Source organism: Bubalus kerabau, chromosome 5, assembly GCF_029407905.1.
Source record: "Bubalus kerabau isolate K-KA32 ecotype Philippines breed swamp buffalo chromosome 5, PCC_UOA_SB_1v2, whole genome shotgun sequence".
Lineage (NCBI taxonomy): Eukaryota > Metazoa > Chordata > Mammalia > Artiodactyla > Bovidae > Bubalus > Bubalus kerabau.
Window position 1 is genome coordinate 36,588,370 of NC_073628.1, and position 72,089 is coordinate 36,660,458.

The window sequence follows — 72,089 nt, forward strand, 5'->3', positions numbered from 1 at the left end:
CATAGCAGTGGCAAGGTGATAGATGGGTAATCACCATAGAAACAGCATGACTCTCAGGATAGGTCAAGACTCGACTGTCAAATCAGTTTATTATCATATCTTAAGAAAGAACACAGAGACCCAAAGTGGAGGGGTCTCCTTACTAAGGGAAGAAGGAAGGAAAGAAAGTTGATGGGGCACTGCAGCTACCCCCTAGGGAAGAGACACAGACTCAAAAAGCATGAACATTCTAGCTGCAGACAGAGAAGCTTCATCAGACTCTATCCTAGCTCTGAAGAGAAATCCTTTGTGACAATCTTCATGTCTTCATTTTGCTTGGGTTTTCCTTTTCCTTTTTATTCATTTATTTGACACAGGTTTATAAAAGTAAGTCATTAAAAGGACGCACTTTGGAGTCAAACATTCTGAGGTTCATGTCCTAATATTGCCCACAATGAAAAATGGGAACAGGAATGGAACTCTTCCCATCTTGCCTTAGCGCTTTATGTTAGAGTGCACTCCATCTGCCTATGAACTGCTTGTTGCCCAGAACCAGCTCTCCCTGCAAAATTCAGCAAGCCAGGAAGGCTGGAGAACCATGCCTCCAAACCCACCTGCAGCAGACCTCAACCAAAGACTTATGGAAGGTGGTGTATGAAAATGTGAAAGTGAAATTTTTAGTCACTCGGTCATGTGCAACTGTTTGTGACCCCCTGGACTGTACCTCTGTCCATGGATTTTCCCAGGCAAGAATACTGGAGTGGGTTGCCATTCCCTTCTTCAGGGGATCTTCCCAACCCAGGGATTGAACCTGGGTCTCCTGCATTGTGTAGGCAGATTCTTTACTGTCTGTGCCACCGGGAAGGTACCCCCAATACTTTGCATCTTTGATGGAATAGCTCTCAGGTATGTATTCTTTTTACTGCCTGAGTTTTCCCAGAAGACTGAATTCCAGTCCCCTACCATGGTCTCTGGGGTTTCCCTGGTGGCTCAGAAGACTCTGCCTGCAATGCAGGAGACCCGGGTTCAATCCCTGGGCTGGGAAGATCCTCTGCAGAAAGGAAGGGCTACCCACTCCAGTATTCTTGTTTGGAGAATTCCATGGACAGAGAAGCCTGGTGGGTGACAGTCCATGGCGTTGCCAGAATTGGACATGATTTAGTGACTAACACTTTCACTTTCACAGTGGTCTCTGGCTGGACAATGCACCCATTATTGCCTGCTTTCCCTTTCCTGTCTTACTTCTTCATTCCCCCATGGATGCTTCCTGGAATCATTTCCCAAATGAACTGCTTACACCTGAATCATGTTTTGGGAATTTATTTCTGGGGAATCTGAACTAAGAGAGTGACTGTCTCTGTGAATTTCATTTTCCTTTTTTGAAAATGATGACCAAGGTACATAAATGCAAGTTGCAAATAGTATATAAGATAATGAATGCAAAATACTTAGTATATAAGATAATGAATGCAAATTACTTAAGTAAGTAATACTTACTTACCTGAGAGCCTTACACTGAAATCTTATAGACATGCCAACCACAATTTGTATTGTTGTCCTTAAGAGCACAATATTGCTAGATATGCTAGCCCCCTTGTGAGGTGCTATAGAGAAGGAGGCCAACAAGTTGCTACTCATCTCTGTCCACACAGAACTTACAGTCTCATGGAAAATATAAGTTAAGTATTAGTCCTCACGGGCTTCCCTGGTGGCTCAGTGGTAAAAGAATACACCTGTAATGCAGGAGACCCAGGTTCAATCCCTGGGTCAAGATGATCCCCCGGAGAAGACAATGGCTACCCACTCCAGTATTCTTGCCTGGGAAACCCCATAGACAGAGGAGCCTGGCAGGATACAGTCCATGGGGTCACACAGAGCCAGACATAACTTAGTGACCAAACAACAATTATTCCTCATGGTAGGGGCTATAGCATAAACATATATAAAGTCATATGACAAAGACAGAAGTTTGTGATATTGTGGGAGTCCATAGTAGAATTCAGCCTGGTATTGGGAGAACACTTTGTAGGCAGATGAAATTTAAGAGATGGACAAGAGTTGGCCAAAATGTGTGTGTGTGTGTGTGTGTGTGTGTGTGTGTGTGTAGGTACGGAGAGAGTATTATAGGCAGAGAAAATCATATATCAAAAGACCTGCCATACATGTGAAAAAAAAGGAGGAAGGTAGAAAGGAGGTAGGGAAGAGAGAAAAAGACTGTCCAAAAGTTCCTTTAATCTGATCCCATGTGCATCAAACAACCACCACTTCAGTTTAGCTCTGAAAATGTTTTGTTTTTTTTTTTTTTTCTTTTTTTTTTTAATACTAAGAAGCCAGTCAGAGGTCCAGTGTGCTAACACTGCCATTAGTCACTGAAAAGACCACCTTGGCTGCATAGGCAAACACACTGAGAGGTATTCTGGTCTAATCTGAATGTGTGTCTTGTGAGCTGGGTGAGAGTCTGGCAAGTCCATTGAGTTACACCAGTTCTGGGCCGCTAACAAGATGGAGTGTATGGAGTTGAAAGGCTGAGATTGCCACCCTGAGGCCGGGCTTATTCCCAGGGTGACGCTCCTCATGAGTGTTCCCAATGGGCTCTCTTCTTTGGGGGAAGGCTTCTTCTTGACACGGTGCCCTTATTCTACGTCAGCACCCAACATCCACTGCCCGACCCTCATTCTAGATTGCAGATCTCTCTGTTCTAATGCCAGGAAACGGACACCCTCAGCAACTTTATCAGCCAAGACCATCAATGAAAGGCCAAGCAATCTTCCTTTCTCAAGCCCTGGGCCGTGGAGAAGTTATAAATCAGACAGTTTTGGTAGGGGTGAATTAAATATTGCATGGTGCAGTTCTTTGAACGCATAGAAGCGAAAGTGCTCAATAAATGCACATTATTATTATTGCTTCTGGCTGCAGACACTAGGGCATCTGAGACCCCTTACTTTTTAAGTGTTTTTTTCTCTCTCTCTTTTTTTCAGTGGTTGTAGTAAAACTTATTTGCTTATAGGTATTACCCTGGTAATCTCTGTTGCCTTTAATGCTGAGTAACTTTGAGAGCCAATGACCATTGGAACCACCACAGCTCAGACATCATCAAGAAGACATATGTTTTATTCTTAATTGGGTGGTATGGATTATTTTTCTTTTCAGTATTACTGGAAAGCAGTATGAGCGGATTTTCCAGAATGGTGCAATAAAAATAAAATTTGATTGATTAATTCAATAACTATGGCTAGGAAACATCTTGTGTGGCAGTGGGGAGGAAGCATCCAGAGCCCTATAGATGGAGGCTGCATAACTCACGTCTGTTTGAGACACAGACTCCTGAGCGAGATGCTGGCTTCTTAGGAAACAGCTCACTCTTGGAAGTAAGAGGCAGGTTGAATGGCTTATTTTCCTCCTGAGCTTCATCTAGTGAGTTGTAACTGTGGGGGCATCAGGGTAGAGATGGTAAATCATATTTATAAAGATCTTCAGCAGTCACCCTCCATTTTCACCCTGATTCTGTTGGTAGAAGCACTTAGCTCTTGCCTGTGGGTAGAACTCAGGGGAGTCCCAACCCCAAAGAAAGGCCTGCTGGAAAGATTATTAATTCATTGCCAAGGTAGGGAATTTCAAGCAGGCATCACGGGACTCATGCTATTGTATGCAGATTTCTTCTGTGCACAGTTTTCTGTGGAAATAGTGATGTTAGTTTCTCCAAGATGTCTATGAGTCCCCAAAAGGTTAAAAGCCATGGCAGTGGGGTATATATTCACAGGCTGGAGGCACTGGAAGATAGATGATGTTTCTGAAATGTATATGCGGGACTTCTCTGGTGGCACAGTGGTTGGGAGTCTGCCTGCCAATGCAGGGGACATGGGTAGATCCCTGGTCCGGGTGGATTCCACATGCCTCAGAGCAACTAAGCCCTTGCATCACAACTACTGAGCTCTAGAACTGTGAGCCACAACTCCTGAGCCTGTGTGCCAAAACTTCTGAGGCCTGCGTGCCTGGAGCCGGTGCTCCACAATAAGAGAAGGCACCACAATTAGAAACCCTCACATCACAGTGAAGAATAGCCCCTGCTCACTGCAAATAGAGAAAGCCCACACACAGCAGTAAAGACCCAGTGCAGCCAAAAGATAAACAAAAAGTCAAATGTATTTGTGAGCCAAGAATGATCATTTGATCAGAAATGTATTTTTTTTCCATCTGAGGCTATTATTAATATCTAAAACTGACTGGATTTACAAAAGTTATTGAAGTCTTATTTAGGACGGGGTCTGTATGAACAAATCATAGGTGCTGTGGACTCCTACTTAGCCTTCAGGGCTCATTTTAAATGTAATTTCATCCTAAAACTTTGCACACATATAATATGCATACTTTTTTTTTAATTGTCTGTTTTCTGATTAGCGTAGAGCTCCTTGGGAGAGAAACGGAGTCATTTTCAAGATTACACTCCCAGACCATATCATTAGGTACATTCTATAAATGTGCAGGGACTGAATAAGTGGAAGGCTCCCTGTGTGTGGAAACTATATCAGCAGAGACCTGGAGGTGAATGTGGATCTCTGTGTTAACCAAGTGGCTTTATGTTGTGAAGGAGAGCTATTCTACTAGCGTAAGTCGAATTGGGAATTTTACTATTTACAAATGGTGGGCAAGAAGGGAACAGGCTAGCTTCAGGAATGATTGGACAGAGCTCCATGCATCAAGACCTTCATATCATCATTTTCCCTGCTTCTGTTCCTCCACTGGCTCAATGGGTTCCCACTACAGAGAGATGATTTCCCTACAGGGATGAACAGCTAACTCCCTTTGTCAATGTTTACATTCATTACTTCCTCTGAATGGACAGCAACTTTTTCAGATAAACAGACTAAATCAGCTTTCTTTCACCTTACAAGCGAAGGAACAAAATCAAGGGGGTCAACTGACCTGAAAAATGTCACACAGCTAGAAAGGAGTGGAGCAAGAAATAATATCTTTCAGAAAAACTTTCAAAAAAAATGTCTGTGGACATGAGAAAGCCTGAGCTTGAATCCTGTTATTGTGGTTTAGCAGCTAAGTTGTGTATGACTCTTTCGTGGCCCCATGGACTGTAACCCGCCAGGCTCCTCAGTCCATGGGATTTCCTAGACAAGAATAATGGATTGGGTTGCCATTTCCTTCTCCAGAGAATCTTCCCAACCCATGGATCAAACCCACGTCTCATACATTGGCAGGAGGATTTTTTTACCACTGAGCCAGCATGGAAGCTACAGCTTCAATATTACTTACACTCTTATTTAAAGACTGTTGTTCCATTGTCTGAGTGATAGACAACAACAATTAACCATGCCTTTCTAAGCTTTGGTCTTTCTAGCTGGTAAATAGAGGGCAGAATAACATCAGCTCCCCACAGCTGATTGACATCTATCTATCTATGTGTCTATCTTACACATAAATATATCATTTCACTTAATAAACTATTATTAATATATATGTACATATATAGTAATGGGTTGGGAAAAATTTCATTCAGGTTTTTCTGTAACATTTTATATACATGTATGCTGCTGCTGCTGCTAAGTTGCTTCAGTCGTGTCCGAACCTGCGACCCCATAGACGGCAGCCCACCAGGCTTCCCCATCCCTGGGATTCTCCAGACAAGAACACTGGAGTGGGTTGCCATTTCCTTCTCCAGTGCATGAAAGTGAAAAGTGAAAGTGAAGTCATTCAGTCATGTTCGGCTCTTCGTGACCCCATGGACTGCAGCTGACCAGGCTCCTCTGCCCATGGGATTTTCCAGGCAAGAGTACTGGGATGGGATGCCAATGCTTTATATATATATAGAGAGAGAGAGAGAGAGAGAGAGACAGAGAGAGAGAGAGAGAGAGAGAGAGTTGTTTTTGTTGGCCAGAAATTTGCACTTTTATATATATATACATACCTAAAAGTGTAATGATGTATTTGAAAATTCTTGGCACATAGATTGTCAAATAAATATTGACAAAGTCAAGTATATAATCCATTTAGCAATGTACAAAATATAATTATGAAATGTACTTCATAAATACAGTACCATTAGTTTAATTTTTATTTGCCAACATTCATTTTCTCTTCCATCTCACATTCATGTATATTTTCTTGGTGTACCTTATTACATTTTATTTGACATGCTATTCCAAATACAAATGCATATCCTTAGAAAGAGTTTTCTGTCCTTTCATTCATCCAAAAATATTTATTGGGCACCTATTGTAATGGGTGCCTGACACTGGAGGACACAGCAGTGAACAAGACAGATCAAGTCCCTGCCTGTGTGGAGTTTACATTCTATAGGAGAAGCAAATGGATTATGTACTTGACTTTGGCAGTATTTATTTGACAATCTATGTGCCAAGCATTTTCAAATACATCATTGCACTTGTAGGTATGTATATATATAAAGTAAATGAATGTATAATAAACTTTCAGAGTGAAGAGATAAGGAGCATTAAAAAAAAAAAGAAAGTGGCAAGGGGATAGAAAATGAGGAGAAGGTGAAATTTTATGTACTGAGTTATTAGAACTTTTTCTAAATGAATAAAATCTTTAAAATATAGAAGAAACTGAATGTTAGGTTAGAAGAATATTTATGGCAGAGAACACAGCAAGAGCGCAGGGGTTAGGGCAAGAGCCTTCCTTTAAGATTTGTAAGAATAGTAGAGTACCTGGGGGAAGTAGTGATAGGAGATGAAAAGGTGGCCAGGGTACAGGCCATGTGGGGGTCTTGTGGTCACACTAAGTGTCTGTGTAACCTTCTAAGTGCTCTGGAAATCCTCCGGGACACTGGGGAGTCCCTGAAAAGCAAAGAAGGGACTTGTATGATTTTCTGGGTGATGGACAGACTGCTGGGGGCAACAGTGTGAACAGAGACACCAATTTTGGTGCCTTTGTGATTGAAAGATGAGGATGGTTCCAAAAAGGAGTCCTGAAAGCAATGAGAATTGATCAGATTTGAAAAATACTTCTCAGGTATTAGCTGACAGGGTTTGATAATGGAAAGGAGGAGGGTATAAATCTTATTTGCATTTTCAAGGAAAAGAGACAGACACTGAACACTCTGTTTTCTAATAATAGCCAACATTTACTGAGCACGATGTGTCATGCCCTGTGCTAAGTGCTTTATATTCATTATGCCAGTTAATACCGGTTCTCCATCACAAAATGGTTTGATTTTGTCTACTTTGCTTATTTTTATTTTAAATTCTAACTCTCTGTTTATATAGATCTTGATCTTAATGGCTCGGTGTCTCACTTCTTGCCCTGGGCTCAACAATTAAAACTAATGACAGATATAACTTTTTAAAAACATAATGCCCTGAGTTTCCTAGAGGAGGGCTTCCTTATACACTCACGTATTAGTTCTCTGCTCTCATGTTCTTCAGATAATCACTCTGTCCTTCAAAGCCATGGCCCACTGGCTATGTGGGTCCAGATCCGTGGGACAGGATGAGCACCTCAATTTCTGGCAATCTTCATACACAGCATTGTGAATGTAATTCGTATTACTATTATTTTGTATACTCAGCCTGTATGAAAGGACAGCCATAGTGATTTGCACTGAACAAGAACGTTTAAAAACAAAAATTCTTTAAACAGGTCTCAGGTGGAGGCCATTATAATATGTTTCATTAAGTCTAGCTCTTGAAGAATCAGATTAACCCACTAACTGGCTTTCTATACCTGAAGGTTCATGTAGTAAAGTGCTTTTTGTGTCTATGAATACAGGTGAGGGTGAGAACCAAAACTGACATTTTCTTTGGCTGTGGCATGATCTTTCAGATTTTAGCTGCAGAACAGCAGGCACTGATCATCCAGTAGAACACAACCAGCTATCTTCAAAAATCAATGCGATTGATCTTTAAAAAAAAAGTGTGTAAGTCACTCAGTCATGCCTGACTCTTGTGCAACCCTATAGACTGTAGCCCATAAGCCCCTCTGTCCATGGAATTCTCCAGGCAAGAATGCTGGAGTGGATTGCTATTCCCCTTCTCCAGAGGATCTTTCCAGCCCAGGGACTGAACCTGAGTCTCCTGCATTGCAGGCAGATTCTTTACCATCCAAGCTGCCAGGCAAAGTCCCAAAATCAATGCGATTGATCTTTACCTATGCATAATCTACTTCTCACTCTTTCAAGTCACTGTTTAAAGTTTTGCTAATTTTCATATTCATTGGATCATGGAGAAAGCAAGCAAGCTCAGAGAAACATCTATTTTTGCTTCATTGACTCTGCTAAAACCTTTGACTGTGTGGATCACAACAAACTGTGGAAATTTCCTAAAGAGATAGGACCACCTTACCTGTCTCCTGAGAAACCTGTATGCAGGTCAAGAAGCAACATTTAGGACCAGACATGGAACGACTGACTGGTTTCAAATTGGGAAAGGAGTACAACAAGGCTGTATATTGTCACCCTGCTTATTTAACTTCTATGCTGCATAAGTGAAAGTGAAGTCACTCAGTTGTGCCCGACTCTTTGCAACCCCATGGATAGTAGCCTGCCCCAAGCTCCTCTGTCCGTGGGATTTTCAAGGCAAGAGTACTGGAGTGGGTTGCCATTTCCTTCTATGCTGCATACATCATGTGAAATGCCCAGGTGGATGAATTAAAAGCTGGAATCAAGATTGCCAGGAGAAATATCAACAACCTCAGATATGCAGAAGATACCACTCTAATGGCAGAAAGTGAAGAGGAACTGAAGAGCCTCTTGATGTGAGTGAAAGAGAAGAATGAAAAAGCTGACATGAAACTCAACATTCAAGAAACTAAGGTCATGGCATCTGGTCCCATCACTTCATGGCAAATAGAAGGGGAAAAAGTGGAAGCAGTGACAGATTTTATTTTCTTGGGTTCCAAAATCACTGCAGATGATGACTGCAGCCATGAAATTAAAAGATGTTTACTCCTTGGAAGGAGTGCTATGACAAACCTAGACGGTGTATTAAAAAGCAGAGATATCATTTTGCCATACAGTCAAAACTATGGTTTTTGCAGTAGTCATGTAGGGATGTGAGCTGGACCATAAAGAAGGTTGAATGCTGAGAATTAATGCTTTTGAATTATGGTGCTGGAGAAGACTCTTGAGTCGCTTGGGCTGCAAGGAGATCAAATCAGTCAATTGTAAAGGAAATCAACCATGAATATTCATTGGAAGGACTGATGCTGAAGCTGAAGGAAGCTCCAGTATTTTGGCCACTTGATGGGAAGGGCTGACTCACTGGAAAAGACTCCAATGCCCAGAAAGATTGAAGTCAAAAGGAGAACAAGGTTCAGTAGCATCACTGACTCAATGGACATATATTTACACAATCTCCGGGAGACAGTAGAGGTCAGAGAAGCCTGGCATGCTGCAGTCCCTGGGGTCACAAAGTGCCAGACATGACTTAGCAACTGAACAACAATTTTCATATGAATAATAAAGCAAATAAGTAACACCCTCAGTTGGGTTTTGGGCAATGCTTCATAGTGAATATATGTAAACTGAAGGAGGAATAAAGGATCACTGATAGTGCTTGGGATAGCTCTTATCTTTCACTCCATAGTATGTGAAGTCTAAGAACTTTATTGATTTGATGACACATTGCTAGAAACTTGGCAACCATATCCAATAGGCCCCTGGATAACATGATGCTCTTGGATACTAGCTCACACAGCATGGAGGGCATAGTACTTGGAAGCCAGGCGTGGGTGGTGGTTCTGACATCAGTAAGGAAGTAAAATACATGTATGATGGTCCATTGCTCTTTTTATTTTAAAAAAGACAATCTATTAGCTAAGCTCACTTAGCTAATAGATTGTCTTTTTTAAAATAAACAGACAATAAAATAAAAACAATAAAATATAAATAAAAAATAAAAACCAAGTTGAGCTTGGTTTTGTTCCTGATTCTTTAACTTTACAAATTATTTTACCAGCTGACAATTCAGTTTTCTTATTTCTAAAATCAATAGACAAGACCAGATAATCTCTCATGTTCTTTCTGTATGTGATTTTCTGGGAAACTAATTGTTCTTAAAAGCATAATTTCAGAGATAGCACAGTGAAAGATGAACTGATAAACATTTGGACCCAAATCAAGTATCTTTGATAATGAAGTTCTAAGTTAAAAAAAAAAAAGACAATTAAAAAAGAAAATAAAAGCCCTCATTCATTCTGCATTGTAAAGACATATGCATTCACAGCTGGGCAGGATAAACACACCTCCCCCATTAACTTCTAATCTTCTCAATCTAATAAGAAATAATCAAGTTTGGAAAGGTACAGAAGAAATAGAAAACAAGAACAGACTAATAACTGAGGAAGAATCATAGAAAGCTCTTTAAAAACTGTCTGCCTAAAACACATTTGATCCAGAGAGATTTAATGGTGATTTAATTCAAGCATTCAAAAATATCTAATACATAATTTTTTATGTATTATCTCATAATTTATTATAGAGAGTAGGAGATAGAGAAACTATCCAATTCATTCCACAAGACAGATTTGATCCTGATTCCCAAAGGTGATAAGATACTATGCAAAAATGAAAGGGAGACAAAATCGCCTAAACCATGGACATAGATTCACACTTGGAAATTAACTACTTTAAAATAGAGTTTAACAATGTAATACTGCTGATTCAATAATCCAATAGGAATAAGCCCAGTTTCAATATAAGAAAATTGAAAAAAGCAATAGAAATTTATCAGTAGGATAATAAAAAAAATAAAGGTAGATGATTATTTTAATATTCCCTAAATACATTTGATGAAATTTAATAACATTTTCATTTTTCAGGGTAGAATAAAATAATTCCTTCTTAATATAATGAATATTCACATTTTAGACTCTCAACTAAGTGATTCTTTACTAGCGGACACAAGACACAGATCTCTAAATTAGAAATAAAACAAGTTTATCCACTCTGTTCACCCTCATTTAATATTACTTAAATGTGTCTGCTGCTGCTGCTGCTGCTAAGTCACTTCAGTCGTGTCCGACTCTGTGCGACCCCATAGACGGCAGCCCACCAGGCTCCACCATCCCTGGGATTCTCCAGGCAAGAACACTGGAGTGGGTTGCCATTTCCTTCTCCAATTAAATGTGTCTAGCTAGTATAATTAAGCAAACAAAGAAGTAAAACTAATATATATTAAAAAGAAAGAAAAAAAATCATTATAAGACCTTTACGCTTTGCTTGCAAATCTGATATCCAAAATACTCTGAAAACTAAACATTTGACATTACTCATTTGATGCAAAATCTGATTTGAGCTTCTGTAAAGCCATTTAGTGTGACTGCACTGCTGCTGAAATATTACTATGTTTTATTCATATGCTTCTTCCCAAGTTTCTGTTGGGGGTGTCATGTTGCATATATAGGATATGCAACATATTACCATTCAAAATTCTGAATTATAAGATATATCTGGCCCCAAGGATTTTAGATAAAATGTGAATCTCTATTATGTGCAGACTATACATCAAGGGCATTTTATAAGTCAGATTATATTTGTTAGAATAAAATAAAATTAAATTAATAAAACATTTTCTATAAATGACTATAGAAAACAAGGTCAATGATAAAATGCTTATTTACGTATCTGTTTACCCCCTACATGGGTAAAGTGCTTGAGGGAATGGGTTATATTTTGTTCATTTCACTATCACTTGTACCCAGAATATTACTTGGCATGGAGAAAGTAAATAGATATTTTGTTTTAAAGAAGAGATGAGTGTATAAATAAGAAAATTGTTATTAAGTTTTCCAGTTTTTTTAATGTATAAATTTTATACAATTCTAATCAATATTCCAACAAGAATTTAAATTTGATTTGATTTGTTTTAATTTCAAAATCTAAGAAAAGGCTGATAAAACTTTCATTTGTAAAACGAAACTGGCAGAAGTAACAAAAAACATTATTGAAAAGACAAATAACTAAAACAGAAACCAGGCTCATGCTGGAAAATTCTCCTTAGCCTTAGAGTGATTTTTGACAAGTGGCTTACCCCTTCTAAGTACCAATGTTCATGTGTATAAGATAATAATCAATAGTTGATACCACCAGAAAACAACTAGGGCTCATCAGTTAATTTGGTAAAGTTGCAGAATAAAAAATTAATACACAGAAATCTGTTGCATTTCTACATAACAACAAACAATCAGAAAAAGAAATAATAAACTATAAATAAACCTACCTAAGAAGGTAAAATACCTATACTTGGCAAACAATTAGACACTGAATAAAGAAACTGAAGACAACACAAACATATAGAAAGATATAACATGCTCTCAGACTGCAAGAACTGATGCTGTTAAAATGGACATACTACCCAAGGCAATCTACTGATTCAATGCAACCCTTATCAAGATACCAAAGACGTTTTTCATAGAACTAGAAAAAATAATTTTAAAATTAGTATGGAAACAAAAAGCATCCTGAATAATCAAAACAATCTTGAGAAAGAAGAAAAGAGCTGGAGGAACCATGCTCCCTGACTTCGGATTGTACTATAAAGCGATGGTGATAAAAGGAGTATGATACTGGTATAAATTATATGGACAGCTACATATAAAAGAATAAAATTAAAAAAAATTCTAACACCACATATAGGTCTTTTACCTAAAAGTAAGATCAGATATCATAAAATTCCTAGAGGAAAACACAGGCAGAACACTCCTTGACATAAACCATAGCAATATTTTTGTATGATGCACAGAGTTTAAGTCCCCGATTTTCATCATTCATACATGATAAGGCCAGGATTCATGTCTAGAGTCCATTTTCCTACCTTGTTGGAATACAAATGTTCTTCATCAATTGCTAACATGAACTGCTTAAACAAAATAATGCTGGCAAAGCACCTCAGGTAAAGCCTTATCTATAGAAAGTAGCTGATGCTTTTTCAACTACAAACAGAGGAACAAAGAGACTGAGTTGATACATCTGGAAAACTAGTTATGGACAATGATCTCAGAGAAAGCAGGACAGAGGAGGCAAGTCTTGAGCTCAGAGAGAGTAGACTTCATGTAGAAGATGGAGCATCTCTTCTTTCTCTCTTTTTTTTAATGCAACTTTTCCATAACTGGATAAAAGTCAAGTTTATTTCTTCCTGCTCTAAATGCTAAGCAGAATCTCAAGAATTCGACGTTGATCTTAACCACTTACTATGCTTCCCTAAATGAGGGTAGGGCCTGTGGGAGGGAAAAGGCTATGCTTTCTTAAAGAAGCTGGATAGTTAAAGTAGGCCCAGCAGTGGTACCTAGAACCAGCATTTCTGACAATTACAGTGTTGCTTGCTCTCTTCTCTACCCAGTGATGAGTTAATCTGCAAGACTTGGATCCCTCCTCACCTACAGAGGCCCCACAACCCCTGTTATACCGTATGCATGCAGATTTTCCTTGCTTAGTGCATAGCCCTCTTCTCAGAGGAGGGTCCTCCCTGATCTAGTCCCAGGCCCTCTTGGTTAAAATCCCTTCCTGTTCCCTGATGGTTTCCCAGAGCAGCTGTAACCATCCCATCCCGTTGCTTCCCACCACTCTTCAGTGTTCCTTCAGGAGAATCTGCTGAGTGACTGCCACATTCCAACACTGTGCTATGTCCCAAGAAAATGGTGACAATTTAAAAACAAAGACCCAGCTCCCAAAGGTATCTCAGTTACAGAGAGAAAGACACACAACATGGGATTGCTTCAATCTTCAAAATAAGTATATGCTGAGGAATTTGAACTTTAAGGTAAGGGCAATCAGTAGCCACTGAGATTTTGCACATAGAGATGGTTATACAGGTCTTCCTGCTTCAAGCTCATATTGAGTCTGACATCAACCATGTCTCACGAATAGCATGGAATTTCCTTTTCTGTGCACACCACACCTGGTTTGGCCGGAAATAGCCTTTGGACACTGTGTTCTTAATGGCCCAGCTTTCCTTTAAGGCCAGACTCAGCAGCAGAGACTTTTCTCCTTGCCCTCTTGCCAGTGCCATATTGGTACCCAGTTTGAGTCAGTTCTTAATACTAATGTATGGTCCAGGAGCCACCAACATTGATTTCACCTGGGAGCTAGTTAGAAATGCAGAATCTCAGGCCACACTGAAGAGCTACCAAGTAAGAATCTGAATTTTAACAAGATCCCTCAGGAGTCCTGTACCCATTAAGGTGTGTTTCAGTGAACTAAGTAGGTGTCACTATGGAGCTTGTTTGCAGTGTGACAGAACCCCATCTCTCATGCACCAGGCATTCACAGAGAAGAGGACAGATGTATGGAAGGAAACTGACATCCTGTGAACCAGGTTAGTTAATGCCTGAAGTTTGTGGGGAGAAACACTCCATGTTATTTTATCTTCTAGCAATCTTGCTGGGGGATTAACAGCATTCTCAGCTCACAAATAAAGTGAAGCTCAGAGCATCTAGAACCACACAGCCAGGATCACTAACCTCACTCATTTTTTTCTCCACAGCTCTTTGTGAACCCCAAGAAGCATGAATCCACTATCTCAACTGATCCAAAATACAGGAACCTACCCCAGTAAGGAAAGATTCTTTTCAATCCTTCAATGATCAATTCTCTGTTCTGCCAGACTAGAATAGCCCTCTCTATCTCTGCCAGGCCCAGTCTTCGGCTGAAAAGCAAAGGTCGTCTTACAGGCTTAGAATTCCCTCTGGGGTCCCCTCCCTCTCCACTTGCATTTTGCCTTTCCTTCCTACATAAACAGCACTGGTAGATTTAATATTCCATACCTCACACTTGACTTCCAGAGTCTCGGTGAGCACAGTCCTATTTCAGAGAGAGAAATCAAGCCACCGAGAAGCAGACTGCTCCCAGAGAGGGAGGGAAAAGCAGACAATTCGACATAACTGCCTAACAAAGTGTATTTATGAACATCATTGGAACAAATGTCTGCCCATAATCGCAGTCATCGTCTCCTAATGCCACATCATGGAGATACTGGGAAACAAGACTTACAACCTGATTTTCTATCAGCTGGTAGTGGCACACCCACCTCCAGCTTCCCTAGCTAAGCAGCATATGACTCACAGCTTCCTTCTAACTTCGAAAGCACTTTGGGGCCAAAAAGGAAAGAAATAAAACCATAAAAAAAATAACAAATACATTTCATCGGTAGCTTGTTTCTTAATGCATCAGGAAACTGATCACCACAGATGCTTTAAAAGGTGCTGACATGCATTACCAGGGGCTTAAACTCCTTGGAAATTGATCTGACAGTAGGGGAAATGCAACCATTTGATATGGAAAATTCAGAGCTATTCTTTGAGTTAGTAGAGCCTTGATTTCTTAGCGGTCCCCTTCCTGACACTGCCCTGAGCCCCCAGCTCAAATATCCCCTTCCCCTATCCCCTTCTCTCCATTTCTGCTGCCCCTGCCCTTATCTACCTCCTTCTTCCTCTTCTCATTGAGAATGCTGTCAACATTTATGTGGGTTTCTCTGACTCAAAGCTCTTTTCCCTCCAAGCTGTGCTCTGCTCAGTATTATTATTGTTCACCTACTTGTCTGTTTATATTATTATTTTTTTTTTCATTAAGACCACGAACTCTCTACAATTAGGGACCAGCCATGTTTCCTAGTTTCTACCTATAGAACCTAGCATGGAACATGGCACAATGCTACGGAGTGGAATTAAAATTACTATTCAAAGAATAAAGAGCATCTTATAATGGTTGGCCTTTGAGTAAAACTGTGTCCCAGGGAACTCAGTACAGTACCAGCCCCTTCTGATGAAGACAAATTTTGCAGGTCATACTAAGCGATATCCTCCCCGTCATCCTAGCTCCCCTTCTTCTCTGCCAGTCAGGGCTCATCCTGGATATAGAGACACAGGGGAAATCACACAATTCTCTCCAGGCAAAATTCTATTAAGTAAACATCAAACATTAAATGTGTGACAAGGAGGCACACAAGCTCTGCTGGAGGAGCTGCGAAGGTCCGAGAAGTGTCCATCCTGTTAGCCTGATGAAGCAAAGCATCTACAGGTTCATCATATGTATTCAATTCAAATCTGCTTCATGGGCTGTAGACGTATTTATTTTAGGTGGTAAATTTCATGAATTCTAACATTATAGAATTGCAGTAATCTCTTCCCAGCTTGAAGTTCTTATTAAATACAATGTCAATTTACATCCTTATACTTTCTAAAAAAAAACCTCAAGAACCTCTGTTTTAAATTATATGTTATATACTTGTCAATAATAAATTTTCTTATGATTTATTAACAATGTGCCAGGAACTGTATTAAAGGCATATGTTGTATAGTTGCTCAGACAAGTCTGACTCTCTATGACCCCGTGGACTGTAGCCTGCCAGGCTCCTCTGTCTATGGGATTTCCCAGGCAAGAATACTGGAGTGGGTTGCCATGCCCTCCTCCAGGGGATCTTCCCAACCCAGGGATCAAACCTGGGTCTCCTGCTTTGTAGGCAGATACTTTACCATCTGGGCCACCAGGGAAACTCATATTAAGGGCATGCTATGTTCTAAATGTTTGTGTCCTCCCAAATTCAGATGCTGCAATCATAATTACCAAATGTGGTCCTGGCACGTGAGGCTTTGGAAGGTGCATTAAGTCATGAAGTAGAACCTTCCTGAAAGGAGTTAGTGTCCTATGAAAGAGGCTCCAGAGAGAGCACTAGCCTACTTTTACCTGTCTGGACACTGAAAAGGTGCCAGTTATGAACCAGTAAGATGGCCCTCACCCAAGCATGTTGGCACCCTGATCCTGGACTTCCCATTCTTTGAATCTGTGAGAATTCAAATTCTGTTGTTTATAAGCTACCCAGTCTGCAGTATTTTATTATAGCAGCTCATATAGATTGAGATGTATTTTAATCTCATGTAACTCTACAAAAATTTAAAGATACATACAGTATAATTTCATGACAAAAATTCCCCATGGTAACACATTTTCATATAATATGACTGGTTATTAGCTCTCATTATCTGCCCAACCCCATTTCGAGACAGCCACAGGGGTCAGATAAAGTTTTTGTTTTCTGCATATGGAGGTAAGATTGGGCAGTGAAATGCCAGTCAGCCTTGTTCTGAAACTAGCAAGGTTGATGGATCCCTGAATCTGCAACATGCTCTTTGGCTCAACAAGCTGACCCAAGACAGGCCACAGTGAAAGTGAAAGAGCCCCCATCCATATTTCAGCTACAGGGGATGATGCCAGCCACCAGAGGGTGCCAGATCACGTCAGAAGCCTGACGGGTTAAAGTTGCCCAGATAAACCCTCCGACCTTCTGGCCAGCCGACAAAAAAGGCTCTTCCCCCATAATTTCAAAAATGCAGCCCTTGTTTTATGCGATTGAATTTTCATGCCCCACTTATCCTGTTAGGCCAGGACTTACTGTACTATTAGCCTCCTATTATAGTTGAGGAAAGCAAGGTTTAGAGCAGTAGCTTTGCTCAAAGTCTTATGGGTTGTAAATAGTGTGTCCGGAAAACAAAGTGGGTGAGTCTCCTTCTTTGGCTTCCCAACCACCATGACTCCTAAACAGGATGATCTCTGAGCAGAGTCTGCGTGTCTGACATTTTGCTAAGAACTTTGTATACACTCTGTCACTTAATTCTTACAACCACCCAACGGAACTGAAGTTGTATTTCCCCTGTTTTCAGATTCTAGAACTGAGGCTCTCTGTGGATAAGTAAGAAGAAAGAAAGTTTACTCAGTCATGTCTGACTCTTTGTGACCCCATGAACTGTAGCCTACCAGGCTCCTCTCTCCATGGGATTTTCCAGGCAAGAGTACTGGAGTGGGTTGCCATTTCCTTCTCCAGAGGATCTTCCTGACCCAGGGATCGAACCCGGGTCTCCCACATTGTAGGTGAATGCTTTACTGTCTGAGCCACCAGGGAAGTCCAAGAATTCACAGCTAGTAAATGTCAGAGAAGGGCTCAAAGTGAGGGCCCCACAACTCCAGAGCTATGAGGAAGTCACTGGGGGCTGGGCTAGATTACAAAGCTAGAGTTCACTTCGAGGCGGAATAAGAATGATGGCTTTTTCAAATAAGTGTTGAGAGAGAAAAAGGAAATTGAGAGTAACTTACCCTGCTCTACCTTCAAGGGGCAGGAGTAAAGTACTGAGGGATGACGTCAAGAAGCTGATAGCACATGATTTGAGCCTGTATCCTGGGCACATATGGGACCCAGGAGGTCAGCATAATCATTTCTGAGCCATAAGATCAGAAGGGTCCTGGATATCTAGGTGGAGGACTGACACAGAAAGACTTAAGTTCCGCTTTGCATGCACTAGCCCACAGTGAAGAAAACAAACACATAATTTAAATGTTGCTCCTGTGGAAGACATGATACATTGAATCGACTTGTTCCATCCTCCCATTTTAAGTTGGAGATAATTAAGATGCCTTTGACATGGCCCTTTTTTGGCTGATTTAATGATTTGATTGAATACAATGTGTTTCTAAAGGAAATGGCAACCCACTCCAGGGTTCTTGCCTGGAGAATCCCAGGGATGGTGGAGCCTGGTGGGCTGCCGTCTATGGGGTCGCACAGAGTTGGACACGACTGAAGTGACTTAGCATAGCATAGCATAGCAATGTGTTTCTGAGGGCCTCTACAACCTCAGTCCCCTACACACTACTTTTTTTCTTGTACTGACTTAAGATGGTGAACCTTGTTGACACAAGGAATCAGGAATGGCCACAGGAATTTGTCAGGACCTAATCCTATGGTTAGGGACAGGCTGCTGCCCTTGTATCTATTTGGAGTGAGAAACATGCCCCGAAGCGCTGTGACTGCTGTGCAGAGTCTCCAGCAGCCTGCAGGGAGGCGGGGTCTTAAACGGAGGTGGAGGTGCGGGAAGCTGGGCCAGCACCCCTGCTACGCCCTGTCAAACTGCATCCATCGCATTAGGTTAGGAGTTAAGATGTTACACAATGTGACCAAGGGGATCAGAAGCAATCACACAACCTGTCAGCCAGAGCTTTCCTGATGATTCCCGGGGAAGAAGATTGCCTCCTTGGATGCAGAGGAGGGAAGGGGCAGCACCTCGCATGGGGTAGGGGGGAAAAGGGCCTATTTGGTTCCTTATGTAGTTGTGCTGGGTGAGGAGGGAGTGGTAAGTCAGTCTTATTTCCCTAGTCTGACTTCAGGATTTTTGCCTGCAGGTCACAATTCTAGAAGCCTTTTCTTCTAGGACAAGAGTCACAGAGACTCCTCTGTAGAGTTTCAGTCTCCCGGGAGCCAGGCCAGAGAGCTCTGTGAGGCCTTCTGTTTCATAAAAGCGAGAGGGGCTCACCTCCACCCACCCTGCCCTCAGACAAGGCCAGGAAATGCGACTGAAGGTCGAGGACACTCGGCGCCAGCTTGGAGGTGATTGAATCATGGCTTCTGTTTGCCGGCTATGGGGCCATGGAGCTAGCCCCAGCCTGGCGCCGAGAATACCCTGAGGTTGGCAGACAGGAAGTGGATGCAGCTCAGCTTCTGTCTGAACCATGTAGATGCTACCTTTGAATGTGTCTGCTGGGACTGACTCCCAGACGCATTGCCTGACAGATACTCCAGTGACAGAAAACGCAAATAAGGCAGGCATCTTCAGAGAGGGCATCTCATACTCAGAACTATGATAAGCACCAAATTGGCAAGGGATCGTTGTCCAAGAATTCCACCGGCTGATTTCCTGTACCCTTCTTCTGATATCAAGCCTTCCTTACACACACAGAACCAGAGCGGCAAAGTAAGGACTTGACTTTATTTGGGTGAATCATCCTAGGTTCTCTTTATTTGTTCAAACCCATTCCTTTGAAACTGCACGGGCAACATATAGCATCACCATTGTGAAAATGGTCTCTAGAGCCATATTTTACCCCAGTCGGACTCCCACCTTCACAGCTTTCTGGCTGTGTGACCTTGGGAAAGTGATTTGAGCACTCTGTGCCTAGGTTTTCTCAGATGCAGGATGGGGATCCTTGTTAGTATCATTCTCATTTACATGAGTTAATTTGTAAATATCGATCAGTGCATGGTACTTAAGTGGTAAGTTCTCATCAATGTTAGACATTCTAATTCTGACCCTGGGCTCTGCTTCCTCTTTCTGCTTCTAAAGGTCAGTCTTGCCCTTTAGACTTAGGCTCTTTTTTGGTTTCTATTGTTGAACGCCTGACTATCTCTCAAGGATGTTTTCTTGGAGCTCCACAGTTTGATTACCAAGATAACATCCCCCTCTCTTTCTACACTGCCTTTGGGAGATCTGATTTCCAGCATTAACCTTCTAGACAAGCTGGTTCCATGAAATCAGACACAGGTTTCACCATCCAGATATCTGTGGTGGAGAACTCTAACCCAAGTCTATTCATTTGGAGGCTTCTTGACATAAGTCACATCTTGGGGTCTTTCTCCCATAAACTGGCTTTTTCTGATTCAAATGATCAGCCTGGAGACGTCTCAACTGCTTTAATTCTTAAGGCACATGGTGGGCGCTTAATAAATGGCTTTGACTAACTCTCTGGTTTCTTTTCTAGACCTAGTCAACTGGTTGCAAAGTGTTTTCAGCCTCTGATTTGTAAAAGAAGTATCAGGTTATTCATTTGACCTCTGGCTGGGGACAGTTCCTTGTGAAGGAGAGTCACTTCCTGAGCATCCTTGCCAACTCATCAAGGTGGCATTACCCTGAGTTCACACCTTGTCTCAGTGGGCTTGGCTGCCTGTTGGCTATCACCTCACAAGCTTCAGCTCCCTATCTGGTAAACCTAGGCAAATATAACCCTTGGCATGTGAGAACTCTGAATAAAGCACTATAGAAAGATGTTCTAGAAAACACAATCAACAATAACAAATATTGTATCCACAGGTGGGAGTCACATATGGAAACTATGACCCTGGTCAGTGGTTCTATACACCGTCCAGGTGGCAGAACACCTGGAGATCACAGAATACCATGAATGCTGCACAGCCCCAGTGCAGAGACACGGTTAACCCCAGCATCTGAACCAGGTATGGCTTTTATGAGCAGAAAATATGACTAGATTGCTGTGTATAAATGCAACAAAAAAAACAGAGCAAGGTAAAACAAATCTATTTAGAAAAAAATACATCATGACCTAAGCATGTTCACCTATTTCTGAGTCTTTCCACTGACATCATTTGCAAATTGTCATTAATTTGGTCACTGGCAGGTGCGCAGGAAAGGCTGAATAAGAGCAGGTCCCAAAGTTTCAAGAGAAAGAGGGGGAGGGTAAAGTTTTGAAATGAGAAAACTGTCTCTGCATTAATTTATTTTTTATGCAAAAGAAAATGTCTGGTATTATTCAATTTTTACAGAGGAATACTTTAGAACAAGAGGAGAAACAGCAGTATTTGCCCTTTTAGAATGCTTCATGGCCTACGAAGGTGGGGTAGAGGCAGAAGAGATGGGAGCAGGGTAATCGTCATCAAGTTCTGACTCATTCTCTGCTTTGTGTTTCCCCTTCAAGTCTCTTTTATTGTGGGTCACTCTCTGAGCCTTTGGATTACACATTGGTCTAACTGAAGTTGTCTTCATGGCTACTCACAGACTATGGACCTCTGATTTGTAGAAAAGGACATCTCATTGTTCCTTCCATTCTCCCCCAAAGAATGCAAGAGTCTCTTCTTGAAGTTAATCCTACAGAAAGCACAAGGTTGCCAACATTGCACACTCCCTGGACCTTTCTCTTCTTAAGCATCTCCTTTTTGTTCCTTCATGAATAGCCCTCCTTTTTCTTAATTTGTCTCTTATGTTGCTCCTTATGGTATAAAGTGGTAGCTTGCCTTTATTCTTCAAGGCCTAAGTTTGTGTTTTCCTATTCAATGGAAGACTTTCTACTGGGCTAGTATACAAAGGTTTCAGTCAGATCCTCACTATAAATCAAGGGAATTCTGCCAATGTGGTATTCCTAAAAGACATTGCAATGCAAGGGGAATCAGCTATCCATAGTCTGATGCATCACTTCAGCATGGCACAAAAGCTACAAAACAGACAGCAGCAGAGGCCGCTGTAGGAGTGGGAGAGGAGGGCAAGATCCCTTTCCATAACAAGTATAGAGAACTTGTTACAGTCCAAGCTAGTTCCCAGTGGTTATAAAGGTTTGGCAAGATGAAGTGGTCTGGCTATAACTTTGGATCACAATTATATGCTGAATGTTCTCATTTTTCATGAAGTCTGACTATGCTATTGTTCAGATGTTTCCTCTTTTGCATTATTTATTTTTCAAGATGTTTTTAAAATAATTCCCCATCAGCTCATGTAACTTAAGTATTTCTCTCTCCTCTGTAACCCGAGAGTGTCAGCATCAAAGGGACATATGACGAAGTCTCATTTGGAATTGTGTTTCTTAGACGTAAGTTGAAGTCTAAATCAAAAGCTGAAATATGAAAAACCAGAGAACACCCAGTAATCTTCATGAACTCCTCTTACAATAGGATATTGTATTTTCAAATATATCATAGAAAATACTGACCATCCTAAGCCAAAAAGGTCACAGACTATAAAAGGTTAACAGAATAAAAGACCAACAAAGGAATATCTTCTGATAAATTGTAAGGGGACCCACTAGGAACACCAAAGTTGGTATAGAGATTATTTTAAGCTGAAGACATTTGAGATTTAAAAGATTCAGAAAAAAAGCCATCTTAGAGCTTTCCTTACCTAACAGAAAAAGGGAAAAATCAGAATAAAGCAAAATGTCTGAAAATGGGGACGTCCATCAATTCCCTCTTCAGGGTGTGTCTGCTTCCAGGAGAGAGGCCAAGAGTAAACCTACCATAAATCTCCTCTCCTGGGGAGTTCTATGACCCAAAAGAAGATGGAAAGACTACTCACACCTGTATAGGCAAACATTATCACAAACTTTCTTATCCCCTATTTGTTCTTCTAAAAGAACTCATTTGTTTTTCTTAAAGAAACCTACTTGGTCTTCCCATAGGAGTCTTTCCTATGAAGTTGAGTATAGAAGCCCAAAATAAAATCACTTCTTTGAATTAATTATCCACATGTATACCGAGTGAATGTGTACACCAAATTTTTCTCCAGTTAGTCTGTTTAAATTACAAGTCCCAAGCACTATACCTAAGAGGGTAGAGGAGAAGATTTTCCTCCCATATACCAAACAATTTACATAAGTTCACTTAAATATAGCCCATCCTATGTTCAATGATAACTATTTCAGTTAAACAGAGGAACTCTGATTTATAAGAATTTTCAAAGTGTCAGAAATTCACTATGCATTGCAAATAAAGGCTCCTTCTTTGGCTGTCTCCACAGATTAAAAACAATGCTTCACAAAGAAAATCAACCCATTCAAGCCAAAGAGATCTGCACATTTAATATGAGTCACCTGTACCAACTCTGATGAACCTTACTTAAAAAATGTCTGTGGAGAATGCCATTTCTAATCCACAAGATTTTGCTCAAGACAGAGCAGAACAGAACAATATACAACAGTTACTGCTCTCCACCTCCCTCCAACCACCAAAAGACTTCTTCAAACACAAACTTGGAGTAAGTATAAGAAAACTTAATCATATATATATATATATATATATATATATATATATGATTTTTTACCTTAATTAGGCATTCCCATCAGTGTCCAAGAACATTATGACTCAAATTTCTTGTGAGCAGCAATAGTGTTTATCCTAGGATAAAAAAAAAAAAAGAAAAATACGTAAACTCAGAGACTGCCTACTTTTAAATCTAGTAATTCACAATTTATAGAAAGAAGTAAAGTAATGGGAAATGCAGGAAAGTTCTTCACGGGAATGGTCAAAACAACGAACAGTGATAGTTTGCCTAAAAGCTAAGTAAACCAGTAATAGGTGTTTTCTTTGATCTTCTAAAGATATTTTGGAATATAGGCTGGTTCTTTTAGAAACAGACATATTCTATGAATTCCTGGCAGGCAATCACTATATCTTGGAAAAGAGAGGAAAGAATTTTTCTATGTCAGAAATGCCTTGGCCAAATGATTTAATGACTTGGAGTTTCATTTTCTTCATCTGTAAAATGAAGGTGATAATACCTGCCCCATAGGCCTGTGATGAGGATTAAGTAGAAGATGTGCAAAGTGGCCGCACATTGCCTTGCACGCAGCAGACACTACATATACACTAGAGCTCCTTCCCATTACAGTCCCCTCCCCTGCAGCCTTTTGCTTCTCTTATAATTACTTCCAACACCTTATCAGTATTTGCTTCATGTTATTTAACTGGAAACAAAACTGAATGGCTTCAGATAATGAGAAAACAGAAAGAGAAATTAAGGAAACAATTCCATTCACCATTGCAACGGAAAGAATAAAATACTTAGGAATATATCTACCTAAAGAATCTAAAGACCTATATATAGAAAACTATAAAACACTGGTGAAAGAAATCAAAGAGGACACTAACAGATGGAGAAATATACCATGTTCATGGATTGGAAGAATCAATATAGTGAAAATGAGTATACTACCCAAAGCAATCTATAGATTCAATGCAATCCCTATCAAGCTACCAACAGCATTCTTCACAGAGCTAGAACAAATAATTTCACAATTTGTATGGAAAAACAAAAAACCTCGAATAGCCAAAGCGATCTTGAGAAAGAAGAATGGAACTGGAGGAATCAACCTACCTGACTTCAGGCTCTACTACAAAGCCACAGTTATCAAGACAGTATGGTACTGGCACAAAGACAGAAATATAGATCAATGGAACAAAATAGAAAGCCCAGAGATAAATCCACGCACATATGGACACCTTATCTTCGACAAAGGAGGCAAGAATATACAATGGATTAAAGCAATCTCTTTAACAAGTGGTGCTGGGAACTCTGGTCAACCACTTGTAAAAGAATGAAACTAGAACACTTTCTAACACCATACACAAAAATAAACTCAAAATGGATTAAAGATCTAAACGTAAGACCAGAAACTATAAAACTCCTAGAGGAGAACATAGGCAAAACACTCTCTGACATACATCACAGCAGGATCCTCTATGACCCACCTCCCAGAATATTGGAAATAAAAGCAAAAATAAACAAATGGGACCTAATTAACCTTAAAAGCTTCTGCACATCAAAGGAAACTATTAGCAAGGTGAAAAGACAGCCTTCAGAACGGGAGAAGATAATAGCAAATGAAGCAACTGACAAACAACTAATCTCGAGAATATACAAGCAACTCCTACAGCTCAACTCCAGAAAAATAAATGACCCAATCAAAAAATGGGCCAAAGAACTAATAGACATTTCTCCAAAGAAGACATACAGATGGCTAACAAACACATGAAAAGATGCTCAACATCACTCATTATCAGAGAAATGCAAATCAAAACCACTATGAGGTACCATTTCACACCAGTCAGAATGGCTGCGATCCAAAAGTCTACAAGTAATAAATGCTGGAGAGGGTGTGGAGAAAAGGGAACCCTCTTACACTGTTGGTGGGAATGCAAACTAGTACAGCCACTATGGAGAACAGTGTGGAGATTCCTTAAAAAACTGGAAATAGACATGCCTTATGATCCAGCAATCCCACTGCTGGGCATACACACTGAGAAAACCAGAAGGGAAAGAGACACGTGTACCCCAATGTTCATCGCAGCACTGTTTATAATAGCCAGGACATGGAAGCAACCTAGATGTCCATCAGCAGATGAATGGATAAGGAAGCTGTGGTACATATACACAATGGAGTATTACTCAGCCATTAAAAAGAATACATTTGAATCAGTTCTAATGAGGTGGATGAAACTGGAGCCTATTATACAGAGTGAAGTAAGCCAGAAAGAAAAACACCAATACAGTATACTAACGCATATATATGGACTTTAGAAAGATGGTAACAATAACCCTGTGTACGAGGCAGCAAAAGAGACACTGATGTATAGAACAGTCTTATGGACTCTGTGGGAGAGGGAGAGGGTGGGAAGATTTGGGAGACTGGCATTGAAACATGTAAAATATCATGTATGAAACGAGTTGCCAGTCCAGGTTCAATGCACGATACTGGATGCTTGGGGCTAGTGCACTGGGATGACCCAGAGGGCTGGTATGGGGAGGGAGGAGGGAGGAGGGTTCAGGATGGGGAACGCGTGTATACCTGTGGCGGAATCATTTTGATATTTGGCAAATCTAATACAGTTATGTTAAGTTTAAAAATAAAATAAAATTAAAAAAAAAAAAGGATTAGGTAATGTCTAAATAAATACAATATAATTATAAATACAAAATGTTTATACAAAATAATTATAAATTACAATAAATTATAAATCCTTCTACATATAAGCTGGAAGAGGAGAGAATTTTCAGTGCCAACTCAATGGAGACATGTCCACTGTAGTCTATGAATAAATGGTATTATGTTCAAAAAAAATAAAAAAAATAAAAGTGAGCAAAAAGGAGATGATGTCAACTTCACACTTACCAATCAGAACAGCTCAATGGATTGAATGTTTTTTATGCTCTAGGCTCTGTACTAATGATTGTATGTCAATGATTTCTTTGGTCCTCACAACAACCACAGAGAAGGTGCTGTTAGAAAATTGAAGCGTGGAAGTGTTAAGCCCCTCTGTTCAGACCGCACAGCTCCTAGGTTCTGCAGAACTGGCATTTGAGTCCATGGGATCTCACCTCAGAATCGCCGCCTTCACCACCCCTTCACCCTGGCTTGGCCACTAGGAGACTCTCTGCATCACAGGACTGGCATATGCTCCAAGTGACGTCACACACTTGATTCTTCTCTCTCTTCCCTTCCCCTCACTTTCCTTCCTTTACCTTCTCTCCTCTTCTCTTGTTTCCTTCAACCTTTATTTTTGATCTGAATTCACTCTTTTGCTTATTTTGTTCCTCTGTTTTGCTCTGACCAACTGGGACAGAATATTAATCACTATAAGTAAACTGAGTTATCTGTCTGGGGTCAGACTTTTACTAGCCATGTCACTTAGATGAGTCACTTAACTTCTTTGGAGTCTGTTCTCTCTGTAAAATGAATGCATCAGACAAGATGATACCGGAAGACCCTTTCCTGTTTACTGGTCCTTTCACTGGCTCCTTGGAAGCAGTCTTAGAGCAGGCTGGTCAAGAATCTTCATAAATATGTAACTATTATGAATTCTAACATACTTATAAGCTTAGGGGGAGATGTTTATATTTACATACACTCTTCACAGAGCTTATAAATAAGAATATGGAAGCTCAAAGAGGATAGGGAACTTACCTAAGGCCACACAGAAATGGAAGAGTCAAAATTTGAAGCCAAGTTCATCTGTCTAAAGCCCATGTTCTTTGCAATATCCAGGAAAGTACTGTCCAGACCAAGTACTGACCCAAATTAGCCTCATTTCTAAGATGTGACTCAAAACTTAGGGTGGCAATAATAACCATAGCCAGTATGCACTGTGAGTGTATTAAGTGCCAGCAGAGATATGAGAACTTTACATATATTATCTCACTTCATCTTTCGCATCAAACCAAATGCCAGGTAAAATCATCACCTTCCCTTGATAAATGAGGAAATTGAGGCACAAACTAACATTACTTGCCCAAGATATAGAGCTAATAAGTAGGGGATCTCTTGAATCAAGAGTGACTAAAAAGCTAGCTGGGTCTTCCCTGGTGGTTCAGACAGTAAAGAATCTGCCTGCAATGTGGGAGACCTGGGTTTGATCCCTGAGTTGGGAAGATCCCCCCAAGAAGGGAATGGCTACCCACTCCAGTATTCTGGCCTAGAGAATTCCATGGACAGAGGAGCCTGGCAGGCTACAGTTCATGGGGTTGCAAAGAGTCGGACACTGATGTTATGATTTATGCTCACTGGCATGTGGTAGTTAGGTTGCACTTATCAAGTTTAAAAGCTGCAGTTATGAATACCAGACGAGAAAGTAGAGAAAGTTAGTGTGAGGGTGACCATAAACACAGCCTTGTCGTTTAGGAATTCAGACTCCAGCAAAGGAGAAGAGCAAGACTTGATTTAGAAAGATTAGCCAGAGACTGCTGGGACCCTGTCTCTTGCACCGTCTCCCCATGAAAATCGCCAGCCGTTGTCATTCTGTCTGACAAGGAGAAAAGAAGCAACAAAGTGCATTTCAAGGGAGGCTGGTTGTCAATGAGGTGTACAACACGTCCTTCACACTCAGGGAGTCAGACCTCTGTGCTGTCTACCCTTGGGCAGGGGGACATCGAGCTCCAAGAACAGAGCACATAAAGGAAGTAGTCAATAAGTGAAAGAAACCTTCTTTAGGCAGCCAGATCCAGATTTGTCAAGAAAAAACTGCTTTCCAGATGCATTCTGAACACGAGGGCATGATTAGGATGGAGAAGGCAGTCAAGTCTGTTTGGCTTCTTCGGGGAATTTGTTTGTATATTCTAATTGCATCATCGTTTAGCTTTATTTCATCTGGAACCTGGCTGCCAAATGAGCATATTGATTACCTGTCACAGATGCATATTTCTCAATTACAAGCCATCAAAGCTTGTAAAATCTCAACCTTGTCAGGACCCAGGAGTGGATTTTAGATTGACTCTGTGTTGTCACGTTAGTTATCTTCTAGAGAGTATCAGCTACAAGGCTGGCAACTACCCACTGCACATGCCACCTTACTTAAACGTCATAACCCCCTGCAGGGTAGACATCATTGCCTTCCTATCTCTTAAATGAGAAACAGAGGCCCAGGATGATTAACAGTTCTGCCCAAGGTCACACAATTAGTAAGAGCTGGAGTAGGGATTCAAACTCATGTATAACTTCAAACTCCACAGGCTTCTCTGCCTCATACAGGCAGTGAGTGGATGCACTATTTCAAGGCGTGGACTTCGACGTCATGCTGTCTGACTTGAGGTCCCAGGTCTCTCTCTTCCTAGCTCTGTGATCTTGAGTTTCTTTTTTAAAAATGTTTATTGAAATAAAGTTCATTTACAATGTTGTGTTAGTTTTAGGTGTACAGCTAAGTGAATATATATATATATATATATGTGTGCATATATATATATAGGTTATTATAAGATATTGAGTATGGTTCTCTATGCTATGTAGTAGGTTCATGTTTATCTATTTTACATGTCATTGTTATTTAGTCACTCAATCGTGTCTGACTCTTTGTGACCCCATGGACTGTAGCCCACCAGGCTCCTCTGTCCATGGGATTCTCCAGGCAAGAACACTGGAGTGGGTTGCCATTTCCTCCGTCAGGGATTTTACATGTAGTAGGTGTATATTTTAATTCCAAATCCCTAATTTATCCCTCCTTCCTCCTTTCCCCTTTGGTTACCAGAAGTTTGTTTCCTGTGTCTGTGAGTCTCTTTCTGCTTTGTAAATAAGCTCATTTGTATTATTTTTTGTTGTTGTTTAGTTGCTAAGTTGTGTTGGACTCTTCTGACCCCATGGACTGTAACCCACCAGGCTCCTCTGTCCATAGGATTTCCCAGGCAAGAATATTGGAGTGGGCTGCCATTTCCTTCTCCAGGGGATCTTCCCAACCTAGAGATGGAACCATGTCTCCTACATTGGCAGGTGGCTTCTTTACCACTGAGCCACTTGAGAAGTCCATATATAAGCAATATCATATGATGTTTGTCTTTCCTAGTCTGTCTTACTTTCCTTGGTATGATAATCTGTAGGTCCAACATTGCCGCAAATGGTATTATTTCATTTTTTATCAGTTCAGTTCAGTTGCTCAGTTGTGTCTGACTCTTTGTGACCCCATGGACTACAGCACACCAGGCCTCCCTGTCCATCACCAACTCCCAGAGTTTACCCAAACTCATGTCCATTGAGTTGGTGATGCCATCCAACCATCTCATCCTCTGTCGTCCCCTTCTCCTACTGCCCTATATCTGCATAATATTCTATTACTCATTCCTTTCCACTTGGTGTATAATCACAACTTGTTTATCCATTATCTGTTGATGGGCAGTTAGGTTGTTTCCATGTCTTGAATACTGTAAATAGTGGTGTTATGGACAGTCTCCCCAAGACGAACTTTTAAACATTAGGTGAGTTTCAACCCACCCGTGTAATCATTGTCCCTAATTTTTACCTAGTGAATATATATTTTACAGAACCCTCTCTACATTCCACATCACTGGGTGTTGTGTAGGCAGAGGTGAACACAGACACCATCTCTGCATCAGTCTCACAGCCTAGGGGGTGATCTACAATTACACACTTGAAATGTCCTAAGAAGGAAATGATAAAGATGCAAGGATGGAGAAGATTGAGGGCCATGGGCCAGTGGATGGTACAGGAGCTCTCTGAGAAAATGGCATTGAAGCTGAGATGACAACGAGAAGGAAGCAACATGTGATGATGAGTGGGTGAGGGGTTCCTGGCAGAGGAGGAGAGTGTGCATAGATGCCAGGACAAACAGGAGCATGGGAACCAGAAGAAAGCATGGGAGAAAGGAAAAGAAGAGGATGGAGATGGGGTAAGGATTGGTGGGAGAAGTTGGAGGAATGGGCTAAGGCCACAACATTCAGGGTCCAGTGGGCCACTGTGAGTGCTGGGTTCTGAGTCCTACACAACCTCGGGCAGCCTTTGTTGGCAGAAGGTCATTCTCACATCTCACTGTCCTCACGTGCTTATGGATCTGTTTCCCCTACAAGACCATGAACTTCTTAGGAGCCTAGGAAAGTGCTCAGGACAAGGCACACATTCAGCAAATGGACTGAATGAACAAATGGCATCTGAAAACACTGTAATTCTATACGATTCTATTGAAAGATCCGGAGAAGGCAATGGCACCCCACTCCGGTACTCTTGCCTGGAAAATCCCATGGATGGAGGAGCCTGGTAGGCTATAGTCCATGGGGTCGCTAGGAGTCGGACACAACTGAGCGGCTTCACTTTCACTTTTCACTTTCATGCATTGGACAAGGAAATGGCAACCCACTCCAGTGTTCTTGCCTGGAGAATCCCAGGGACGGGGGAGCCTGTTGGGCTGCCATCTATGGGGTCGCACAGAGTCGGACATGACTGCCGTGACTTAGCAGCAGCAGCAGCTATTGAAAGATAGATATAAGACTGGAGTAAAATAAGAAATGAGCATTTTTGTTCCTGGCTAAGCATCAAATCAATCTGATATATTTACATATAAATTTACACTTATGTAAAAATAGATAGGCATTACATTTTAGTAATTATAGCCACCGTTAATAGTTTGGTGCCAGGCTCAGTGTCATATATGCAAACTATTTCATTTTCATGAAAACAAATACAAAGTATTTATTGTTAACTCCATTTGAGACAAAACACAATAGCAAAAACAAAAACAAACAAAAAGGCAGGGCAGTTTAGATAAATAATCCATGATGACAAAAGTAATAGTTAACAGTGCTGGAATTTGAACCTGGGTATTTTACTCAAAGCCTACATACTTAGCAACTTTTTGATATGTTCTTTAAGGTAGTTACCCTTGCTAAAGTTTAAACATTTACAACATAATATCTACAAATAATTGTCACTGAAATGAAATGAGTTATAGTAAACATTATAAAGACATAGAATTTTTAAGAATAATTAATGGTTAATTGAGGCTTACACAGTGACACAGCAGTAAAGAATCTGCCTGCAATGCCCGGAGACCTGGTTTCAATCTCTGGGTCAGGAAGATCCCATGGAGAAGGAAATCACAGCTCACTCCAGTATTGTTGCCTGGAAAATCCCATGGACAGAGGAGCCTGGTGGGCCATAGTACATGGGGTCACAAAGGAGTCAGACACGACTTAGGGACTAAACAACAAAATGATTAAATAAAAATACAAAATTTGGTGGAATCTCATTAATAATGATTAGAATATAATACAGAAAAAAGATAGCACTCAGTGCATTAGAATGCATTTTACAGTTGCTTTTTGTTTCAATTTTCTTTGTTTTTGTCATGTTGCCTTACATTACACGAAAATTAGCAGGAACAGGGAAGCAATGGGAGGTAATTTCCTAGGAATGACTGACCAACAAGGTGGTTAAATAAGCCAATATTTGTATTTTTCACACTTTTTCTATTACTAGCCCTGTGTGTGAGCTAAGTCACTTCAGTCGTGTCTGACTCTTTGTGACCCTATGGACTGTAGCCTGCCAGGCTCCTCTGTCCATGGGGTTTTCCAGGCAAGAATACTGGAGTGGGTTGCCATGCCCTCCTCCAGGGGATCTTCCCAATCCAGGGATCGAACCCATCTCTTTTATGTCTTCTGTGTTGGCAGATGTGTTCTTTACTACTAGCACCGCCTAGGAAGCCCTCCTTGACCTTGACTAAAAGGCCTTCTTTCTTCCCCTGCTTTCTGAATAACTCCCATTCATTTTTCAACACCCAGATCAGATTCCTCTCAGACTGCAAAGCCCTTCTTGGCCTTCTGGGGTCCTACTCTACCACATCCATCTCTTTCCTACAGTTTACAAAATATTATAGCATAATTTTTGTTTCATTCAATGCAGAAATCAAAGCCCTACACTTAGTAGGGTGTTTATTAATAGCTGTTGAACAAATAAGCAAGTGAATTATTTTTTCGATCATTCTCTTTTAACGCAAAGGCTGCCAGGTTGTAAGTAAAGGGAACAGAAATATATACTTATTAAGATGTGGCAAACCCCGCTCTGGACATGTTGCTTGAATGACTGACTACATGTAGTATTTATAAGGGACATCCCCGGTGGCTCAGCAGTAAAGAATCCGCCTGCAAGGCAGATAACGCAGGAGACGCACATTCAGTTCCTGGGTCAGGAAAATCGGGAGGAGGAAGTGGTAACCCACTCTAGTATTCTTGCCTGGAGAATTCCATGGACAGAGGAGCCTGGCGGACTACAGTCCATGGGGTCACAAAGAGTCAGACACGTCTGAGCATGCAGGCAGTATTTATACTAGCATTTTTTAGTATGTTCCTCTATTTCCATTTAATAGATGAGTGAAACAGGCTCAAAGAAGATAAACTATTCGCAATAGACAGGAATTAGTTTTCCTAGGAAGACAGTTCATGTCATGGGAAAAGAGTATTTTCCCATGGGGAAATGGGGATTTTGAGAGAGATTTAAAATAATAACAATAAGATGAAGTGATGCTGAGCAGCATTTGGAGAGAGAGTCTAGGATGAAATCTCTGCTCCCCTGCCCTGGTTTCTCTATGGGACAGGTGAGCATAGGGGTTAAGAGCATAATGACTGAGGCCAGCCCACCTTGATTCGTATGTTAGCTCTTACCACTCTCTACATATGTGACCTTGGAAACTGAGTAACCTCTTTGAGATTCAGTTTACCCATCTGTAAAATGGGGATGATGATAGTAACACTTACTTCAAGGGGATACTATGAGGATGGAATGAGGATAAACAAGCTTCCCTTGTCCTCAGCACTTAGAAGGTTTATGGGTGTGAACTATGACAAATCAACGCTTTCATCGGGAACAAAGAAGCAAAGTTACACATTAAATAATGAGTATTGCCTTGGGGGATACAGACAAATTGAGGCCTGACCAGAGGAGGGTTAGTAGAAAAGAGGAAAACTATCCGTATATTAAAGGGATCCTGGAAGTGTTATTTATTGTGGAAGCAGAATATTCAGGAAGGACATGGCAGCTGCTAATTAGGCAACACTTACTCACTACAAGGCACTGAGCCAAGCTCTCAGCACCCTCACCTTATTCATCCTCACAGGGCCACTATGAGAGAGGCCACTTTTAAACCTTTTCTTAGAATTTGTACTGTTCATTTTACACCAAGGAAAATTAGGGTCAGAGGACAGATATGACTTGACCATGGTTACAAAGTAAGTAAGCACAGGATGCAGACCTAGATCTATCTTGTGCAGAAGCTGGTGTCCGTGGCACCATGCTGTGACCCCTCACAGGTCCCCTCCTTCCTCCTGGTTTCTCAGAAACCAAAGGCAGAGGAAGAAGACATTAATTTATTCTGTGTCATTCCAGAAAGCAGAATGAACAGAGTATATAAGAAAGGAACTTTAGTTCAACATTAGACAGGATCTTTAGCTCTACACAGGCACCTGTGAAATCAGGGAACTACCTTAAGGAATCACACAGGCATTGAACTTTGCCTCCATTTCTTAGTAGCTTGGAAACAATACATATACCGACATTCTCGAACATTCAGTTTTCTCTTCTGCTACGTTAATATAAGAATCCTTAGTTCGCTTGGTTGTTGGGAGAATAAGACTATGTATGCAAATTGCTGATCACCAGCCTGTGTTTGCTCCTTCCATTTACCCCATTTTTTTAAGCAATTGGAGCTGTTCAGTAATGCAGTAGGAGGTAATGATTCATATTTCCATTCTCTGCCCATGGAAGTGTGTAAGCAAAAGGTGTGTTGGTAAAATGATTGGACTCTATAATGCCAACTTAAACTTCAATGGATAGAAGAACTTTGGGAAACCTCCAGGTCTAAGAGTCTACAAAATTAGGAAGAACAGATGATTTTTTTAAAAAAATGATCTTACTAATTAGATCAGAGTGTTAACATTAAGGCTACAAAATTGAACAGAAGTAAACATGAAAAGGGAGAAGGAAATGGCAACCCACTCCAGTATTCTTGCCTATGAAATCCCATGAACAGAGGAGCCTGTCTGGTTACAGTCTGTGGGGTTCCAAGAGCTGGACACGACTCTGGGACTAAACCACCACCAAACATGAAAAGAGAAGCTCTGCATTTAAATGTTAAAAAAAAAAAAAATGAGGAAGTAGAGTTCGATCATGGTGCAAGTGAGAATATGCTTGGATCTTCTTTTGATCACTAACTTAACGTGTGACTTGATTTCTAAAACAAACACAGTGGCAAAGAATAACCCTAACTATTTAGGCTATATTGCATATTTAGAGGTTCAGGATCTAGGTTGGGGTCTTATTGTCCCACTATATTATGTGCATCTTACTGGGAGAAAATTCCCTTTCAAAGCCAGTCTATAAGTGAAAAATTTCATATAGCCAAAATTAATTTTGAAAATACTAAATTTTACACATAACATAGAATATGCATTGTTTAGGGCATACAATCATGTTAGGCAATTCATTTGCACAATAGAATTAAAGCCCTGCATGACTAAATTATGCTGAAATTAAAAGTGCAACCACTTTGTTTTTTTTTTAAAGATTTAAAAAATTTATTTATTTTTATTTATTTAATTTTTAAAGTAAGTATTTATTTATTTGGTTGTCCTGGGTCTTAGTAGTGGTACATGGGATCTTCAATTTTTGTTTCCACATGTGGGGTCTTTTGTTGAGGCATCTGGAATATAGTTCTTTGATCAGGGATTGAATCTGGGCCCCTGCATTGGGAGTCTGGAGTCCAATGTTTAACCACTGGACCACCAGGGAATGGAATCCCCCCGCCACTTTACTTTTTAAAGTTTAACAAAATTCTAACGGAGAATGAGAAATGGGTGAAGGATTTTAGTATTACGGCTTGTCTTAAAGTTTTACTCAATTAAAAAAAATCATTAATCTAGTTTATAAATAGGTTGTTGTGCAGATTAAGTGAGATAATATGTATTGATCTTAACGAATCATCAAATTTTAAGAGGTAATTTGATCAGTCAGACTGGTGTACAAGGTTGGGTTGGACTGGGGGCTGTGTCCTAAAGCAGGGTTCAGCAAACTATGACCTGTGGGCAGTATATGGCCAGCAGCCTATGTTTGTACACCTACCAGTAATCAGAGGCTTTTACATTATTAAAAAAGTGGTAAAAAAGAGATAAAGAAGAGGAAGAAGACTAAGCGGCATATCTTGTATGTGGTCTGCAAAACCTCAAATGGCAACACTCTGGCCCTTTATTAAAAATATATGTATATATAATATATATATATATATATATATATATATATATATATATATATATATATTGCTGATTCTGGCCATAAAGGAATGTGATTGCCACTTCTAAGGAGAAGATGATCTCTGTACCTCTGGATTTAGGTTCACGTTCCTTGACGTGCCTCCCAGTCCCCTTCCCTTTGCTACCTTGTCCAGATTGCCAGCGCCATCTCTTGCCGTGGAAATACTGACAGTTGGCAGTTCTCTAGCCCTAGAGCACTGTTTCACTCTTACGGGCCTTCATAGGTGCTGCTCCCCAGTAAAAGTCACCCTCCCTTGACATTCAAGTTTTTCCCACTATTTACTTAGCTCAGTGGCATACTCACAGAATTTTTTTATTTTTAAGTGATCTAACCTAATTTAAAGCATCTGTTCCTTCATGGGCTCTCCTTCTAGAATCAGGAGTCTAGACAAGTTCCTTTAGCATAGGGACACAAGTTATTCATCTTTTTAATTTCTAACACTGGGCCTAGAACCTGGTGGGCTCTTAGAAAATGTTTGCTAAACCAGGGTAAATATGTTCAAATATTAGTACAACTGTTGGCGCAGGAGGGAATGGAGTGCTGGGAAAAGCTTTCAGAAAGCAAAAATGAGAACAAAGAGGGAAAGTTATAGTTAAAAATGAAACGATTTGTCCGAATTCCTATTGATGATCAGGAATAAAGAGACTGGTGTTATCATCAAGACCTGACTGAATCTTGACCACATGTCTGAATTTCAATCTGAGACTTTTAACAAAGGAATTCACCATTAGAGTCAGTTTTCTCATCTCTCTCCTGGAGATTTTTAACACCTGCCTGATAGGAATATTGGAAAGAGTAAGACCATGTACATTAGAAAGACTAACACAACGTCCTTCAAGGAGCAGTTGGAGTTCCCTTTCACTCCTCCCGAATTCTTCACGCCCTCAGCTTCCCCCCCAATGCCACATCTCCCCTTACTGTGTCTGAAAGGAGCAAGTGAATTTCCACCAAACTGCTCCAAACATTTCATCAGAGTTTCCCCCTGACTTAATATATCACCCCCAGAAGACAAACACTAGGGTTCTGTCGACAGAGACAGGCTATGCATCTAGAGAAGACAGTTCATAGTAATTTTGTCAGCAAAATTGTAACAATAAAGGCCCAAACAACACTTCATCTCCCTGTCAGTTGTCTTGAAAGGGCAGATTACTTTTTCCTCAATCTTGGCACATCCAATTAAGGTAGACTTACAAGCCAGGCAGGTGTAAAGTGCAAGCCAGCACTTGTTCCCATTAGCAATTATCACTGGAAAACTACACGAATGCAAAGTCTTGGCATTACGGTTGCCCTGGCAACCATCAACCTGCAGAGGCCCAGCAGACACAGACATGAAAACTTGACACCACTGCCCTTAAAAAAAAAAAAAAAAAGCAGCTTCTCTTCTATTTTCCCTGGTTATTTTATGTGTTTGTCATTGCAAGCCCCAAAAGAAAACACTTCTTATCATCTACCTGGCATTTCAGAATCTATCTAGGTGTTAGATTAACACTTGTATGTTTCTGATGAATATACATTGAGCACCTACTATGTGCCAGGCGCTGTGGAAAATAAACCAATTTCAAGTGAGAAAAACAAATGTATTTTTACTTCCTTCCTTTTTCTCTTTTTTCCTTTCTTCCTTTCTCCCCTCCTTCCTTTACCCATTCATTCAACAACAGTATTCGGGGAGTCATGCAGGCCAGTCACTCTGCTTGACACAGCTGATGCAGAGATGCATGAGAATGACTTCTTACCCTGAGGAAGTTCTCCATGTAGCCATGCTGAGAAGCCATAAGAACACAAGACCCACAGGTAAAGGAAAATGTGACTATAAGAGGCAAAACAATCCCGTATAAGGACGCTATAAGCCAAACTAAGAAAATGCTTCAGAGGCTTGACAAGACATAGAATGATGTAGATGTCGAATGCAAAGCATTATTCTTTTTACACACAGATTTTTGGTGATCTAGTAGGTAAAAGAAGCCCAGTAAAGAATAATACATTTAGAAAAGACTGAATAAGAAAGAGCAAAGATGGTGAAGGACAGGCTAGGGGACACCACTTCTGATCATATTTGACATTTAAAAACTTAGCAAGCCTGTTGTATGTGTCTTTTTCTTCTTCTCCATCTCCCTTTTCTTTTCCTCCCCTCCTCCTTTTAATTAATATTACCATTACTGTCAATCTGACTATTTAGATGATCAGATGAGGAAATTGTTGGTGAGGTTAACTCACTTGGAATCAACAATGCTTACATTCAACCAAGTGTCTGATTAAATTCCTGTGCTCTTGTTGCTATGTCATGAGGGAGTGAGAAAATGCAAATTTATGAAATGCAGACAGAAAGAAATGCACCAGAAACATGGCACTTGAGGAAGAGCTGATAATCAGTGGCACTCAGGGGTACCTATTTCCTCTGGAAAGCCCTGACTTTGGAATATTTAACCTTTAATTTAGCAGAGGCTTTGACAACCAAAAAATACCAATTGCCTCTTGACGTTGTTTTTTAAGTTCCATGACAATCCCTGTAGAAAAAGCTTTCAAAGAGACTTAAAAATAAAAGGAGAGGTAACATTAGTGAAAGGAAAAGAATTATTTAAAAAATAGAGCTGCCGAGCACCGTTAGACTTGTGGTCTACTGAAGCCACACACAGGGACCCTGTGGGGGAAACAGGCAGGAACTGGTGCAGCACTTATTTTCTGGATAAGAAAAGTGGGCTCAGGGAAGCTATTAACTCTTCTCAGCTCACATCTCTTGCTTGATTAAAACCACCAGCACTTCCTTTTTCATATCTACTAGCAGAAAGAAATTTGCTGGTGAATTTTAATTCAGGAAAATGTGGTTGTACATCATTTAGGTAAGAGCTGTGCAAAAGTTTAGGCCCAGAATTAGTACTGAAGGATCTTACTACTCAAAGAGTGGTCCAGAGAGTAGTAGCATTACCTGGGCACCTGCTGGGAATGCAGATACCCAAAATCTGTGTTTTCGTGAGATCCACAGGTAATGCCTGTGTACATTACAGTTTGAGGAGCCCTGAGAATAAATGACATATGCTATAAAAAGAAGATAGGCTTTGGGGTAAAATTCATCTGGATTGACATCTCAACATGAACATCAGTCATGACCATGATTTCGATAGTTAGGAAAGAAAGGGAATAGATTTCAGGGAGAAATAGCATTTTGGGTGAAAGTACAGAGGTGTGACTGGACTTAACATGTTCAAGGGACAGCAAATTGTCTGATGTTTTTCCCAAACTGAGAAGATAAATTAGAAATAGGACTTAGGAGCCAGGATGAATATTCAACTGTTATTCTCTGATGGATAGGAAATAATTAATGCCTAATACAACAATCACAACAAAAGCAATTCTTTGTGTATATTATTATAGAGTTTAACTGAATCTGATACATAGGTACTTAATAAATATTTGCTGACTGACTGAATCAACATAAAATATTTTTTATGCCCGTGATTATTTCGTGGGATATTTCCAACACCTCTGAGAAATAAAAAAGAGCAGAAATGATTTTGAATTCTTATTACTATCTTCTTCCATTTTGCAGAAAGTCAACATTTGGGTGGAGAAAATACCCTGCATGAAAGGATACTGCTAGTAGCTGCTGTAACTAAATCACAAATTCAGGTCTTAGGACTCTAACATGCACCCACTTTTCAGCCAAAGAGGACTCAATTCTTTGACTTCACATTTTTTCAGTTCACATCTAAGATCTCATTTGAGAACTAGGTATGCACAGAGGGTAAGGGAGTCAGATTACATCCTGATGTGTCATGGTTACCAGCCCTCTTCTTTTCAGAAGTCTCCTGCATGGCTTTCTGTGCTACAAATCCGTGAGTCTCCCAAAGTTGGAAGTGCGGCTTCTGCTAGTCGGCACTAACCAGCTTCTGTACACACCTTGCTTTGCCATCATGCTGGGCACTGTGTCTCCAGATAATTGGATAACCAGTCTCTTTTCCCCAGTTTGAGTTGATAGTTCTGGGTTTTCTTTTTCCATTAAGAGATAAATATATTCTTCAGCTTCCCTGGTAGCTTAGCTGGTAAAAAATCCCCCTGCAATGCAGGAGACCCCCGGTTCGATTCCTGGGTCAGGAAGATCCACTGGAGAAGGGATAGGCTACCCAATCCAGTATTCTGGCCTGGAGAATGCCATGTACTGTATAGTCCATGGGGTTGCAAAGAGTCAGACATGACTGAGTGACTCACTTTCACACTCCTGGAACTTGAAATACTTTAACCTATGGGAAGACTTACCAAGAGAGGGAAAAATTAGCAAAGCAAACAATTTAATGACCCATGGGTAGACTGACTCTGGGGCCACATGTCATTTTTCTAAAGCCAATTTCAGATGATTAAAGGTGCCTCTCTCAAGTAAATAACTAGTGTCTGGAAAGAACAAATTTCCAGGGTAAGAAATGGTGGTTCTAGAAGATTCTCTGGTGTAATGCAAGACCTGGACTTGGAATTGAAACTGAAGCAAATGGCCAGTCCTTGTATTAATACCAGCGCCACTGTCCGCTAACTAACTGGTTAACATTTACCAAACATGCACACTGTTTCAGGAAGAGTGTTCAGAGCCCAGGTATCGTTTTCTTTAATCTTCACAGCCACCCTGTTTTTATCCCTCTTTTGTAGCTGAAGATGTAAAGTCTTGTGTTCAAGAGGCTTCAGAAACTGTTCCAGTCACACAGTTGTAAAGAGGTGGAATTTCAAATCCAGTCTCATCCATCTTTAGAATTCACTCATTTAACCATTATATTACGAGTCTCCTATATAATTTTGATGACTTAGAACCATTTATTTAGCCTGCTTCTCAAGGACATGGTTTCCCCAGTTTGAAACAGGATGATAATGTACACAAAGATCAATAGCTAACACACATGGAAGTGCTGGAAGAGTGGATGGCGCAAAGTAGGTACTCAAGAAATACTAACATTTTCCTTCTATTCCTCTTGAGAATCCTAGAAGAAAAAAAAATAACCTATTATCTAAACATCACTTCTGTAATGCTTGCAATGGTTTTGATCACACCATCATTTTCCCTGGAGCTAGTCAACAGGATTTTGAGTTCTCAGACTAGCTTTGTAGGCAGTCCTGATGGGAGACAGGATCTGTTACTGAGGAACTCTTTTTTTCCTCCAAGTGGGAGTTAATAGCAGTTTTTTACTTGAAAGAATCTGTGGTGCCACATACTTGCTAGGTTACACCAAAAATACTATTGGCAGGCTTGGCAAAGCAACCTCATTTGGAATGCCTCTGATGTTTACTCTTGGCTCTAGGTTGGGCAAAGTTTTCAGCATCTTCATAACTCTTTTCCCTTCGATCTACTTCACTTCGGGAGAGTGAAGTCACACAAAGGACCCACTGCCAGAGCTTTTCCATCTGCAGCAATAAAGCAATTATCTACTCTCTAACCACGCTGTGAGAAACAAATGAGATAAATGCTGTTGCATGTGTAACTCATCATGGGTGGTTGCATGTCTAACTCATCATGGGTAGACACGTAAAGTAATGAACACTGAAGCAAGTGAAATTGTTTCTGGTGGTAGCTAGTCCTTAGTTCCAGTTTTCCAAGGTCTTAAGTCACAAGAGGTCAAGAACCAGCTCTTTCTTTGTCTGTAGAAAAGTTTAGCAAATTATCATTCCAAATAAAATAGGTATGTATAGGATTTTCCTGGGAAGGTCTATTTTGCTGTGCAAATGAGGAGCCCAAAGATAGCCTTCCCATGCACTTGAAGATGAGAGCTGATGGATGAGATGATGTCCAGATCGTTTTTCAGAAAGTTCATGAGAAGGCTTCATAAAGACCCGAGTTAATAAATGGAATTCAAGGGAAAAGAGAGTTTCAAGAAACATTAAGTCTAGAGAAGAGGTACCAGGAATTTCTTGGCTATCCTTAAATACATGGGCAGTTATTCTAAGAAGAAAGCCAAACTTGTTTACAATAGATAGAAGTAAAGACAGCTCAATCAGTGAAACATGGTTATAGGGTATGAGACAAAGTGGAAGAAGACTTTCTGAGTAATAGGAGTGATTACATCCCAACATAATTTAACAAGGAAGGTCAGAAACCTGAAGTGCACATGTAACGTACAAGAAACAGCCCTCATCAGGGAATTTTAAGATTTTTGTTTGACCCCCAACTCTGCCTTTTCAAATCACTATGACTTTTGTAGCCTCTTGAACCTCACCTATTATTTCTCATCCGTTTATTTCTCATCTATAAAATGAGGATAATACAGAATGTGACCATTTATTTTGGTGCTTATTATGGTGAATTTTCAGGTATTTTTTTATATATGGTGTCACTGAATAAATGTCTGAGATAGCTATCCCTATTTCTGGATTTTATATGAGAAAATGAGGTTCTGAAAGTCATATAACTTTCAAAGTCCCACAGCTAGCAGATGGTAGAGCCTAAATGGACAGTCTAGATTGTCTGACTCTAAAATTTGTATTCTTTGCATGATATGACACTAAGCCTTTCAGAGAGTCACATAAAGTAATGAACACAGAAGCAAGTGGGGTCATTTCTGGCACATCACTGGAACTCAATAAATGTTTGCTGAATCTGAAGCCAAAATGATAAAGAACCACCCATCTTAAAAAAAAAAAGAATCACCCATCTTGTGTTACACACCACATACAATTAACTTTAAAGTGACATAGATGGTTTGGCAAACATACTATGAATGAAAAGTAGTTATGGGAGACGAGACATTCTTTCTAAAGATCCACCCTTGTGCAAGGTATTGCTAGACTCTTTTTGGTGAATCATAATTGGATTTTGAAACACAGATCATTATTTGCTTAGATGAGAGTACATTTTTATTTCGGGGGAGGAAGCTGGGAAATTTGAAATGGCCATTTTGCCAATTAAGGTGAATAAGCTGTGGGTAGATCTGGGGATGAATGGAGAGTTGAGGAAGGAGAAGCCAAACTAGAAGGGAATGAGATGACTCCACAGTCACCAAGGAGTTGTGTTTAATGTACTAGAGTCCTTCCTGAAATCAAAAGGCTCTACTTTTAAGAAGATATTTAATGACCCTTTGTACAGCAAAAATTGGCTTGGGCTTGTGTATCAGAAAGATCAGAAGCAAATCCCATCTCCATTCCACGCTGAGCTGTGCAAGCTCATTTCCCCTCTGTGTCAATTACTGTCAAGAGTGATAACAATTTCTTGCTTGTTGGATTTTTGTGGATGTTAAATGAAGTGATGGATAGGAAAGCATCCCTCACACAGTGCCTACATGGAAACGATTCAGACACTATCTGTGGCCTGACTTTTTTCTCGTGTTCCCTGAGTCCTTCTTGTGAAAACAATGGCTCCGAGGCTCTGACAGATGTCCTGACCTTTCTATCGCTCTGCTTCTTGTTTGCGATATGATTCAGTAGTCATTTTGGAACATGATTTAGTTTTAAAAGTAAGATATTGTGTGTACTTGAGACCCAGCTGAAGTCATTCAATCAGAGAAAGGTCATGTTAACATATAAATATTGAAAAGAATGATAATTATCCAGGGAAAACAGCAAAACACATTAAAAAGGCACAGAACAATTTTTAAATGTTAACATCCCAAATTAGTGATGATTACAGTACATTTAATAGTTTTCTTTCAACCCAGATTTCTGGTGTAAAAAAGAAGGAAAGGATTTACTTAGAAGCAGTTCCAGAAATATACATACACAAACTCTACTATACATGTACCTGTACACAAATGAATGAATGTTATTTGGGGATGTGACCATCATTAATGATTCTCATAGAATCACTTATACAATAAACTTCTAACAAGTTCCATCCCCCCAAAAAAACACCCACACTGGAAAGAAAACAGGACACCGTAATAAGCTATATTTCATTTGGCAGTTGGCAAAGATTGCAGGAGAAATATCAATAACCTCAGATATGCAGATGACACCCACTCTTATGGCAGAAAGCAAAGAAGAACTAAAGAGCCTTTTGGTGAAAATGAAAGAGGAGAGTGAAAAAGTTGGCTTAAAGCTCAACATTCAGAAAACAAAGATCATGGCATCCAGTTCCATCACTTCATGGAAAATAGATGGGGAAACAGTGGAAACAGTGGCTGACTTTATTTATGGGGGGCTCCAAAATCACTGCAGTGGGTAACTGCAGCCATGAAATTAAAAGACACTTAGTCCTTGGAGGGAAAGTTATGACCAACTTAGACAGCATATTAAAAAGCAGAGACATTATTTGCCAACAAAGGTACGTCTAGTCAAAGCTATGGTTTTTCCTGTAGTCATGTATGGATGTGAGAGTTGGACTATAAAGAAAGCTGAGGGCTGAAGAATTGATGCTTTTGTACTATAGTGCTGGAGAAGACTCTTGAGAGTCCCTTGGACTGCAAGGAGATCCAACCAGTCATCCTTAAGGAGATCAGTCCTGAGTGTTCATTGGAAGGACTGATGTTGAAGCTGAAACTCCAGTAATTTGGCCACCTGATATGAAGAGTTGACTCATTTGCAAAGACTCTGAGGCTGGGAAAGATTAAGGGCAGGAGCAGAAGGGGATTACAGAGGATGAGATGGTTGGATGGCATCATTGACTCAAGGGACATGAGTTTGGGTAAACTCTGGGAATTGGTGATGGACAGGGAGGCCTGGCATGTTGCAGTCCATGGGCTTGCAGAGTCGGACACGACTGAGCGACTGAACTGAACTGAAATCTTAGAGGTTCAGTAATCTAGTCTAGATATTTTACATGAAGCCTTTCAGTTTGAGAAATAAACCTTTGGAAAACAAAGCACAGGTTTTGTGATCCATATATCATGCTTTCACTCTATCATTCATTAGCTGTGCTAGTGGTTGAACCATTTGAGCCTCTGTATCCTCATCTGTAAAATGAGGATAGATTTGACATGTGTATTACTGTTGCTATTGTTTAGTCACAAAAAAAAAAAAAGAAAAGAAAAAAAAAGATGTCCTTTTCATTATAGGGGACTGGAATGCAAAAGTAGAAAGTCAAGAAACACCTGGAATAATAGGCAAATTTGGCCTTGGAATATGGAATGAAGCAGGGCAAAGACTAATAGAGCTTTCCCAAGAAAATGCACTGGTCATAGCAAATACCCTCTTCCAACAACACAAGAGAAGACTCTATACATGGACATCACCAGATGGTCAACACCAAAATCAGATTGATCAAATTCTTTGCAGCCAAAGATGGAGAAGCTCTATACAATCAGCAAAAACAAGACCAGGAACTGACTGTGGCTCAGATCATGAACTCCTTATTGCCAATTTCAGACTTAAATTGAAGAAAGTGGGGAAAACCACTAGACCATTCAGGTCTGACCTAAATCAAATCCCTTATGATTATACAGTGGAAGTGAGAAATAGATTTAAGGGACTAGATATGATAGAGTACCTGATGAACTATGGACTAAGGTTCGTGACATTGTACAGGAGACAGGGATCAAGACCATCCCCATGGAAAAGAAAGGCAAAAAAGCAAAATGGCTGTCTGAGGAGGTCTTACAAATAGCTGTGAAAAAAAGAGAAGGAGAAAAGGAAAGATATAAGCATCTGAATGCAGAGTTACAAGAATAGCAAGAAGAGATAAGAAAGCCTTCCTCAGCGATCAATGCAAAGAAATAGAGGAAAACAACAGAATGGGAAAGACTAGAGATCTCTAAAAGAAAATTAGAGATACCAAGGGAACATTTCATGCAAACATGGGCTCGAGAAAGGACAGAAATGGTATGGACCTAACAGAAGCAGAAGATATTAAGAAGAGGTGGCAAGAATACACAGAAGAACTGTACAAAAAAGAGCTTCACAACCCAGATAATCACGATGGTGTGATCACTCACCTAGAGCCAGACATCCTGGAATGTGAAGTTAAGTGGGCCTTAAAAAGCATCACTATGAACAAAGCTAGTGGAGGTGATGGAATTCCAGTTGAGCTATTTCAAATCCTGAAAGATGATGCTGTGAAAGTGCTGCACTCAATATGCCAGCAAATTTGGAAAACTCAGCAGTGGCCACAGGACTGGAAAAGGTCAGTTTTCATCCCAATCCCAAATAAAGGCAATGCCAAAGAATGCTCAAACTACCACACAATTGTACTCATCTCACACGCTAGTAAAGCAATGCTCAAAATTCTCCAAGCCAGGCTTCAGCAATATGTGAACCGTGAATTTCCTGATGTTCAAGCTGGTTTTGGAAAAGGCAGAGGAACCAGAGATCAAATTGCCAACATCTGCTGGATCATAGAAAAAGCAAAAGAGTTCCAGAAAAAACATCTATTTCTGCTTTATTGACTATGCCAAAGCCTTTGACTGGGTGGATCACAATAAACTGTGGAAAATTCTGAAAGAGATGGGAATACCAGACCACATGACCTGCCTCTTGAGAAACCTATATGCAGGTCAGGAAGCAACAGTTAGAACTGGACATGGAACAACAGCCTGGTTCCAAATAGGGAAAGGAGTACGTCAAGGCTGTATATTGTCACCCTGCGTATTTAACTTCTATGCAGAGTACATCATGAGAAAGACTGGGCTGGAAGAAGCACAGGCTGAAATCAAGATTTTCAGGAGAAATATCAATAACCTCAGATATGCAGATGACACCACCCTTATGGCAGAAAGTGAAGAGGAACTAAAAAACCTCTTGATAAAAGTGGAAGTGGAGAGTGAAAAAGTTGGCTTAAAGCTCAGCATTCAGAAAACTAAGATCATGGCATCTGGTCCCATCCCTTCATGGCAAATATATGGGGAAACAGTGGAAACAGTGGCTGACTTTACTTTTGGGGGCTCCAAAATCACTGCAGATGGTGATTGCAGCCATGAAATTAAAAGACGCTTACTCCTTGGAAGAAAAGTTATGACCAACTTAGAGAGCATATTCAAAAGCAGAGACATTACTTTGCCAACAAAGGTCCATCTAGTCAAGGCTATGGTTTTTCCAGTGGTAGTGTATGGATGTGAGAGTTGGACTGTGAAGAAAGCTGAGTGCTGAAGAATTGATGCTTTTGAACTGTGGTGTTGGAGAAGACCCTTGAGAGTCCCTTGGACTGCAAGGAGATCCAACCAGTCTATTCTGAAGGAGATCAGCCCTGGGATTTCTTTGGAAGGAATGATGCTAAAGCTGAAACTCCAGTACTTTGGCCACCTCATGTGAAGAGTTGACTCATTGCAAAATCTCTGATGCTGGGAGGGATTGGGGGCAGGAGGAGAAGGGGATGACAGAGGATGAGATGGCTGGATGGCATCACGGACTCAATGGACGTGAGTCTGAGTGAACTCTGGGAGTTGGTGATGGACAGGGAGGCCTGGCGTGCTGTGATTCATGGGGTCGCAAAGAGTCAGACATGACTGAGCGACTGAACTGAACTGAACTTATTGTTTACTCACTAAGTTGTGTCTGACTCTTTTGAAATCCAATGGACTGTATCTTGCCAGTCTCTTCTGTCCACAGGATTTCAGAGGCAAGAATGCTAGAGCGGGTTGCCTTTTCCTTCTCCAGGGGATCTTCTTGACCTAGAGATTAAACCTGCATCCCTTGCTTTGGCAGTGGATTCTACCACTGAGCCACCTGGGAACATGTGTATTTATTACAATGGTGTTCAAATAAAACCACAGGTATAGCATGTGGCAAGGCTTCTGCGGCAGCTTGGCGGTAAAGAATCTGCCTGTAATGCAGGAGACACTGGAGATGCAGGTTCGATCGTTGGGTGGAGAAGATCCCCTGGAGGAGGAAATGGCAACCCACTCCAGTCTCCTTGCCTGGAAAATCCCAGGGAAGAGAAGCCTGGAGGGCAATAGTCCATAGGGTCGCAAAGAGTCGGACATGGCTGCGTGACAGCACACACACTCGCATGTGGCATATAGTGATTAGCCGTAAATGTTATTTCTCTGCTTCGATCTCCTTTTCTGAGGTGCCAGGAAATACTTATTTTATCATGCCCATTGACTAATCCTTTTAAACATCTGCACATAATGAGTAAGATTCATGTTTAATGTTACATGATTTTTATGTAACACATTATTTAGTGTGAGAAACACTTCCACATCATAATCTAAATTGGTCTTCACCAAGGCCAATGAAGATTCTAATGAAGATTCAAATGAAGATTCTAATACCATTTGGGCAAAGAAATAAAGCATAGGATATAGGTTGGAGGAAATCCATAACAAGACCCTAAGTCTCCCAGTTCTTGGAAACATAGTCATTCTTCTTCTTCTAGCCATGACAGACTAACTGGTACTAAATCTGTCTTCCTACTGAAAAGTCCATAGGGTAGCAAAGAGTTGGACACACATACACAAAACTGGATGGGTTTTACAAAGACACTGATCTCAGACACTGGACAATAGGTAATGCAAGACTGTGGTCCTTGAGAGATGAGGGGGGCAAATATTTGCTCTAGATGTCTGCCTAGGTACATTTTCTGCACTGAACCCAGCAAAGTGGAGTCCAAAATAGAGCATGGCTAAGGGGAGGCAAAGACCAGATTTGGGGCTGATTATTTGAGCAGGTATATATGAGGCTCATGGTAATTGAGAGCCTGAATTTGTACAGGGGTGAACCACAAAAGTGTGTGGGGGAGTTCCTCATTATATGTTAGGCTGTGCATGATCAGAACAAGCATACAAGCCTAGAGGAGTAGCTGTTGCTGTAGATATGAGAAGTAAATACAAATTGTTGTGATTCCACAGGACAGAGGATGTTAAAGTTTTGTCCCTTGCAGTGTGCAGACATTGCTATGCATCCAACTGAGACCAAAAAGATTATATGTAGAAGCCAAAACAAAACAAAACAAAACAGAAATCAATGAAATTTTCAAAAATAAAAGAGAAATTGAACTAAAATTCAGTTCTTAGCAAACATTAATCAAATTGATAAACCCCCATCAAGACTGACTTTAAAATTAAAAAAAAAAATAAGTTAATGAGACGGTTTTATACCCCCTGCTTTTTCCCCTACACGATCTATCTCATTAATGGAGAAGGAAATCTGGAGGCAGGACTTTCCTTAATGGCTTATGACTTCTCAAGATATTTCCCCATGGACAAAAAATGCAAAATTAGAAAAAAAAATTCTAATAAGGCCCTGAACTTCTCTGACATCATACATCTAGATCACTCTTCTACATCATCCCTTGTGGAGCTCATAGTTCACCTGCAAAGAAAGAAGAGCAGATTTCCATCTAACAGAGAAGCTAGTGGAGGTTCAGAGACTCCAGTTTCATGGACAAGTTCAAACATCTGAAAAAATACTAAGGCAGAACAAGGACCACATTTTAACTATTTTCATATTTTTAAAAAAAAGTCAGAAAAGTAGTACTGAAGACTTTTCCCCACCATCTATTAGTGATTATTCTTGGCCAAGAATGATTTTGTTTCTTTGAAGATAATTTGCTTATTATTAAGGGAAGAACATTTCCATTACTTTAAGCGATCAACATGCACCAATAAACAGGGCCCTTTGTCTCAGCAAGACTGCAAGTTCTTTGTCTTTTTAGTTTCAAATTAAATCAAATATAGAAGCAAATTTTAGGGGTTGCTTAACTTAAATGAAATGTAAACATATATGAAACTAAAGAAAATTAAAACTCCATCTAGATTCCTTTATTTCAATGAGCTCATTAGTCAACAGAAATGAATGAAACTATAACAAGGTAACATGAGTCACTAAAAAAAATAACATATCAATCATTTTTAATTAGCATACTTTTTGTAACCTTAAATAGTTTCCTTCCTGTTTCAAAGGAGTCCTTTCAGCTAATTTATAATTTTTGTTTTGAATTCAAATGATAAGGATCTTAATTACAGTTTGTTTTTCAGTTTCCCCCCCATCCCTGTTTTAAGAGTAAAGGAAAGGAGAAAGGGTCATATTTCTCACCCAAGATAAACCCTCAGTAGAAAGGAGAAAGGAGGTTAGAACGTTTGGCTCTGGTTCTGAGACATTCATTCCTGGAAGTGCTTAGTATATCGAGAAGATACTAATCCCTCATCATCTCTAATTCCCCCTTTCTCTAGTTCTTATTTCAAAGCAGATGCTGGAGTCAGATTGCTTGGGTTCAGATCATTACCAGCTGTACAACCTTGAGCAAATCACTTAACCTGTGTGGGCTTTACCTTTTTGCCTTTATAGATGAGCTGCTGTGAAGACTAAATGGGTTAATATATGTAAAGTTCTTAGAAGAGTATACAGCTTGGTAAGTATTTGCTACTGATATTATTGCTTTATATCAACTTCTTTGCAAATTTCTCCTCTTATCCTGACACCACTTTAATTCAGAGAGGCCTCTGGGTAAATACTTAAAATCTTGGGTTTGGCATCAGAAAATTTAGGTTTGAATTTTGGCCACACTACTCATCCACTGTGTGATCTTACTTTACCTTTCTGAATTTAGTTTCATCTTTAAACTGAAGATAGATTTTGTTTCTGTCTTGGAGTGATGTTCTTCCACTTTGTTAACTCCAGGCTATCCCTTGATTCTGTCTAACCTTATTCTATACACTCATTCAGACTCAAAAGTTAACTCCAGTGTACAACTATACAATGTCTCTTTTTTTCTGACTACTCATAGCCCTATCTCAATCTATCTCTTCTCTTACCTTGGTTTACAGCTGTTTAGGAAGTTAACATGCTTCTTTTCTGCTAATCTACAAGCCGCTTGAGGGAACAACTCAAGTGATATTACTATTAATCAAGTCACTGATCAAGTTGACTTAGTCCCACAAGACATAGGCAGCATGGAAAAGGTCATGGGTGCTGCCATAGAAATTCAGTGACCTCCAGTGACCTTAAAAATGAAGACATATGCCTTAACACCTTGTGTCACTTCCCAACCTGCTTGTTCTGATGAAAACTGTATCCTATGGCAAGAACAACCTTCCACAAGTATTTCACCTAATACTGACTTTCAAGATCATTTTTCATTTTAGTTTCTTTGTTTCTCACCATGCATGTCCCCTCCTTCATATTCAAATCCACTGGAAGAAGTTTGCTAATTTCTTCCTTGGACCTTCCCATTCATCCATCCAATAATTGATTGTCACTCTCCTATAATGCAAAAGACTGTGCCAGATGATAAAAATATAAAAATAATATCAATAGCACACCTTCCTAGCCCTCCAAGAGGTACTGAGGTAATTTGGTGGTGGTGTTGTTGTTGAGATGCTCAGTTGTGGCTCACTCTTTGCAACCCCATGGACTGCAGCATGCCATGCTTCCTTGTCCTTCACTGTCCCCCAGAGTTTGTCCAAATTCATGTCCATTGAGTCGGTGATGCCATCCAAGCATCTTATCCTCATTGCCCCCTTCTTCTCATGCCCTCAATCTTTTCCACCATCAGGGTCTTTTCTAGTGAGTCAACTCTTCACATCAAGTGGCCAAAGTACTGGAGCTTCAGCTTCAACATCAGTCCTTCCAATGAACAAATTAGTGTAGAAAGAATTCAATCCAATTCATTTACAATTGATTGAGCATATCTAGTTCTGGGGAGTGAAGAGGGGTAAAATATCAGTCTTGAGTTTACAAGCCTAGGGAGGGAAATCAACCTTTAGAAAGTCTTGCAAGTGTGACAGCTGTTGAAATGCAAATATTGGGCAGATACAGAATAAAATGCTTGTCACCTGAGGACTGGGTGGCATGGAGAAGTTCCTCAGCTGCTCTACTCTTCACTTCTTTACTTGTTAAGTGGGGTGATCCAGTATTACACAGTGTTGCTTTGACACCAAGCAAGATCATGTGGATGATGAACTTACTTCTTATACGGAAACTGTTTTTAGAATTCTTATACTGATATTGTTCTTACAGAATCACTGTGAAAAGCAAATGGAATAATGGATGAAGCATCCAGCACATAGCAGATGTTAAATACTTGCTAGGTTTCCTCTTTTTTTTCCCAGTAACTCATTTGGTCAGGGTAGTTGCCATATTATAGCTCCTAAAGGGGATCCTTTAGGAGTTCCTTGACCACCTTATCATTTTCTCTTTCTCCAGGTTTCTGCATGCAGTAGTTCAGTCTTGCTGTCATCTCAGACTCCCGCACTATCGTGAAACACTTGATGGACTAGTCCTTATCACAGAGTAAAACAAGACCATTATTCCAACTCCTGGCAAGTCAAGTACCACAATATCCACTGTGGCCCCCACCTACTGGACTGCATCCACACATTGGTTCCCTGAGAGGTAGATTAAGATGTGATCAGCGACAGGGCATATCGCATCAGTGTCTTCAAAATCAAAGTTACAAAAGGAAGCAGAAACTCACCCAAGGAATGGAAATTGGGAGGTGTGTGGCTTTAAATTTCTTTTAAACCAAACACAATCTGCCTCTTCAAGTATTCATTTTTTTGTTCATCATATACAATAATTTATTCACCATACATTAACTGAGGGTGCACTATAGGCTTAGATTTGTACTTAGTGATGAAGAATTAGAGATGGAGAAGGCACTATCTCAGCTCTCAAGGACCTCAGAATTTAGTAGAAAAGACTAACAAAGAAATATTAAAATTCACTTAAGTGTTATATGAGAACATATAAGTTGGAATTCTCTCTGGCCATGTAAGGAAAGGTTTCATTAAAGATGTGACATTTGTTTCTTGCTTTGGAGAGTGAGTAGGAGTTGAACCTGTTTCATTTAATAAATATTTATTGAGCAACTGGCAATATATATTGACAATGTGCTAACTTTTGAGCTACAAACATTAACATGACATTGTCTGAACTATCAAAGGGGCTCACAGTCTAGTAGCTGATCATGTGGTCATTTCTAGAAAGAGAGGAATTTAGAGCTGTTTGGAAGTGAGGTTGACACCTGATTCAAGGTGTTGTATACTCCATGCTAAGGTACTTAGAGGAGAATTTGGGCGTTAGCTTTTTTAGAAAACAGACAACCATAAAGGTGTTTTAAAGTAGGAGTCAAAGCTATGGTTTTTCCAATATTCATGCATGAATGTGAGGTGGACCATAAAGAAGGCTGAGCACTGAAGAATTGATGCTTTCAAACTGTGGTGCTGGAGAAGACTCTTGAGAGTCCCTTGGACAATAAAGAGATCAGACCAGTCAATTCTAAAGGAAATCAACCTTGAATATTCATTGGAAGGACTGAGCTCCAATACTTTGCCCATCTGATGTGAAGAGCTGACTCATTGAAAAAGACCCTGTTGCAGGGGGAAATTGAGGACAGGAGGAGAAGTGGGTGACAGAGGATGAGATGGTTGGATAGTATTACTGACTCAGTGGACATGAGTTTGAGCAAACTCAGGGAGATAGTGATGGACAGAGAAGCCAGCATGCTGCAGTTCAGGGGGTTGCAAAGAGTTGGCCAAGACTCAGCGACTGAACAACAACAAGAAAGATGAATACATGCTGCTATTCCTATTCCCAAATGAGAGAAGGGTGATCTAGAACAGCTTCTTTAAGTGGAGTTCATGAACCAGCAACACAACATTAAGTGGAGCTGCTTAGCAATGCAGAATCCCAGGTCCAGCTCAGAGCTACTGAATCAGGATGTTTCTGTGAACAAGATCCCGAGTGAACACACAATTTATCAGCCTGTTTAAGTCTGAGAGACATTTGCCTATGAATTCAAGCAACATACTCATGGCCACATAGCTGATCAATGGTCAGACACTGATCTCCTGACTTTCCATCTCAATGCTCTTTTCCCTTCCAAGCCCATTCTTCAAGTATTTCTATAACCACTTAACAATGACGAAGTGGGGCAGGACTTCTAGTTTCCACTCCCTCAACACTTGAAGAGGGAGATCAGGTCCCTCTGGCAAGGACAAGTCTGATGTGGAATCCTATCCTGGCCAAAAGAGCGTTTGGCAAAAATATTTAGTGTCCTGAGATTCCTCCATATCAATGGTTGTTTCAATTCCAATTCCTGCATTGTCCCAACAGATATTTTGTACTAAAAAAAAAAAAAGTCTATCTTTAAAGGAAATAATAAGATACTAGTTTTGAAGGCATTTAAATTATCCTGATGAGCAGATAGTTCCTTCAGGAACAACTCGAAGTCCAGGGTTTTACACGTGGCAGAAGAGAGGATGACTATGACAGTGCCCTGGGGCTGCATGCAGCAGTGAGAGGGGACTGACAGAAGCACCATGGGGTTGCATGCAGCAGTGAGAGGGGACTGACAGAAGCACCATGGGGTTGCATGCAGCAGTGAGAGGGGACTGACAGAAGCACCATGGGGTTGCATGCAGCAGTGAGAGGGGACTGACAGAAGCACCATGGGGTTGCATGCAGCAGTGAGAGGGGACTGACAGAAGCACCATGGGGTTGCATGCAGCAGTGAGAGGGGACTGACAGAAGCACCATGGGGTTGCATGCAGCAGTGAGAGGGGACTGACAGAAGCACCATGGGGCTGCATGCAGCAGTGAGAGGGGACTGACAGAAGCACCAAGACAGGGGACAGAACCGCATCTGTGGCAGCAAGGAAGTCTTTGGCAGAGGAAGATGCGGCTCTCTCATGAGTCTCAGGGTGCTTGAGAATGTCTGGGGACACAGGACTTATAAAAAAAGGTTGCGTGAGCTATGTTTTCCTACAATCCCTCTAAATGTTTGCAAGTTAAGTAAATCTTGGAATTTCTGTCCAGGATAAGCTTCTTTACATATGCTGATACTCCAGAAGTGAGCCATGCATTTTGTTTTACACAGAATTAAAAACAAAACACTTTTCTTAAGGCTCTTGTTTAAACTTAGAGCTGGTTTATAAGGATGTGCCTCTCCTCAGTGAACCATGCCTCCCAGGATTCTTGTGTTTGTATAGTTCCCTCACTTTAGATCTAGGCTGGCACCATGACTCGTTCTTGACCAGTAGGATCCAAGAGGAGTGTTGCTCTGTGATTCTGAGAAGCCTTGCAGTTTCTGCTGGTATTTTTTTGAGCATCTCTTATGAAGCTTTATACAATTCCATTTAACGTTACCACATTCCTATGAATGAGTGAATTAAGTACAAAAGAGACAACATCTTAAAGCCATGTATTACAATGAGGAATGAAACAAATAAGACTGCTGCTCTCAGAGAGCTCATAGTTGACTCCCTCTACACCATCTCTCCTAAGCATCCTCTTTTACTTCCTTGTTGTATCATCTCACGAAGTTTAGACAGGACCTTAAAGCCCCATACCTCAACTTGTACACAGCCAGCTAGAATTCTCCCTAACCTTGGATTTTTCACCTTCTAGTACGCTTAGCATTTTGCTACTCATCCCCAAGTTAATCACCCTATTAAACCATCAAGTGTGGGCTACTGTCATGAGACCAATGTGATGCATTCAATGAGTCTATAGTCTTCACTGGTCACAGGTGAAGTCAGAAGGTGTTGATTGACTAAGAACCCCTGTTGAGATTGTCAGTGAGTTTAGGACAGTAAGCATCATTCAGCACAAGAACTAAAAGCATAAGAACAAAACGAACATCATTCAGCAAAAGAACTAAGAACTAAAAACTAAAGAGTGTACAATGTCTGGATTTGATACAACAGAATAGAGAAGTTCCAGTGGTGAGGAGGTCCAGATCCAGATAGCGAAGATGCATATGGATGGAGTTAAATGGAACCAATGTCACTGAAATTTCGGAAGTTTAAGAGATGATAACAGGATGTTGTGTGGGTTAGCCACTAATAAATATGTCTCTGTTAAAAAAAAAAAGTACCCCATAGGATAATAAGACTTGGGGTGTAGAGTAAAATTATGAGTCAAGTACCAGGAATCTCTGATGAGTGTAGTGAAATGACCAGGAAGACACTGGATAACCCTGGAAGATATCCTAGATGGCAGAGTAAAAGTAGCTTTGGAGGAGGGTGGGGAAGTCATGGGGCTTCCCTGGAGAAGTAATGATTAGGGAGGAGCTCTATGCAACTAGAAGGATTTGAACCTCTTTACTCTCAGGCCTGGGATGTTTGCTCACTACATGCAAAGACCTGGATTGAGATGAAGGAAGATAAAGCAGGCTTCCGTCAGAGGTGTCCTTGAGAGGGAACATCCCGAGGGGATAATTTCCTCAGAATCAGACCCTACAGAGCAGTGCTTATGGTAGAGGATATTTTTCCCACAGAAAACAGTTTTTTTTTTAACTGATACTTTTTTAAAATTATTTTTATTTTTTATTTTTTTAACTGTGCCATACATCACGTGGAATCTTAGTTCCCCAACCAGGAATCAAACCCGGGCCCGTTGCATTGGAAGCTCAGAATCTTAACCATGCGACTCCCAGGGAAGTCACTCACTGCACACTTTCTTGATCACATTTATGAGAATTTAGTTTCACAATCAAGAATCTTTGAGGGAAAACAAAGTAATGTTTTCTATTGCCAAGCCATCGATTCTTTGTATTTTTAATAGCTAGTTATTACTATGGTGGCTACCTTGTGATTTTTCTTGTTGTCCTACGTCCTGTCAGTTTTGCTGACATTTGTGTCTTCAATATCTCCATCATTAGAAGGCAAAATATAAAAATGAAAGAGCAGAGTAACCATGTTGCTATGTGTTGTCTATTTCTTGATCTATTCCTTTCAGATCTCTCGTCTAATTTGATTTTTGTAATAAGCCTGAAACCTTACCAGCGCAAGTCACCGGGTGAGATTTTTGAAACAGACTACTCCAACCCCAGAAATGATGCTGCAGTACCTCTGCGGTAAGGCCAAAAAATGTGCATTTCTAACAACTTTCCAGGTGATGTTAATGTTGCCAGTCCAGGAACCCCCACTTTGAGAATCACTGGTATACCTAATTCAGGGGATATGCGAGCAAATCTAATTACATGGCCTTAGGAAAGGTACTTAAACTCTTTGACTCTGTTTCTTTATCAGTCATAGAGGAATATGAACAATGACTTCCTCTGCATATAGTTGCAATGGTTAAGGGAATTAATGCATGTGGAATCTCTTTGTTAACCAAAGGCTATAAAAAAATGAGACTCCCTCTATTTTAAAGTGGGAAATTCAAGAAGAAAATTTGATTACTTTTAAAATTGTGAATTATGATGTGTTAATTGATAGGGGTGGGAAAACGGCACTGAAATTAGATCCCAGTTTTCTCACTCTAAATTCAATGATATTTTCCATAATCCTTTAACAAACACATAGGCTGAACAGAAGCAGCTCATATGAAAATATTTGATTCTGCTACTGCTCTATCATTTGTTTATTTACTATTTGTAGTGACTGAAGACTTCCACATTTTTAATCACTAACATATTCTCCTTATGGAAACTCAGGATTTATATAGTCAACTACCTTACTGATTCAACTGGATACACTTAACTATTTCACATACACCTTTACAAAATCAGAAAAATTCAAGCTATTGCTTTTTTCCCCCACTTCCACACCTAGACTCCCCCATCAGTAATACCACTCTCTTCCTAAGTGCTCAACCTGAACAATTTCCTTTTCCACATCTCTCATTTAACCATTAGTCAGAAAGTGTCTACCACCATCTTATCTCCCCTAAAATACGACAATAGTCTTTCAAATGGTGTCAGTATTTCTGCTTGTTGTCATTGGAGCAGCCAGGGTTATGTTTTAAAGAGGTGATGTTGGATGATGTTCCTCTCTTTTTTAACAATATTCATAGGCTTCTCATTAAAGTCAGACTAGAATCCACGCTTTTTCCAATGGTTCTGCCTGCCTGTGCACCAACTCCTTGCTGGACTACTCTGCCTTCTTCCTTACCACTTTCTCATCGTTTTGCAAATTTTCTCTGTTTGTCATAAAGCATTATTTTTTTTTACTGTTTTTTTAAGTGTGATATTTGATAAGTATAGAAGAATAAATGGCAAATATATGTTATTAAGTAATAAATACAGACAAATCCACATTATTTAAGAATAGACCATTTGCTCTTTCTTTACATTTTTCCTCATCCAAATTGTTCATCCCCACACCATCACTACTCTCAGACATTTCATAATTTCATAATTATTTATAATATCACTGCTAAAAATAGTGTTACCATATCTATATCCATATCTATGTTGTTCGTTTGATTTTAAGCTTTATAAAAATGGTGCCATGTGGTAAGTAATCTTTAGCAATTTGCTTTTTACCTTATACTTTATGTCCCCCAAATTTATCCATTTTTTTGCAATCACTGTCAGTCTCTCATTTCATCTGCAGATAATATTCTACTGTGTAAGTATACTGCAGCTTATTATACAGAAACTCATTTTGTTGTTGATGGACATTTGGGTTGTTTCTACTTTGTATGAACAATGCTCCTATAAGCTTTTGTTTTTAAAAATTTATCTGGTGCATATAGGTAAGGATCAATGAATTGTAACTGTTGTATTATGAAGAAAGCAAAAGTTCTTTACGCAATGGTGCCAAATTGTTTTCCAAATGGTTCTGTCGTGTATTCCCACAGCAGCATAGGAATTCTTTTTAAATCCCATCTATTTCAAGCCTGTGTATATTCGAATTCTTAATTTTTGCCAGTTTAGTAGGTACAAATTAGTATCTCAGCTTAGTCACAAATTATGTTTCCCTTTAATGATAAGATTAAGAAGATTGGGCATAATTTGTGTGTATGTTAAAAAAATATGACACGATATTCACCCTCTTAGCACAATTTTAAGTGTACAGTACAATAGTGTTAATTATACAGATTTATTATACAGTTCAGTTCAGTCGCTCAGTCATGTCCGACTCTTTGCGACCCCATGAATCACACAGCACGCCAGGCCTCCCTGTCCATCACCAACTCCCAGAGTTCACTGAGACTCACGTCCATCGAGTCAGTGATGCCATCCAGCCATCTCATCCTCTGTCATCCCCTTCTCCTCCTGCCCCAATCCCTCCCGGCATCAGAGTCTTTTCCAACGAGTCAACTCTTCGCATGAGGTGGCCAAAGTACTGGAATTTCAGCTTTAGCATCATTCCTTCCAAAGAAATCCCAGGGCTGATCTCCTTCAGAATGGACTGGTTGGATCTCCTTGCAGTCCAAGGGACTCTCAAGGGTCTTCTCCAACACCGCAGTTCAAAAGCATCAATTCTTCGGCACTCAGTAGATCTCTAGAATGATTCCATCTTTCATGAATGAAAGCCTATATCCATCAAACAGCAACTTCCCATTTTCCTTTCCATACAGTCCTGGCACCAGCCAGTCTGTTATCTGCCTCTATAAGTAGAATCATGCAATATCTGTCCTTCTGTGACTTATTTTGTTTAGTGCAGTGTCTAAAATGTTCATCCATGTTATCATATATTTCAGGATTCCCTTCATTTTTAAAGCCAAGTAATATTCCATGGAATACATATGCCACATTTTCTCTAACAATTAATCCAGTGATGAACATCTTGGCTATTGTAAATAGTACTGTAACGAACAGAGCACTGCTAATATATCTTCTAGATGTTGATTTCAGTTCTTTCAAATAAATTCTCAGAAGTGGAACTGCTAGATCATATGGTAGGTCTATTCTCAATTTGATTTTGTGGGGGTTGAGGGGGTTCCTTACAGTTTTCCTTAGCAGAAACACCAGTTTGCCTTCCCATGAGCAGTGTATAAAGATTCTAATTTCTCCATATCTTCACCAAGTTCTGTTGTATTTTTAAAATAATAGTTCTCGTGAAAGATGTGATATGATATGTTATTGTGGTTCTCATTTGCATTGCCTTAATGATTAGTGACAATGAGCATCTTTTTTATATATCAGTTGGCTATGTATATACTTCTTTTGAAAAAAATATCTCTTCATGTCCTTAGCCAATTTTTAAACTAAGCTATTAGTAATTTTGCTATTTAGTTCCAGGAGTTCCTTTTATATTGTGGTGATTGACTTCTTATTAGATATATAATTGCATATGTTCTCTCCCATTCCATAGGTGGCCTTTTTGTGCTGTTAGTTAGATATGCAGTTTTCTCAACACCATTTGTTGACGATACTGTCCTTTACTCATTTTGCAGTTTGGTACCCTTGTTGAAGATCATTTGACTATATATGTGAGTTTATTTCTGAGTTCTCTATTCTGCTTTGCTAATCAGTATGCCTGTCCTTATCCAGTATGGCATCATCAACTCAATGGACATGAACTTGAGTGAATTCTGGGAGATAGTGAAGGACAGAGAAGCCTGGCATGCTGAAGTCCATGGGCTTGCAAAAAGTTGGACACAACTGAATGATTGAACAACAACACTACTGCTTTAATTACTGTAGGCTTTGGTTTAATTACTGATATACTTTGATATCAGGAAGTATGAAGCCTCCAACTTTGTTCTTCTTTCCTCAAGACTATTGTGAGTATTTGGGGTCATTTGTGATACCATGTGAATTTCTGGTTTTTTAAAATTTTCTAAACAATATACCAATGGTATTTTGATAAATATTGCATTGAATCAACAAATTACATGGTGTACTGTGCATATTTTAGCAATATTAAGTCTCCAATCTATGCACACAGGGCACTTTCCATTTATTTGTATCTCAATTTCTTTCAGCAGCATTTTGTAGCTTTCAGTGTACAACTCTTTTACTTGTTTATTCCTAAGATTTTTTTTTTATTATTTTGGTTCCATTGTAAACAGGATCACTTTCTTAATTTCCTTTCAAGATTGCTCACTGTTAGGTTATAGAGTGAAACTGACTTTTGTATGTTGATTTTGCAGCCTGTGACCTTGTTTCCATCTACTTTTTAATTCATTTATTAGTTCTAATAGCTATTTTGTGGAACTTTAGGGCTTGCTACATATAAAATGACGTCATCTGAAACAAAATGATTTTACTTCTTATTTTCTGATTTGGATGCTCTTTATTTCTTTTTTCTTGTCTAATTGATTGGTAAGGACTTCCAGTACTATGTTGAATGGGTGTGGCTGAGTAGACGTACTTGCCTTCCTGATTTTAGTGGAAAAGCTTTTAGCTTTTCAACCCTGAGTATGATGTTAACTATAGTTGTTTTTTTTTTTTTTTTAATATATTGACTTTATTATATTAGTATATCTGCATTATTTTCTTCCTTCTGCTAAATCTGGGCTTTGTTTGTTCTTTTTTCTAGTTTCTTGAGGTGTAAAATTTGTTCATTTGAGATCTCCTTTTTTAAAAAAATTTGTTGGAGTGTAGGTGCTTTACAACGTTGTCTTAGTTTCTACCGTACAGGAAAGTGGATCTGCTACACATATACATATATCCCTTCCTTTTTGGATTTCCTTCTCATTTAGGTCAACTTAGAGCACTGAGTAAAGATCCCTGTGCTATACAGTAGGTTCTCATTAGTTACCTATTTTATACATGGTATCAGTAGTGTGTATACATCAATCCCAATATCCCAATTCATCCCAGATCTTTCTTTTTTTAATGTTGATGTTTACCACTGTTAAGTTTCTTCTTCTTATTGCTTTAGCCACATCACATAGATCTTCGAATGTTGTATACACATTTCATTTGTATCGAGATATTTTCTTTTGTTTCTTCTTTGACTCATTGGTTGTTGAAGAGTATGTTGTTTAATTCACACATATTTGTGAGTTTTCCAGTTTTCCTTCTGATTCAGTAGCTTCATTTCAATGTAGTCTGAAGAGATCTATGATATGATATCAATCATCATAAAGGCTTTGTAAAGACTTGCTTTGTGTCCTAACAAGTGATCTACACTGGACAATGTTCTCTATGTGCTTGAGATGAACTCATATTTTGATGATGTTGGGTAAATATCCTGCATATGTCTGTTAGGTCCATTTTTGTCTCTAGTTTTGTTCAAGTTCTCTGTTCCTTTACTAATCTTCTGTCTTGGTGTTGTACCCATTATTAAAAGTTGGATGTTGAAATCTCTTATTATTTATGTGTTGCTGTAAATTTTCCCTTCATTTCTGTCAATGTTTGCTTTATGTATTTGAATGCTTTGATGCTGAGTACATATATATTCATAAATGTTAAATCTTCCTGGTGAATTAACCCTTTTAGTCATTGTATAGTAATGTCTTTCTTTATCTCTTGTGACTAACTTTGATTTAAAATCTACTTTATCCGATATCAGTATGAACACTGCTGCTTTCTTATGATTACCATTATTACCATTTAGATGTAATATCATTTTACATCCTTTCACTTTTAGTCTATGCATCTTTGGTAATACGAAGTTATTCTCTTGTAGATGGCTAGATACCATAGAGTTGGATTTTGATTGAACTGTTTAATTGATTTACATTTCAAGTGATAACTGATAGGAAAGAACTTGCTCTTGTCCTTTTGTTTATTATTACCTGTCTGTCCTGCAGCATTTTTCTCCTAATTTTCCTCTGCTGCTATCTTCCTATGTGCTTTGTTGATTTTTTGTAGTGGCATGCTTTTATTCTCTTCCCATTTTCTTTTCTGAATCTTCTACAGTTATTTTCTTTGTGGTTATTTTGGGACTTAACATAAAACATCTCATAAAAATCTATTTTAAGTTGATAACAAATTATGTATAAAACTTTACTTTTTATTGCTCCTCTTCCCACAGTTTATTTTATTGATATCACAAACTTCATTTTTATATTTTATATCCATTAACATTTTAATAGTTATTGTTTTTATATTTGTGTTTTAACTTCTATGCCTGAATTAAAAGTGATTTATACACTTACATTGCAGTATTATAGGGTTCTGTATTTGTCTATATATTCACCTTTCTCAGTAAGCTTTGTACTTTCAAATGCTTTTTGTGCTGCTGAGTAGTGTCTTTTCATTTAAACTGGACAGCTCCCATTAACATTTCTTGTAAAGTGGGTCTAGTGTTGATGAAATCCTTCAGCTTTTGTTTTTCTGGAAAAAGACAATCTGTCCTTCATTTTTGAAGGGAATTTTGCCAGGTTAAGTGCTCTTGGTTGGCAGGTTTTTGTTTTCTTTTGTTTTTTTCTTTCCTAGTACTTTGACTATATCATCCTACTTCCTTCTGAAATGCAAGGCTTCTGCTAAGAAATGTGCTGTCTTATCAAGGTTCCACTCCATATAACAAATTGCTTTTTTGTGTTTTGCTTTAGAATCTATCTTTGTTTTGAATTTTGACAATTGATTATAATGTGCCTCAATGTGGTCTTAACTTTAGTTCATCTCATTTGAAGTTCTCTGGGCCTTTGAAATCTGGGTATCTATTACCTTCCCTCAATTTGGAAAGTTTTAACCATAATTTCTTAAAATAATTGTGTTGTCCCTTTTCTCTCTCTTCTCCTTCTATGAATCCCATAGTGCCTATTCTTTTCTTTCTTGAACATTTATTTGTGTCTGACTCTGTGTGACCCTGTGAACTGTAGCCCACCAGGCTCCCCTGTCCATGGAAGAGGACAAGAATACTGGAGTGGGTTATCATTCCATTTTCCAGGGGATATTCCCACCCCAGGGATTGAACCTGGGTCTCCTGCCTTGTAGGCAGATTCTTTACCATCTGAGACACCAGGGAAGCCCTCATGATGCCTATCCTGGCTCATTTTATGATATTCTATAAGTCTCATAGGTTTTCTTCACTGTTTCTCTTTCTTTTTTTTTTTTTTAAATTCTCTCACTGGATATTTTCAAATAACCTCTTTGGATTAGCTGATCTCTTCTTTTCCTTGATCAAGTCTGTGGTTGAACATGTTCAGCAAATTTTAGAATTCAGCTATTGCTTTCTTCAGTTCCAAGATTCCTGTTTGGTTCCTTTTTATATTTTCCAACTTTGTTGATAATATCATTTTGTTTGCATATCATTTTCTTGAATTTACTGAGTGTCTTTATGATGATTATTTTGAACTTTTTGTCAGATAATTCACAGTCCTCTGCTTCTTTAGAGTTGATTTTCAGAGATTTTTTTCTCTGATTGGCCACATTTCCCTGTTTCTTAATGTGCTTCACACTTTGTGGTTGTATTCTTGCATTTGAAAAAACCAGTTATCTCTTCAATCTTTATAGAGTGGTTTCTTAGAGAAGAAAAGCTTTGCCAATCAGCCCAGCTAGATATTCTGGGGGCTACTCAAACATTTTCTTTGGGTTTATGCTAAATTCCCAAGTAGAGGAATTTGCCAGTTTCCTCTTATTCTCTCTGGTGTCTGTTTTTGCAGTACTGCAGGTTCTCTGAAACTGCCCCAAACCAGCCAGCTCTGATTTTTGGAGGCCCCCAAGCTTCTAGTGTATGCTGGGCTCAGTCTCCACTCTGAGTCAAGTGAGACAGAAACAAGACAACCCACACAGAATGTTGAATACACACTCCACTCTTCTTTTTCCCCCCTCCCACAAAGGAGAGGCCACCAAACAACATCAGTTTCTGTCCACTACAGGTCCTCTGGAGCAGCAGTAACTGCCCAGCTCTCTTTTGTTCTCATGAGACTCCAAGGATCTAGTTTCCATCAGTGCTCCAAGACAGGTGAGAAAGAAATTAGTCCTACAGCCAGTTTTCTGAAAATCTGAAACATTGGACAAATGCTTCAATATTTTCCCTTCCCAGGGAGATACTTGGAGTTGGGTGTTTTCTTCCATTTATTCCATGCTGAACTTAGGGGAGGGATAATGACAAGTGAAAGCCATAAATTTTTCTACATACTTGATCCAGCTAGCTTTAAGCTTGCCTGGGGTACAGATAATCTTAAATGGTTTTTTTTTTTTTTAATTTCTCACAAATGGAACTGATCTAGGTATTGTTGACTTAATGTCTTTTTTGGAGGAAAGATGGTCTAGGGCTTTCTATTCTGCCATCACAGTGTCCATGGTTAAGCCTCTTTTAGTAATGTTATTCAGCCTCAGTGTTCCTACTTTAGCAAAATGCTTATTTATTTCTTTTTCCAGTTCATTTAATATATTGGAACCTCTATTTTGTCATCTATTAAATGCATAACAAACTTTTTATTTTCCATACAAGGATTCTATATAACTGAGGTTTACTTTAAAACAACAGTTCCTGCACATCCATCCTTGGACAAATGCCTAGTTAGCAGTGTCAAAATTGGAGGAAGATGGAAGTGAGAAAGTGGTAAGATTCACTCTCAACCCTAATGTCCCTCTAACAGGTGGAAGTGATGACTAATATGACAAGAATTTATCTATATTTAAAACTCTTATAGCTAGCAAAGTTTTCTTATAGCTAGCAAAGTTTGTCTTACAGCTGTATGTAAATGCAAATTGTATTTAGGTTGACACTGCTATCGATACTATTGAGAAAGTAGTGTTAACTGCAGTGCTTGCAAAAATCAGAGTGGAGGGGTTACTGAAGATGTGTTCTAAGGACCCTATATATTTTGATACAGGTGGCTTTAAAAATTAAAATCAATGAGAGATATTTTTATGAATTTATAGAATCAATGAATATATACTTCTTATTGGTAGGTATTTTATGACCATGAAATAATTAGCACCTAACACAATTCCTGGCATGAAGTACATCCTCCAGAAATGTTAACTGAGGACATATGCATGAACCGAGGCTGCCCATCCTTAGGGACAGATAGGCATGGGTCGAGGAAAATGACTGCAGTGTAAGAAGATGCTTGTAATTCTTTCATTCCATTATAAATCTATGCCTATTTCCTCCAGTACATCTTACAAAAGTCCCCTCAACATAGATCATGCATTTTTTGTCTTTTCTCTTTAAATGATTTTTCAATCATAATTACTGTTATTACCAAAAATGACCATGTTTAAAATGAACTAGTGCATTACTGGATATTTTGATCATATTTGTGGCCTACTTTTCCAGTTGTTTGAAACCTCACAGCATTTCCTAATGACAACAAAGGGGAGGTCGTCAGAGCCCACCACCCACCATAAGCAAGAAGCATTTTAGATGATGGGATCATTATTTGCATATGACAACGAACAGAATGTCCTTGTACAGATGAGAGAAACCACAAAACATCTCCCAGGAGTCAGCAAGAACATAGAATAATTCATTCATCTGTCACACTAACTAGGATGCTAATGATTTCTGATATGGTAGATAGGAGACTACAGTTTCTACTGTGACATTCATGAACTGCTTTTCTTAGGGCAAGTCATTTACTGTGAAGAGGACGTTTGGGGGCTATGGGTCTTAGGGAGCCCAACTCTCTTTTTTTCTACCTCCTTTCAATGACAGATTTGTTTACCAGGCCACAGAGATGGGCACACAACCCAGTCTGAGTCAATTATAGAATGTCCCATATCACAGCCACAGTGACCTTTGGGCCTGGACATTTTTTATGCAAGAGCAGGCAAAGAGAAGTCTGTCTATTACACCACTTGCTGGCAGGCTGAATGAATGTGATTACAGCCTCCCATCATGTCCCCCATAAAAAGAGGAGAGAGGAAGCATGCTAGGGGAGCTGGGCCTGCCTCTCCCCTAGAGTTTCCCAGATGGAGTCCTCTGCTTTCATGCATCTCATCTTCAGATTCTATGAACCACCCACATTCCCTTCTGTAAATCTCTTTTGCTTGATCTCTTTGGAGTTGACTTTTTGCTACTTTCAGTGGAAAAAGTCCCGCCTAATACTCTGTGGACCCTGCCAGGCCTTGCCAGCCTTTGGCATCCGCTCTTGCTCTTCTTCTTCTTTGGAATGTTCTCTCCAGAAGCTCGATGACTCTTTCCCTCTCTTCCTTCAAGTTGGATTAAAAGGCCGCCTTCTCAGTGAGGCCTCCCCTGGCCATTCTCTCTGAACTATGCTCACACTTTACCATACTTCCCTTATCAATACCGACTATATCATGTGATTTACTGAATGACTTTTTGATTGTCTCTCTCTTCAACCATAATGTAGGTAGGGATGTTTGACTGTTTCATCTACTGCATAAGCCTGGAGCCTAAAAAGACATACAGATAGATATCATGGGGTTTCCCTTTAGTGATTCAGTGGTAAAGAATCTACCTGCCAATGTAGGAGAACTGGGTTCTATCCTGGTCCCAGGAATATCCCCTGAAGAAGGAAATGGCAACTGACTCCAGTATTCTTGCCTGAAAAATTCGCTTGGATAGAGGAGACTGGCAGGCTACAGTCCATGGAGTCACAGAGTTGGACATGACTTTGAGACTGAACAACAAATAGATATCAGAGATTAATAAATGTTCATTAAATAAGTGGAAAAATGAATATCAAATATTTACTGTGCAGCAGACTAGTTCCAAATAGGAAAAGGAGTACGTCAAGGCTGTATATTGTCACCCTGCTTATTTAACTTCTATGCAGAGTACATCATGAGAAATGCTGGACTGGAAGAAGCACAGGCTGGAATCAAGATTGCTGGGAGAAATATTAATCACCTCAGATATGCAGATGACACCACCCTTATGGCAGAAAATGAAGAGGAACTAAAAAGCCTCTTGATGAAAGTGAAAGTGGAGAGTGAAAAAGTTGGCTTAAAGCTCAACTTTCAGAAAACGAAGATCATGGCATCTGGTCCCATCACTTCATGGGAAATAGATGGGGAAACAGTGGAAACAGGGTCAGACTTTATTTTTTTGGGCTCCAAAATCACTGCAGATGGTGATTGCAGCCATGAAATTAAAAGATGCTTACTCCTTGGAAGGAAAGTTATGACCAACCTAGATAGCATATTCAAAAGCAGAGACATTACTTTGCCAACAAAGGTCCGTCTAGCCAAGGCTATGGTTTTTCCAGTGGTCATGTATGGATGTGAGAGTTGGACTGTGAAGAAGGCTGAGCACCGAAGAATTGATGCTTTTGAACTGTGGTGTTGGAGAAGACTCTTGAGAGTCCCTTGGACTGCAAGGAGATCCAACCAGTGCATTCTGAAGGAGATCAGCCCTGGGATTTCTTTGGAAGGAATGATGCTAAAGCTGAAACTCCAGTACTTTGGCCACCTCTTGTAATGAGTTGATTCATTGGAAGACTCTGATGCTGGGAGGGATTGGGGGCAGGAGAAGGGGATGACAGAAGATGAGATGGCTGGATGGCATCACGGACTCGATGGATGTGAGTCTGAGTGAACTCTGGGAGTTGGTGATGGACAGGGAGGCCTGGCGTGCTGCAATTCATGGGGTCACAGAGTCGGACATGACTGAGCAACTGAACTGAATTGAACTGAGACACTGTACTCAGAGCTTGATATGTGGAATTTTGTGTAACTGATTTATTCTTTGCCTTTTTTTTTTTTTGGTAAAGCTGATCTCACGGAAGTGACATATCACATTGACACCATTGAGTTACAAAGACTCTCACCTCCTTTAGGATAGGGGCTATGTCTGCCTTTTCAGTACTGATCCCCACTGCGTATTTTAGTGCCTGGAATCTGGAATATATGCAACTATATCCCAAATCTATGAATATGAAATATAACATATCTTAAACTTAGCTGTGCTTCCCTTGAGTCGTGGATCTTCTATAACCTCATGAACATGGTATGGCACAGGATATGACTGCCAGGGCTTCCCTTTTAGGGTTGGCTACTGGACAGCTTTGAGCAAAATGGAGCCCTTGTTTTTAGCCATGGAGTTGGACCAACTCCCCCATCTGCCCATCTTGCTCTTGTTTCTTTTCTCCCCCATTCTTAAATCATATTACTGTGCCCTTGTAAGCCACCTTGAATCCTTTCTGGAACAAGGCGGAGAATAAGTTAATTAATTCACAGATTCATTTAATTCTCAGAGCAACACAGTGAGGTAGGTATTAGCTCCCTCATTACATGGGAAAGGAAACTGAGCCTCAGAGATATTAAGCAATTCATCCAAGGTCACACAACACATAAGTGTCAGGAATTAGCTCCAAGACAATGTATCTCCACAGCAGATGCTCCCTTGCCTTTCTTAAGACCTGTGATGTCTCAGGGCAGATTTGAGCTGAGGGCTAGTGGCAATGATATTGGGCAAGAAGACAGAGCCTGGGTGTCAATTCCAGGCTTTTCTGTTTTTAGGTCAGTTTGGGGTGTTACATATCTTCTAAATCTCAGTTTCACCATTATTCAATGGGAATAGTAATGCCTCTCTCCTCTACACTGTCAAAGTTCCATCTGAGCATCTTCCCTGAAGAAGAGGGTGTGTCTAGAGATACTGGTCAGACTTCCAGAGCAGAGATCCCGATTAAGAATTGGCACACCGACTTCCCTAGTGGCCCAGTGACTAAGAATCTGTCTGCCAATGCAGAGGACACAGGTTCAATCCCTAGTCTGGGAAGATTCCACATGCTATGGGGCAAAAAGCCCGTGTACCACAACTTCTGAAACCCATATGCCTAGAGCCCATGAACCACAAGAGAAGTCACTGCAATGAGAACCCCATGAGCCACAATGAGAGAAAGCCTAGATACAGCAATGAACATCCAGCACAGTCAAAAATGAAAAATAATAAATTTTTTTAAAGAAGTTAAATAAAAAAGAATCGGCAAGCCATGTCTATAGGACAGCAGTCTTATACTCACCATCATTTGATATGCACAACCGGTAAAGCTGGATCATGGTTATGAGACTTGTCTGACATGATTTTAATATTGTTCTGTGCCTGGGGCATAAAAATACAGTGACTCATAAATTTGGGAGGCTTTGGGTATAATGGACAGAGAAAAGGTTTTGGACTGAGACATAATGTGGGTAAAGCCCCAATCTGTGTGTTGTGCTCTGTGATTTTGACCTACAGAAATCACCTTTCTGAATGTGACCTCTTCACTGAACAACAACAACATAAATCAAGATATACAGGAAAATCAGTCACAATATTTATCATCCATAGTTTCACATTTTGGATTCATTTGAAAAATGAAGCCTTTAAGAATGGCCATGTACATATCATAGCTAGCCTTTCTTGGTCATATGCCTTTTCTTCTCAAGTTTCTTGCCCAAAGATCACACTATTTTCAAGACCCCTCAGGAGTTGGCCAGTTTCTTGCAGAAACAAGATACTTCAAAACATTTAATTTGTGGAAGGTGTTACAGATAATCTTCCTCTGAACATATAAATTCTGAGGGAGCTTCTATGTGACTGAGACTAAAGCTCGCATCCCCCACACATTTCATGTATTCATTCATTCATTCATTCCACAAGCTTGCTGGAAGTCTGCTCTGTGCCAGTCACCAGGCTTAACATGAAAAAAATAAACAAAGCTTTGCTCCAAAGAGGCTGATATTCTAATGGGGGACAAGCAAGTCTATAAGAAAAAGTATTACTGGTGGCATAATGAGAGGTTTCCCTGGTAGCTCAGATGGTAAAGAATCTGCCTGCAATGCGGGAGACCTGGGTTCAGTCCCTGGATCAGGAAGTTCCTGGGTGCCATGATAGAGGTCTTCCAGGGCAGAGAGAAGACCCAGTTGAAGGGTGCAACCCTTTAGCACCACAGCGACTCAGCACATGGGTGAGCCTGCTTCTGACTTTGGACTCCAGAGAGCATTAATGTCTGTGTTTGGGATCTCTTGATCTTCCAGAAGTTTCTGCCAAGGGTTTTTCTCATCCTCTTACCATTGCCCTCAGAATAAATCCATGTAATTCATTTGGTCTTGGAGCTTTTTCAGTATTTAATGGTCCTAATTGTCTTGTTATCTGCTTCTTTGCAACAGTAAAGCCTTTTAATATTTTGTTTTCTCCCTGGGGATGACAAACTATGCATTTATAGAATCCTTATTGTCTCTCTTTTGCATTAAAGGGAAAAGGAGGTAGAGACACTGCCCCATGCCACAGATGCCCCCAGATATGCCTACTCTATACTGTGCACATTCCCACAACTAGATGGCTAGACTCTTAGGACTGCTCCTCAATTTCAGCTCGTGGAGTCTGAGATACGGAGAGCGGGACGGTCTCAGCTGAGGGTCTCCTGACTTCTGCTTCTCACCACACCAGCCCATTTTCTCTGAATCTCCAGGGCTCAACACAAAGGCTCTCTCCAACCACTGTGTCTAATATACTCCATGGTCCTCACCCTGCCTAATTCACTCTTTCCATATGACTTTTTACTGAGCATGTAGGGGACACGAGACAGTGTTCTGTTTCATGCAGTGTTCTTTAGATCGCAAAGCTACCTCTGGCACTTGCTGGAATAATGCTGTTGCAATGGAAAATTTTAAAGAAACCACATGTAGAGGCCAATGAAATCTCTTTGGACTAACAAATAAATCTGAGCTCTTAAAAGAAGGCAGCACATCATTTGCAGAACAGAGACACCATGGAGCCTGCCACTCCCACCCAGGCTGTCTGCTGAATCTCAGATTCATAAGTTCAAGTGCCAGATGAGCAATCTCACCTTCCCTCTCTCCATTAAAAGTAGCACTATCCGCCTACTTGACCGAACTGGAAGCACTCTAGATATTTGACTTTCCCCAGTATTGAATTTGTTTTCAAATGTGGGTAATATAATCTTTAATCATGTCTATTCTAATTGATAGTCATCCCTAGTTAGAAAAGATCTGTAGCATGCCCAAATTTACACAGAACTAAGAAAAATGAGGAATCACCCCAAGGGTTAGCCTGTTTTCTTCCCCTAGATCATGCAGAAAAAGAAATTACTAGGGTCTAGCAGAATGGCAGCTCCCTTCTTGTAGTCACTCATTCAGTTTCTCTGGTTTAATTTCCCTGAACCTCAGGCTTTTTTCCATTAAAAAAGAAGGATATCATCTTTCCTGCTTATTTTATGCTAGAAGGCAGATTAAACGGAAACCATGCTTTGCACATTTTAAAAATAACTTTTTTCTAGTAATTCTAAACAAACATCCATTTATTTTTTACTAGACGAGAAAGGCAGGATCTAATATTTTAAATCAACACATTGAGTCTCAGAATGCTGACAGCTGGCACTTTGGGAACAAATTAGAGCCCAGAATCAAAGATAAATGGAACGCATTTACAAGCTACATGATCTGGAAAATGGGAAGAGAGACTCAGGTTTTAAAAAGAAGGGATGAAACAATTGAGTGAATAATTAGAAAACAGAAACGACATGTTACCAGCCCACCACAGAGAATAGGACCAATGGTGGATTCATTAGGGGAAATTTTTTTCCTCTTAACACAGAGAAGGGGACAGAGGTAAGGGAGGGAGGTGTGTGTGCGCATCCTAAGTCCCTTCAGTCATATCTGACTCTTTGTGACCCTATGAACTGTATCCCTCCAGGCTCCTCTTGCAATCCTATAGACTGTAGCCCACAGGCTCCTCTATCCATGGGATTCTCCAGGAAAGAACACTGGAGTGGGTTGCCATGCCCTCCTCCAGGGAATCTTCCCGACCCAAGGATCAGAGCCAAGTCTCTTATGCCTCCTGCATCGGAAGGTGGGTTTTTTACCATTAGTGGCATCTGGGAAGATCAAAAAGTGGAAGGGACAGACTGCTAATAAAGGAATCGGAGAAACTGAACAGGAAAAACAAACAAAAACAAAATCACATTGTTTTGCATTGCAAATTCAGAGTCAAACAGGATTCCTGATGTCACACAAATGGTGGCAGAATAGACTTGCTGGGAAGGAGAA